This window comes from Bubalus bubalis, chromosome 4, assembly GCF_019923935.1.
Source record: "Bubalus bubalis isolate 160015118507 breed Murrah chromosome 4, NDDB_SH_1, whole genome shotgun sequence".
NCBI lineage: Eukaryota > Metazoa > Chordata > Mammalia > Artiodactyla > Bovidae > Bubalus > Bubalus bubalis.
In genome coordinates this window covers 88,162,094-88,224,776 of record NC_059160.1, presented here as the reverse complement: position 1 = coordinate 88,224,776, position 62,683 = coordinate 88,162,094, and the positions used below count along the sequence as shown (strand labels likewise).

The following is a 62,683-nucleotide window of genomic DNA, read 5'->3' as shown; positions in this document are numbered from 1 at the left end:
CGGAGTTCACTCAGACTCACGTCCATCGAGTCAGTGATGCCATCCAGCCATCTCATCCTCTGTCATCCCCTTCTCCTCCTGCCCCCAATCCCTCCCAGCATCAGAGGCTTTTCCAATGAGTCAACTCTTCGCATGAGGTGGCCAAAGTACTGGAGTTTCAGCTTTAGCATCATTCCTTCCAAAGAAATCCCAGGGCTGATCTCCTTCAGAATGGACTGGTTGGATCTCCTTGCAGGCCAAGGGACTCTCAAGAGTCTTCTCCAACACCACAGTTCAAAAGCATCAATTCTTTGGCACTCAGCCTTCTTCACAGTCCAACTCTCACGTCTATACATGACCACAGGAAAAACCATAGCCTTGACTAGATGAACCTTTGTTGGTAAAGTAATGTCTCTGCTTTTCAATATGCTATCTAGGTTGGTCATAACTTTCCTTCCAAGGAGTAAGCGTCTTTTAATTTCATGGCTGCAGTCACCATCTGTAGTGATTTTGGAGCCCAGAAAAATAAAGTCTGACACTGTTTCCATTGTTTCCCCATCTATTTCCCATGAAATGATGGGACCAGATGCCATGATCTTTGTTTTCTGAATGTTGAGATTTAAGCCAACTTTTTCACTCTCCACTTTCACTTTCATCAAGAAGCTTTTGAGTTCTTCACTTTCTGCCATAAGGGTGGTGTCATCTGCATATCTGAGGTTATTGATATTTCTTCTGGCAATCTTGATTCCAGCTTGTGTTTCTTCCAGTCCAGCGTTTCTCATGATGTACTCTGCATATAAGTTAAATAAACAGGGTGACAATATACAGCCTTGACGAACTCCTTTTCCTATTTGGAACCAGTCTGTCGTTCCATGTCCAGTTCTAACTGTTGCTTCCTGACCTGCATACAAATTTCCCAAGAGGCAGATCAGGTGTTCTGGTATTCCCATCTCTTTCAGAATTTTCCACAGTTTATTGTGATCCACACACTGATTAATAGGATTACTTCTTAGAGGCAGCAAGAGGAGGAGCTGTATGTCAAATGCATGTGGATTTTTGATGGAGAGGAGGAAGAACAGAAGCAAGAGCAAAAGTCTCTGGAGAGCACCTACTTCCCCACGTTGTAAACTGGGGGTGGGAGCTGTAGATAGAAATCTCCTAGGATCAAGAAAGCTTTGAGTGACATCTGCATTGTACAAGAATATATAATAGCACTTTGACCTATTTACACATTTATTTGCTACAACTTGTAAATTTTGACACTAACCTGGATACAGTTTAAGTGTATCCTTTTTTTCATGAAGATTCCTTCCTATCTCTTGCTTTACCTATAATATACTACGTTTCCTGAAACTATACTTACAGTTTTATCTTCTGTCTTCCCCACCACTGTTCCATTTCTGAAAATCTAGAGCTGAGGTTCTAAGTAGGTATTTAGCAATATCTGAAGATTCTATAATACAAAGGAAATCCCCTAAAATAAAGAATTTTATGGCCAAAGATGTCAGTAATTTCAAGGAGAGATGAGGTATTAAAATGGCAGAATCGTGAAAATGATGAGAGTTATTGATATGGGGAGGGAAGAGATAGGAGGAAACCAAGGAGAATTTAGAATACAGAATTCTGTCTTATCTGCAACGTCATTTTCTGCTGGACTGTGGGCAGGATTTCTGCTGACACTGCCATAGCAACAATCCATGTAAATAGTTGTAATAAAAACCTTCCCTAAAACCTCTCTGTTTATCTCTATTTAAACTTACCCTTACCCCCACCAACTTTTTTTTCAAGTTATAGGAATTTCCTAGCCAGTCATGCCCTTCTGTCTATCACTAGTCTGGATTCCTGCTTAAATTCTACCCTTTCCCTCTGTTACTTCCAACCAAAATTCATTCACCCAATATCCATCCTTCCCTTGTTCCCACCAATCTCACATTTTTGCCTAGTTCAGTCTCACCATTCATCACCTCTGCTTGTTTACAGTGGGACTCTTACAATGCCATTTAGTGAAATGTGTGGAAACCATGTATGCTATTATGGAAATACTACCTATAATTTCAATACTTTTTCTCATCCACTTTACCAATTTCCTCCTTTTACCAATGCTTATATTTCCCCACCCATATGCTCCACCCATCCTGAAGGGTCCTCTCTACCTTTTATGTATGCTAGACATTTTTTTTTTTTTTTGCCCTTCTAAAACTAAATGCATACTTTCTCCCCTGATCTGTGTCCTGATAGATAGACTTTTGTTGACTGCCTTCATTACCTTCTAAGGGTTCAACTAATAAGAGTTAGTAAGAGTAGAAGAAAGCAGGAAGAGAGTGAGTGTGTTTATTTTCCTGTCTCCTTCCCTGATGTTCCAGAGCCCCTATCAAGTGGCCTTCTTTTACAGTTCACTTCCCTGTTCCTGTAAGGTAGTACTTGGTCCCACTCTTGAGAGCCTAGGGTGCTTTTCCATCCCTCTTTGACTCCTGCATCTTTATAATTCCCCTTATTGGTCCTACATAAGTACACCAATTATTTCCTTCTGCTGTACCCACTAGGGCTTCCCAGGTGGAACAAGTAGTAAAGAATTTGCCTGCCAGTGCAGGAGATGAAGAGACATGGGTTTGTACCTGGATCAGGAAGATCCCCTAGAATAGGAAATGGCACCCCACTCCAGCATCCTTGCCTGGAAAATTCCATGAATGAAGGAGCCTGACGGGCTACAGTCCATGGGGCTGCAAATTCGGACACGACTGAGCGACTGAGCACCACACCCACTGGCTGAGTAACAGGTATCTAATACAAAAACAAATGGAAAATTCCCCAAAATAGCCTGCATGTTGGTCCATAAAACAAACCTTAAAACATTTCAAAGGTAAGGAATCACACAGGCCAAGTTCTCTAATCATAATGCAGTTAAAAGTTAGCAATCGATTCATGTTGATATATGGCAAAACCAATACAATATTGTAAAGTTAAAAAATAAAATAAAATAGAAAAGAAAAAAAAAAGTTAGCAATCAGTATCAAAAAGATACCTGGAAAGAAACCCATATGTTTGGAAATTGAGAAACATAATTCTAATTAAGAATGAATTATAAGTCTAATCTTACATGGAAAAAGTATGGGACTTAGAAGTTGTCACTCCCACCTTCATCAGTGAAAAAGAAAAACGAATGAACAAACTGAACATCAACACTTCTTAGGTCCATTGGAAAATTGAAGTCACAGGGCAAACCACCACTCCAAAAACTGGGACACAGGTGAACACAGAGAATCCCAGGTTCCTTAGGAGCAGAAGCTGCAGCTAGAGCCTGGTCAGAACACTTGAAGGAAAATTGACTAGTTATTGAGACTGAGCATGGGTTGGCTTCATAGAAAAACACTCCTGGAGGCTCATCCTTAGGGAAGCCATCTTAGTTTTATGAGTTTTACTTGAAGCCTCCCCACCAGATTCTCATGATGCAGATCAGAAAGAAAAAAAAGTCCCCGTATGCTTCAGCAGTGGGAAGGGAAAATAACCATTCTGAAATAAGCTCAGAGAGCTCTGTTCTCCTTAACAGACTGTCCTCAAGGAATACTACCTTATGAGAACCTAACCAACCTGGGGAAGGATCCAGAAAAAAAAAAAATGTGAGAAGTACTTGTAAAGGTCACAGCATAAGGACACAGGCTCACCAGGAAACCAAGACCTACTTGCAGGAGCACAGGATGCTTCCACTCCCCCACCGCTTACCACCACATCAGTAGGACTTGAGGATTTCAAGAATTACACCCGAAAGGCCTACAGTTTTCAGTCCCTATTTAGGAAGGAGTCTCTAAGAAACAAAAAGATAACAGAGGAGATGAAAACAAGGACGCTAGAGGGAATTTAGCCTCTGGCACCACAGCTAGAGCAAACATAAACACTGCCTAACACCTAAAGAGCAATATAAACCCCCACTAAAGGCCTATTTATCTCAGTTCCTTTTTCCTGACACCTCATGTTTGGTTTTTTAACAAAAGAACCAATTATGGTAAAAATTAGAAAATTCCACAAGCCCCAAAATCGTGATGAATCTACATACAATTTTGTGGGATGTAGCTAGAGCAGCACTTTCTTATATTAGAAGAAAAAAGAAAAGTTAAAATCTAATAAATTAAACTACTAATTTAATCACCGGAGAAGGCAATGGCACCCCACTCCAGTACTCTTGCCTGGAAAATCCCATGGACAGAGGAGCCTGGTGGGCTGCAGTCCATGGGGTCGCTGAGTTGGACACGACTGAGTGACTTCACTTTCACTTTTCACTTTCATGCACTGGAGAAGGAAATGGCAACCCACTCCAGTGTTCTTGCTTGGAGAATCCCAGGGACGGGGGAGCCTGGTGGGCTGCTGTCTATGGGGTCGCGCAGAGTTGGACACGACTGAAGCGACTTAGAAGAAGAAGAATTTACTCACATGTTAATAGATTATGCAAGGAAAGCAGGAGAAAATGTATATAATGGATTTATCAGTAATGCCATCCAGCCATCTCATCCTCTGATGCCCTATTCTCTTTCTGCCCTCAGTTTTTCCCAGCATCAGGGACTTTTCCAATGAGTCGTCTGTTCACATCAGATGACCAAAATACTGGCTCTTCAGCTTCAGCATCAGTGCTTCCAGTGAATATTCTAGGTTGATCTCCCTTAAGATTGACTGATTTGATCTTGCTGGCCAAGGGACTTTCACGAGTCTTCTCTAGCACCACAGTTCAAAGGCATCAATTCTTTGGCATTCTGCCTTCTTTACAGTCCAGCTCTCACAACCATGCATGACCACTGGGAAGACTATAGCCTTGACTATCCAGACCATTGTTGGCAGATTAATGCCTCCATTTTTCAACACACTGTCTAGGTTTGTCATTGCTTTTCTGCCAAGAAGCAATCGTCTGATTTCATGGCTGCAGTCACTGTTCGCAGTAATTTTGGAGCCCAAGAAAAGGAAATCTGTCACTGCTTCCACCTTTTCCCCTTCAATTTGCCATGCGGTAATGGGGCCAGAAGCCATGATCTTAGTTTTTCTAATATTTAGTCTTAAGCCAGCTCTTTCACTTTCCTCCTTCACCCTCATCAAGAGGCTCTTTAGTTCCTCTTGGCTTTCTTCCATTCCAGTGGTATCATCTGCATATCTGAGGCTGTTGACATTTGTCCTGCCTGTCTTGATTCCAGCTTGTAACTCATCCAGCCTGGCATTTCTCATGATGTGCTCATGAAGGGGGAATCGGCTATACATATACATAAATCCACTCTTTTGTAGATACCCTTCCCATCTAGGTCACCACAGAGAACTGAGTAGAGTTCCCTGTGCTTATATAGTAGGTTCTCACTAGTTATCTATTGTATTTTATATATAGAAGGGTATTGATGTCAATTCCAATCTCCCAATTGACACTGCAATTTTTATAAATTATAAGTTTGTGGTACCCTGCACTGAGCAAATCTATCTGCACCTTTTTTCCAATATCATTTGCTTATATCACATTATGGTAATCCTTTCAATATTTCAAACTTTTAGTTAATATTATATTTGTTATGGTGATCTGTGACCAGTGATCACTGATGTTACCACGATGACTTACTGAAGACTCAGATGATGGTTAGCATTTTTTAGCAATAAAGTTTACTTAATTGAATAGGTACATTGTATTTTAGACATAATGTTATTGCACACTTAATAGACTATCATGCAGTGTAAAAATAACTTTTATATGCACCGGGAAAACCAAAAAATTTATGTGACATGCTTTCTTGCAATACTTACTTTATTTTGGTGGTCTGGAATGGAACCCATAATATTATGGAGGTTTGCCTGTATAATAGAAAAGAGGGAAAGACCTCAAAAAAATGAAAATAGAACTATCATATGACTCAGCAATTACGCTCAGATATATGTCTGAAAGAAAGGAAAACACTAATTCAAAAAGATATATGCTTCCCACTGTTAATAGCAGCATTATTTATGATAACCAAGATATGAAAACAACCTAAGTGTCCATCAACAGATGAATGGATAAAGAAGATGTGGTGCATTTATATACAGCAGACTACTATTCAGGCATTTAAAAAAAAAGAATGAAATTTTGCTATTTGCAACAACATCGATGGACTTGGAGGGTTTTATGCTAAGTGAAATGAGTTGGACAGAGAAAATACATACTCTATGATACGATTTACACATGGAATCTAAAAAATAAACTAGTGAATATATCAAAAATGAGGGAAAATCCTCAACTTTTTTTAAATTTTAATTTTATTTTATTTTTAAACTTTACAAAATTGTATTAGTTTAGCCAAATATCAAAATGAATCCGCCACAGGTATACATGTGTTCCCCATCCTGAACCCTCCTCCCTCCTCCCTCCCCATACCATCCCTCTAGGTTGTCCCAGTGCGCTAGCCCCAAGCATCCAGTATCGTGCATCGAACCTGGACTGGCAACTCGTTTCATACATGATATTATACATGTTTCCATGCCATTCTCCCAAATCTTCCCACCCTCTCCCTCTCCCACAGAGTCCATAAGACTGATCAATACATCAGTGTCTCTTTTGCTGTCTTGTACACAGGGTTATTGTTACCATCTTTCTAAATTCCATATATATGCGTTAGTATACTGTATTGGTGTTTTTCTTTTTGGCTTACTTCACTCTGTATAATAGGTTCCAGTTTCATCCACCTCATTAGAACTGATTCAAATGTATTCTTTTTAATGGCTGAGTAATCCTCAACTTTTTAAATAACTTTGATACCAATACAAGACAAAGACAAAATAAGCTAATATCACTTATGAATAGAATTGTAAAATTTCTAAACAGAATTGTCTCCCTACATATTAAAAATATAATACCTTGTATCATGAACAAACTTGAGTCTATCCCAGGACATTCAAAATTTATTTAACATCAGAAAATGAATTAATGTAAATCATTACATTAATAGACAAATGGAGAAAAATCACATGATAATATCAGTAAATGCAGGAAAGGCATCTATTTTACTGAAAATTCACACCCGTTTATAATTTAAAAAAAAAAACAAACAAACAACTCCCGGCCAACCAGGAATAGGTACGTACTTTCTTAACCAATAGAGTGATCATATACCAAATCTCTGCAAGCATCACCCTTAATAGGGAAACATTAAAATTACCTTTAGATTATAAACAAACCTAGGGTAACCATTATCCCTACTTTTATTCAAAGTTGTATTGAAGATCCTGTTGTTGTGCAGTTGCTCAGTCCTGTCTGACTCTTTGTGACCCCATGGACTGCAGCACGTCAGACTTCCCTGTCCTTCACTGTCTCCCAGAGTTTGCTCAAACTCATGTCCATTGAGTTAGTGATACCATCCAACCATCTCATCCTCTGTCATCCCCTTCTCCTCCTGCCTTCAATCTTTCCCATCATGAGTGTCTTCTCCAATGAGTCATCTCTTCTCATCAGGTGGCCAAAGTATTGGAGCTTCAGCTTCAGCATCAGTCCTTCCAATAAATATTCAGGGTTGATTTCCTAGATTGAAGATCATATATAGTACAATAAAGCAAGGGAAGTAGATAAGTTGTATAAGAACTAGAAACAAAAATGCAAAACTGTACTTAGGGCTGGCATGATTGTCTTCATAAAAAATCTTTAAAAAGTACAGATAATTTATTTAAATTAATAGAATTAAACAAGTTTACTAGATACAAAAATCAAATTGCATTTTTATATTCCAGAAAATAAAATAGAAAAATAAATTTTAAGACCATTTTAAATAATATCCAAAATATAAAATATATGGGAATAACCATAATGAAATAGGGCAGTCCTTCATGGAAAGATGCACATAAATTATGGAATGTCACTAGGGAAAATGTAAACAAACAGAAATATATAAACATGTAACATAACATCAATAGATACACACTTTTTCCTAATGACTCTTGATGTTATATCACTTTTGGACAGCTTTTTTTGGTATAATTATTTTCACCCACATTTGAATTGAACATCATGTTTGGGTTAGAATTGTGCTAATAAAATGCTATGGACCAGAGGTGATAAGGAAGTGAGGAGAAGAGTGAGCTTCTTTCTTACCATATCAATGAATGATGTAGGAATAGGTGCTTTAAAAGAGCTTGACAAGTTCACTTTTTTCCAGAAGTTTTTGAGTGGATATCTGAAAGATCATAAAAAATCTTTGTTGCAAAGTTCACTTTCCTGAAGCTTAACTTCTGTGCGTTATGTTTCAAAATCACACTTTCCTCCAAACTCATTTATGTTACAAAAATGCCTAAATTATATTAGATTTTGTAAGATGCACACTTGGAGATGGTGGTGGAGGTTTCTGTTATATGATGAGACCGGGGGTGAAACCACCCTGCACAATTAGACTTAGATGTTAAGTCTCATAGATGCTTAGACTCACTCTAGAGTCAGGACACAAGCAGCATAAACTTCAACTTTATAGGAACTCATGCACTCCAAGTAGAAAGAAGAGCTACAGAGAACTGAAGGAGTAAGAGAATTACTGAAGTTCTTTGACTTACGCAGAATCTAATTCAATGTCAAGCAAGATTGGGAGAACAGTGGGTGAATTAGGGGAAAGAAGGTTATTTGAGATTTGAAGAATAGAATTGTGATAATAAAGAGGTAGAGGATGGCGGTTAGGAAGGGAGCATGTTATCAATGACGTATGCTCCATCAGGGAGTGCTTTTCTTTCTTTTTTCTCTTTTTTTTTTTTTTTTAGGGAGTGCTTTTGACTGTTTCCCTATCAGCAGCATTTAATAAGGTAACTTTCATATGTGTATTTCAGTTCAGTTCAGCTCAGTTCAGTCGCTCAGTCGTGTCCGACTCTTTGCAACCTCATGAACCGCAGCATGCCAGGCCTCCCTGTCCATCACCAACTCCCAGAGTTCACTCAGACCCACATCCATTGAGTCAGTGATGCCATCCAGCCATCTCATCCTCTGTCGTCCCCTTCTCCTCCTGCCCCCAATCCCTCCCAGCATCAGAGGCTTTTCCAATGAGTCAACTCTTCGCATGAGGTAGCTAAAGTACTGGAGTTTCAGCTTTAGCATCATTCCTTCCAAAGAAATCCCAGGGCTGATCTCCTTCAGGATGGACTGGTTGGATCTCCTTGCAGTCCAAGGGACTCTCAAGAGTCTTCTCCAGCACCACAGTTCAAAAGCATCAATTCTTCGGCGCTCAGCTTCCTTCACCTTAGCCGATCTTTATTGTTGTGTTGAACACAGTGAACATAGTATAGTGATATGAAAAAAGTAGTGAATTGGGGGCACAAGGAGTGATATCTAAGTCATAGGAAACCCTAACTAGAAAATTAATTCAAAATAAAATTGTACAATAGGTGCTCAAGAGTTAAAGGCTCCAAGATTTGAAGCTGAGGGCATGAGGATAATGACACTTGGCAGGCCCCCATAAATATCAACTCATCTCATAAACAGAACAGAAACCCTGAGACTATTCTAGACCTTCCAGGCCACTTGCCATGGAAATAGCCTCACAAGGATATGAGACTATCCCCAGGGATCCAGTTAAAATGGTAAGACTTCAAGATGAGATAGTTGGCCTTGTTACATTTGGCTCCCAACAGTGACCAGGTAGAAGCTCATGCCTGCCTGAATGTGTGTGTGCCTGTGAGTATGTATGTGTGTGTGTGTGTTCATGGAGGCCATATTCCCTACCCTATAAATGACCAGCTGGTTTGCAGCAGAATTCACTGGACCCTCACTCCATGCCTGTGGATCCCTCCTCTGGGCCTGAGATCAGCACAGGAAATGTTTTCACCAGGGTGTGCCAAAGTCAAGGGAGAAGGTCAGTAAACGTGCTCACTTCTTCAGTGAAAGCTGACCCTGACTCTATTTACCCATCAGAGACAAACATCCCTGGCTCCCTCAGTGACCACTTGTGTTTAGATCACATCAGAATTCTGCACACAGTGGCCAGGGAGGAGATGTCACAGATCTTGACTTCATTAACTTCCACCTTGCTCCTTTCTCTCTCTAGACACTTAACTCTATCTACTTTTCCAACTCTCTCCAGCTAGTCTGTTCTCTGGCTCTCCTTTAAGTTTACATCGGGCTCTCAAAGACAGCCAACCAGGACTCCCAGCTCTGTATAAGGGGCAAATGGCTTGGGTGTGTCTGATGGGGCCCTTCTGGTTAGCAAAGACCTGTCTGTCACCAGTTGCTGTAGAGGAGGAGACCATATTATCTCTAGGGTTACTTTTCCTCATTTCTTTGTTTTTTTTTTTCAACTTCCCTCTTCACATTTGTGCATACTAATGTCTTCTACTTATCTTACATTTTTCTTTCTTATTCTCTGGAAAAGGAAAGGCATTTGATTCTAAATGATTCTCTTTTAGAAATTATATAAAAGCTGAGGTTCACATTTTTTGCAAATGTCTTGAGGAGAAAACTTAAGAGAAAATGGAACTTAAATACATCAGGGGTAAAAGCTGAGTTAAATGGACAGGACAGGGAGAAGCAGGAACCAGTAGGATGGATTACACAGTGTGGATGAGATCTTTTTCTCCAGGTTTCTGCAGGGCCAGTTTGGCTTCTTAGTGGGATGCTGGCCAAGTGTTTACAGTATTCCTTTTACATGTGAAATGAAACCACAGGGAGAGGGAGAGAAAACAGAGATCACAATTATATGTGTTTATTGCCCAATCTGTGCCAGCACTAATTATATATTATTTTAGTTAATCCTCATTTTATAGAAAAAAAAAATTTGAGAACCAGCTAGCCAACTGCACATTATAGTAAGCAACAATAATGTCAAGTCTGAATTTCTGATATGCCTGCCTCTAAAGACCCTTTGCTTTACCCTGTGCCTCACTGCCTCCCTATAAAGTGATGAGATTAGGTTCCAGGCAAGGTTTTTTTGTTTTGTTTTCTGTTTATGAATTTATTTGTTTATTTTTGGCTGTGCTGGGTCTGTTGCTGCATGGGCTTTTCTCTAGTGGCGATAAGTGAGCTTCTCATTATGGTGGCTCCTCTAGTTGCAGAGTATAGGCTCTAGGGCATGCAGGGTTCAGTAGCTGGGGCATGGGGCTCAGTAGTTGCAGCTCTAGGGCACAAGCTCAATAGTGAAGGTGCATGGGCTTAGCTGCTCTGCGGCATGTGAGATCTTCCCGGATCAGGGATCGAGCCTGTGTCTCCTGCATTGGCAGGCAGATTCTTTACCACTGAGCCACCAAGGAAGACTCCAGGCAAAGTTTTTTAATCTCTAAATATGTAACTGTTCACCTCTTAAAATAATTTTATTTCTTAGTCTAAGAATCTCTCTGGGTTTCAATTTTATTCTCTCTTACTCTGTTGGTACATATCTTGCTCTCCCCCTTGCTTACTCTGTCTCATTATCCCTCACTTTTTCTTCCTTTCTCTTCTCAAAGCTAATTAGAGTCTCTGCAAATTTTTTATTCACACACTTTAAGTAGCAAAACAGCTTAATGACATAGAATAGCTAAAGTTGTCTAATCCACTGATGTTCAATAATTCTTGATTTCTAAGTTCTCCTTCCAGTTTCATATTCATTTGTCTTTAGACTTATACACAGTCCCTGAATGTTCAGAGAAATATCATTATGGATACTTTATGTATAATTTCCTGTTTCTTTCCCTTGATTTTTTAGTTGTTTTACTCTTTAAATCTCTGTACTGAAGGAAGGAAGCAACAAGTCTAGGGTGGTTTCATTATAGCTTATAATGGGATAGTAAATTCACTTTAGGACTCAGCTGGAGAATGATTAGGGATGATGGAGGGAGATCAAGTCTCACAAGATGCAGGCACTATCTGGAGTTACAATCTCAGCTATAAAGTGAAATGAAGGTTATTGTCAGTATTTCCATCATTTATGGTGACTCTCATTAGTGCAGATCAACACATATGGTCTTCTGGTAGAGTCTGTGACCTACACTGATCTTTTGACATCACAGGGATCTGGGTTATCACAGGCATCTGAAATGCTCACCCACGGCACATTTACAACATTGGTCCAGGCCAGACCATCACTAAGGGATCCAGGTACTTCAGAGATCCTATTTCAGAAAGATATAGAAATATTGAAGTGGATCCAGTATCAAGGAGAAGGATGAAGCAAAAATAAAGCAAAAGACTGAGACAGTCAAGAGAATTTAGAATATTTCTACAATTTAACTCAATTGGATCTCTGTGGCAAACCAGTTATTGGCAAGGCCCTCTGAGAAGCAAAAAGACTATTCAGTGTCCATCTTGCTTAAGAAAAGGGAAATAGGAAGAAACTTAAAATAGAAAAGAGGGGGGAAACAGGTAAGCCTATAGAAACACTTCTAAGTTAATCTGTAAGACATTGGGATGGGTCGCTAAACTGTAACAGAGTTATCAGCAGAGACCTCCAGGGACTCACACTAAAGACTAGTTGTCCTTCCTTAAAAGTCATTTACATCTCTCCTCAGAATACCTCGATCCATATGCTTTTGTCTGGATCCATATGCTTTTCCCTACACAACTTTATTAGGTAATGGCAAAATTTTATTTCCTATTGTCTCCCAATCTGATTCCTAAATTCCTCAAAGTTCATGTAGATGTGTTAGTGAAAACCATGGAGTTTCAGAATTACACCTCATATTTTAAAATCTTTAAAAATGCCATAATTCCAGGGCATTCCTAATATGTGAAACCAGCAAGGAAAACAGTTCTTCTTTTCTGACCATTTAAGGACTTAGTAAGGGCCTGGCCTGTCTTTCTAACGACAGGTTAGTACAATAGAATGCAGGGTCAAGACCTGCAGAACAGGGGCTCTGCTCTTACAAGGCCTTTCTAGTTTCTCTTCTTTTTGTACCTAGTGAACAGACCCACTGTAGTTTCCACTCCTTCTGACATTCCTGCTGTGAGACACCACCCAACTGGGTACAACTATTTTGTTCTCTCCCTGTACAGATAGGCAACAAATCTTCCAAACAACCCATAATTGTGCATTCCCTCTGATCTCCAGTTGTGGATGATGGCAGTCTCACTAACAAGGATCCCTGTAAATCCTGGTTGCCCTTCTATTTTAACAGGGCTAATTCTGCCCATGGGCAGAGGAGCCTGGTAGGCTACAGTCCATGGTGTCTCAAAAGAGTCAAACATGACTGAGCAACTAAACATTAACAACACAACAATTCAGGACTCATCCCTCATTGATTTCTGGGGCTTGTCATCCTGTCTATATTTTTGAATGATGAATGGCCCTATATTGCATCTTTTAATCTGATTTCTAAATTCTGTTAGTTTTACTATTCAGTAAAATGGTATATGTTCTGTCATTCTTAGTTAACAAAGAGAAATTGATTGGCCACTTTAGGGTGAACTACATATTCTCTGAGCTGGAATTAGGAGGGTGGATGCCTTTGCCTTCTTCCTGCAGGCTGCCTTTGATCTAATCTTATTTGATTAGGAGAATTTTCAGAGATGGAAGAGGGAATACAAGCCTTATAAATCCTAAGAGCTGGCTTTTAGTTCCCAGCCTTGAGAAGCAAGGGAAATCTTCACTCAATCTTCAAATAAGCCCCAATTAGTTTACACTTTTTATTGTATATAATTGATTTCTAAATTACTGTGTATTGGCCACCATGGAATGGTTACCTCCAACTTATTCACACATTGTCAAATTGGGAGCAGGAATTTCTATCTTCCCTAATAAAGACTGAAGAGAAACTGCCTTTTATCACAAAATGACATATCCACTAACAATTCAGTTTACTAAAAGAACATCTGTTTATGGCTATTTTCCACCTCTTAAGGTCTCCTCAAGTTTAGATGCAATTTTAGCATTATACCTGATGTGAAACATTTGAGGGTTAACTCAGGTTCTCAGGTTCTCACTTATAGTGACTATTTTTTCTTACCAAGGCTGCCTTTCTCCAAGAACAACCTTCTTTAATCTGTCAGTTGTTAGCAAATATTTTTCTTGCATCTGATATTTTCCTTTTTATTCACACTTTCCTGAGTATTTTATGATTTCATTACTCTTCAGATCTCCCAGTATTTTATTGAAGCTTGATTAGAGCTCTTAACCATATGATATTATATTTAATTTATAAAATATGCCTGTCCTTAACTGTACTGTATACTCTACCAGAACTTAACAGTGCTTAAAAAATACATTTTTAATATGCAGATTCAGTTTTTAAAAGATTTCAGGAACTTTCAGGATTGTTGTTCAGTCACTCAGTCATGTCCGACTCTTTGCGACCCCATGGACAGCAGCATGCCAGGCTTCCCTGTCCATCACCAACTCCCGAAGTTTACTCAAACTCATGTCCATTGAGTCAGTGATGCAAGCCAATCATCTCATCCTCTGTCATCCCCTTCATCTCCCACCTTCAGTCTTTCCCAGCATCAGGGTCTTTTCAAATGAGTGAGTTCTTCACATCAGGTGACCAAAGTATTGGAGTTTCAGCTCAGCATCAGTCCTTACAATGAATATTCAGGACTGATTTCCTTTAGGATGGACTGGTTGGAACTCCTTGCAGTCCAAGGGACTCTCAAGAGTCTTCTCCAACACACTTCAAAAGCATCAATTCTTTGCCACTCAGCTTTCTTTATAGTTCAACTCCCACATCCATACATGACTACTGGAAAAACCATAGCTTTGACTAGATGGACCTTTGTTGACAGAGTAATGTCTCTGCTTTTTAATATGCTGTTTAGGTTGGTCATAACTTTTCTTCCAAGGAGCAAGCGTCTTTTAATTTCATGGCTGCAGTCACCATCTGCAGTGATTTTGGAGCCCAAAAAAATAAAGTCTGTCACTGTTTCCATTGTTTCCCCATCTATTTGCCATGAAGTGATGGGACCAGATGCCAGGATCTTAAGTTTTCTGAACGTTGAGTTTTAAGCCAACTTTCTCACTCTCCTCTTTCACTTTCACCAAGAGGCTCTTTAGTTCTTCACTTTCTGGCATAACTGTGGTATCATCTGCATATCTGAGGTTATTGATATTTCTCCCGGCAATCTTGATTCCAGCTTGTGCTTCATCCAGTCCAGCATTTCTCATGATGTGCTCTGCATATAAGTTAAATAAGCAGGGTGACAATATACAGCCTTGATGTACTCCTTTACCAATTTGGAAAGTCTGTTGTTCCATGTCCAGTTCTAACTGCTGCTTCTTGACCTGCATACAGAGGTCTCAGGAGGCAGGTCAGGTGGTCTGGTATTTCCGTTTCTTTAAGAATTTTCCACAGTTTGTTGTGATCCACACAGTCAGTCTTTGGCATAGTCAATAAAGCAGAAGTAGATATTTTTCTGGAACTGTCTCACTTTTTTGATGATCCAACATGAGGATTACAGACATTTAAAAATATAAATGTCCTAATTAATATTTTTCATTTATGCAGTGACCTGCAAAAGGAAACAGTAAATTAAAATTCATTGAGCACTTTCATATTGCAGATATTCTATGTGGTTTATGTATATATTTTTATATAAATTATATATTTTTGATTGAAAAATTTTCTCCTAATCTTCACAACTACACAGACAAATATAGTTTTCTTCATTTTACAGACGAGAAAACAGGTTTGTAGGAGTTGATTTTTAAAGTTTTTTCATGGACAGCATTAAATAATGTAGAAAGTTGGAACTCAGATGGTCATTTATTCTATTATTCCTTCAACATACATATATTAAACGACTGCTATGTGTTAGGCAGTGTCCCAGGAAACAAGGATGTAAAATCTCTGGAGTTACGGAGTTCAGGAACAAATGCAATTTCAAATAGGCTGATGTGGGAAGAGTTACTGGAGACTTCACTATGGCTGCAAGAGTTGAGACTGATCTTGTTGGAGCAGTTTGTCAAATGGAGAAATATATATGAAGACTGAACTCCAAAAAGAGCACTAGTAGAGTCTTAGAGGCTTAGGAAACGACAGTATATTTGGAAAACAAAAGTTGTAAGTGGGGGTGTAGAGTGTTCTGTAGGGGAGCAGGGGAAGATAACAGTATTTAATTGCTCAGCAGGTAAAGAATCCATCTACAAGTGAAGGAGACACAGGAGGTGCAGGTTAAATCCCTGGGCCAGGGAAGATCCCTTGGAGGAGGAAATGGCAAACCACTCCAGTATTCTTGCCTGGAAAATTCCATGGATAGAGGACTCACAACGACTCAGACATGACTGAGCACACGGCATGAAAATGGCAATATCATATGGAGGTTAGAAAGAGGGGATGGAAAGTGACTTCATGGTTTCTGAACTATGGGGTTCAGTTAATATTGTTAACTATGGAGGAGATTAAGACAAAGAGCCATGGATGCTCCTGGGGCACTGATAACTGTGCAGACTTCTCTCTGTTCTTTATCTTTCACTAGACCAAATCTAAACCAGACTTCCACTGAAAAATTCTCAAAACTCTGCAGAACAACTGCTTAAATGCCCATGTGAGACAGGAAGTTCCTCTAGCTACCATTTCTGGTTCTCCTGACCTTAAAAGAAATTGAAAGCCACTGCCCACCATAGCAACGGGCTTCCCTGATAGCTCAGTTGGTGAAGAATCCACCTGCAATGCAGGAGACCCCAGTTCAATTCCTGGGTTGGGAAGATCCCCTGGAGAAGAGATAGGCTACCCACTCCAGTACTCTAGGGCTTCCTTTGTGGCTCAGTTGGCAAAGAATCCACCTGCAATGTGGGAGACTTAGGTTCAATCCCTGGGTTGGGAAGATCCCCTGGAGAAGGGAAAGGCTACCCACTCCAGTATTCTGGCCTAGAGAATTCCATGGACTGTATAGTCCGTGGGGTCGCAAAGAGCCAGACACAACTGAGCCACTTTCACTTCAGTTCACTTCACCATAGCAGTATTCCCCAGGATGGACCTCCTTAAGTGCCTTGAAGCTCTATTTTAGTGTCGGGGGTTTTTTTTTAATTCCTTCACCACCTCCTGCCAATTCCACTCACAATAAAAAAATGTTAGTATTCCTTCAGGGTAAGTTCTGGTTACTCATATGGCCAGAGGCACTGCCTCCCTGGTGATTCAGAATGTCATCTTTCAAACCTACGTCATTAATATTGCTATTTAGCTACTTATTGCACTCTCCTCCCCATCCCAACTCAGTTCTCTGTGTTCTTGGGTCAGTTTATTCTCCTTTTAATTGTGATGGAAATATTGGAGTATAGATCTGGAGAAAATCAACAAGGAGGCTTCTTGGCTACTTTAGGCATTGAGGGTTTTGTAGGCTTTAATTTACAGAGTAGCCCAAGAAAAAAAAAACTTACCAAGTAGTCCACCTCAAACATGAGAACTAGCATTCCTCAACACAGAATTGGGAGCCAAAACCCCAGATAATATGAACTGCCTGGACTTCTTTGAGATATCTTGGGGGTAGCTATAATCTCAAAAGGTCACTCACAGTGGAATTGGGTACTCAACCATCACTCACCCACTCTCCATAGGAGACATTTTTGAGGAAACAAAAAATTCTGCAAGATAAAAGAGTATGTTCATATTCAGTTTAAAGAAGACAAGTCTACAGGACTTTAGTGACTTGAAATCTCTAAATCACAAGTTTTCACCCTTTGTGAGTTCCAGTTGCTTTTGATTAAACTGTGGACTTTCCAAGGAAATAGCTCTGACACACACAGTATTTCCTATAACATTTCAAAGATGAATGGACATTCTGAAACATCTATTGATTCCCCTGGGTCCATGAACCCAAGTATGAATATATTTACCTTAACAGTTTTCACCCAGAAGACATTTTTCTGCTTTAAGGTCACAAAATGAGTAATCCAAAAAGCAAAGAACTATAGTATACAGAAGAGGGACCAGGCTTCAAGCTGTGTAAGAGCTGAAATTACTAGAGAGACATTTTATTTAAAGCAACCCTGCAAAAAACAGAGGCTGAAGCTTTCTAAGAGAAGAACTTAACATGATTTTAAACAAGGCTGGTGAATTCCTTTACAACATAAGTGAACCAACCTCATCCCTAAAACAAACATACTCTACAGAATAAATAAGCAATACAATGCTCTATTATATTTTCTTTCCTGTAGTTATAAAATGATAGGAAGGCAACAGAAACATACTGGCTTAATTGTTGAATTATTCAAAAGTGTCCTGGCCCCTCTGTAAAAATGACAGGAATCAGAATCTTACGTTATAATGAGACATTTTCCCACCAGTCTAGTCTACAGTAGCACACTTTGTTCAGTGTGCTCCTGTGGTCATGGAATGTAGACATCTCTCAATTCACCAGCACTGTTCTTTGAGAATTCAACATATATGTTTATCAGCAGAATTCCTCAGTCTCTCAGGATTTGTCAAACACCACTGTGGCTCACTTTCTTTGTGTTATAACCACAGCTCTATCATACTTCTTTGTTTATATTTCCATGTATGTGATATTATTACTAATAACTGGGACTTTGATGGGGTCCGATAAATAACACTACTCCTTCCTTTACTTCTTAATCAATTGAGAAAGAAGGTAGCACCTGAATATGGGGGGTAAAATATCAACTTTATTAATACCAATACAGAAATTTGAGCAATTGGACTTACTGATGCAGAAACAGAGTTAGACAGACTTATTTCCTTGTTGCTGGCAGCTACGACACTGCGTCCCCAAACAGAGGTGGAACCTGCCCTTACGAAGGTTACTTACGCCAAAGGGCAAGTCTAGAGGAAAGACAGACACATGTGCTCAGCTTTCCTTCTAAAATCAGATAACCACTCCATCTCCCCTCCATGAGAGGGTGTGAATGAAGGAAGAGCGAAGGGTCAGGGGTATGTGGCTACAATAGTTTCATTCATGTGGAAGGAAACATCAGGAATATGGAAGCTGTTATTCCTCACACACCCCTAACCATGCCTAACAGTGTGTTCTCCTGCCCCATTAAGTCTTTGTTTAACCAGGGATAGTGGTGTATTAAGACAATCCCATTTCTACCCTCATGTGGCTGCTCCTCTGATGCAGGTTCTTCAATGAGATTAAATCACATCATTAAATTACAATAATAAACTTGAGGTTTAAATGTGATGGTGGGTGTAAACTATTTTATAAACTAGTGTTAATTTAAATGAGATTACAGACCTCCCTTGGGCTGAAAGGAGATCCAACAAGTCCATTATAAAGGAGATCAGTCCTGGTTGTTCTTTGGAAGGAATGATGCTAAAGCTGAAACTCCAGTACTTTGGCCACCTCACGCGAACAGTTGACTCATTGGAAAAGACTCTGATGCTGGGAGGGATTGGGGGCAGGAGGAAAAGGGGATGACAGAGGATGAGATGGCTGGATGGCATCACCGACTTGATGAAAGTCAGTTTGAGTGAACTCCAGGAGTTGGTGGTGGACAGGGAGGCCTGGCATGCTGCAATTCATGAGGTCGCAAAGAGTCGGACACGACTGAGCGACTGAACTGAACTGAACTGAACAGACCTCCAGTCTTTACATAAGAAACCCAAGGAATTATGAGTGGTTATTTAATCTCTACACACTTGGCAAAAGAAAATCCCATGATCCTCTTCTGGTTTAACAAGGAAATCTCACAAGTATGTGTATGTTTTAGAAAACAAAGAGATACCGATCTACATATTACCATGGCCATAATTAAGACCTACCAATCAAAATTACATTTTAGAGGTTCAAGATTAGCTTTATAGCACATAGCAACAATTTCTGATATCCAGTCTTAGAAAATTCTTTGCCCAAAATAATATTTGCAAGGACATCTTTTATGTTATAGAATAATATGAGCTTATTTGAAGCTAAAGGAGAATTTAGCTTTATTTTCCTGCTGGTATTTCTTCAATTATTAATAGTTATAAGAAAATGTGATTTCGAATCAAGGTGTTAGAATTCAGTTATTTATCACAGACAAAATTAAAATCTTAAGAAAGTAAAAATAAACACTATTAAAAAGTGAGAACAATATAAGCTTACTAATAAGTGGAATACATGAAATGTAAAGTTTCTCACCTATTCTATAAAGTGCAGTACACACATAACTTAGTGCCTGCATGCTAAGTCGCTTCAGTCATGTCTAACTCTTTGCAACGCTATGGACTGGAGCCTTCCAGGCTCCTCTGTCCATGGGATTCACCAGGGAAGAATACTGGAGTGAGTTGCCATACCCTCCTCCAGGGGATCTTCCCAACCCAGGGATCGAACCTGCATCTCTTTTGTCTCCTGCATTGGCAGGTGGGTTCTTTACCACTAGCACCACCTGGGAAGCCTACATAACTTAGGGATATTATTTAAATAAACATTTATCACCCATAGTATAGATGACAGAGAACTAACAAGGCCATCATACAAAACATCTCTTCCAGAGTGGCCCACCAGGTCAGACCATCCTCTCTGGACAAGTTCTTCAAACACCATGAGTTTCTCTGTTATTTGTCACAGTAATTAAATGACAAACATCATTACCAGCCAAGCAACAGAATGAGGTAGGATGTGATTTTCAAGATATTATTGTTGCATTTACTTATACAAATGTTTGACTGGTTAAGTCCTGACTAACTCTTGTAGTTAACAAGACACCAGGTATCACAGAATATTCTAACAAACAAGCCACAAATAAATATTTGTACTCCTGCAAATCATAATGATTCCATAGGTTGAATTTCAGTTTCTTCTTGTCTGAAATGTAGCTCACTTACTTCACTTGCCCAGACTCTGACCTCAGTTTCAACAAGTCCACTGCACCCATGATTCAAAGCCACTTCTTGGATTAAACAGTTCTTTATGCCCCTCCCTACTCATTCTGGGCCCCCAAGAGAGGAATTTCTAGGGGATCATTCAAAGCAGCTATGATGGGAATGGCCTACTGCCCAAACACTGCCTGGACCTGTCAGGAAACACCTACAGGGATTCCAAGAAAGAAGTGGCAGTAATGGCATAGGTATGTTTTAAAATTAAGTTAGGTACCTGAAAGACTTAAAGACATGGAGAGCAGAGAGAAGTTCAACTGGAGGTAGCTCAATGACAGACACCCACCACCAGAGATGAGAAAGGGAGAGGAAGAAGAGAGTGAGATGTGGAAGTAAGTGGAAAACCATGGGAAAGACAAAAAGAGGGGAGAAATTGAGAGTGTGTATAAAAGGGAATGGAAGAAGAGAAAATGAAGAAGAGTGACAGGCAGAACTGAATGCTGAGAACAAACACACTGTCTATAAAAATCTGAAAGTGAAAGATCTGTCCAATATATCCTAATTCCAAAACAGGATGAAAAGTAGGAGATATTTAATATGAACATAATGACTTCCTAAAAATCGCAGTGAGAATAGAGCATGAGAATTCTGGATGCTTGTTTCTGATGATAGAGAAAAGAACAAGATTTACTGTCTATTAGTAAAAGGACAGCTAGAAGTTGTCTGAACATCTATCCAAAACGATTGAATTTGTGCCCTGCTCAGAATTTCCCTGTTCTCAGGGGGATAGTTGGATCCTTTTACCCAGTTATGTATTGCCCTAAATTCCCACCCCAGCAGGAAAACTGTCTCCTATTAGGAAGCATGCCAGAGCTCACCACCAGGCCCATCTCCAGCATGCCTGGCTGCTGCTGCTGCTGCTAAGTCGCTTCAGTTGTGTCCGACTCTGTGCGACCCCAGAGACGGCAGCCCACCAGGCTCCCGCGTCCCTGGGATTCTCCAGGCAAGAACACTGGAGTGGGTTGCCATTGCCTTCTCCAAAGCATGAAACTGAAAAGTGAAAGTGAAGTCGCTCAGTCATGTCCGATGGGTGGTTAATGCAGCAGCAGCAACCACCGGGAACCTGAGACTGGAAAGAACGATCATTGGGAAGAGCTGAGCGTGATGTTTCAAGTTATGCTAATCATTCTCATCTAAGGGATAATCCTGAGAGTTGGCATATTTTTCTCTAAAAATTCAACCCATTCATTGTTTTAAATAGATAGTATACTTGAGCTTTTTCCTTTCCTAGAAAAATACATCTTCAAATGTCTCTCAAGTGCATCTTTAATATGATCTATGAACTAACAGCTACCATCCCCTCCTCTGAAATACTCCACTCCTCTGTTTGGCATGGGTTCTAGAAAACTATCTTGTTTTTTCTCCTCAATTTGATTAAAGACTAACCCTTCCACATTGAAGATATTGGATCAGATACTTGACTTGAGCCTGAGTAAATTAGAATAAAGTATAACCACCCTGCCTTAATTTTTGATATTATGATTCCATGGAGGCACCTATGGTGACCCTGGCATTTTCACTGCCCTATACCATTGCCAATTACATAATGTTTACTTAAGTTACAAAACATTTACCACCACTCATTTATCTTTTATATTACATCCACTAATATTAGGTGGGTTTCTGTAATCAAGTGAGTACCTTGCATTACTCTACAGCTGTCTCTCTTGTGCTTTTCCTGTCCTTTGTCCTCAAGTGGATCCACGCCAGCGGACCTAAGAAATGGCAGCACCGTGACAGAGTTTATCCTCATGGGCTTTGAGCAGAGCACCCCTTCCACTCGGGCATTACTCTTTGCCCTCTTCCTAGCCCTCTACAGCTTTGCCATGGCCATGAATGGCCTCATCATCTTCATCACCTGGACAGACCCCAGGCTCAACAGCCCCATGTATTTCTTCCTTGGCCACCTGTCCTTCCTGGATGTCTGCTTCATCACCACCACCATCCCACAGATGCTAATCCACCTGATAATGAAGAACCATGTTATCTCCTTTGTCTCTTGCATGACCCAGATGTACTTGGTCTTCTGTGTGGGTGTGGCTGAGTGCATCCTCTTGGCTTTCATGGCCTATGACCATTATGTTGCCATCTGCCACCCACTGGCCTATGCCCAGATCATGAGCCAGCAGGTCTGCGTGAGCCTGGTGAGTATTGCCTGGTCCTTTGGGCTGATCAATGGCATCTTGCTTGAGTATATGTCATTCCGGAATCCCTTCTGCAGAGACAACCACATAGAAAACTTCTTCTGTGAGGCCCCCATAGTGATTGCTCTCTCCTGTGGAGACCCCCAGTTTAGTCTGAGAGTCATCTTTGCCGATGCCATTGTGGTGCTGCTCAGCCCCATGGTGCTCATTGTCATCTCCTATGCCCGCATCCTGGCCTCCATCCTGGGCAGGAATTCCTCCTCTGGTCGAGGCAAGACCTTCTCTACTTGTGCCTCCCATCTGACCGTGGTCATCTTTTTCTACACCTCGGCCATGTTCTCTTACATGAACCCCCACAGCACACACAGTCCTGACAAAGACAAGCCTTTCTCCCTCCTCTACACCATCATCACCCCCATGTGCAACCCCATCATCTACAGTTTCCGAAACAAAGAAATGAAGGGGGCCATGGCGAGGGCCCTTGGGAGAAGCAGCCTTTCCCAGGCAGAGTCTGTCTAGTGGGAAGATGCCTGGAGGGGCAGCTTCCTCCTCCAGTCCTGAGAGTTGGATAACTTTCCTGTGCTTAGAGGCTCCAGGAAAGAGCATTCATAGGTTCCTTTGCACCAGCATCAGGCCTGGAAGTTTCTATTAATGTCTAATGCTCATCTATCTGATGTACCTTTAAGCACTGTGTTCTCTTGGACCTTTTTCAGGAGACTTGGAGACCTTTCTGAGTAATTTTCTTCTAAGTTCTCACAACAGGATCTATAACACATAACCACACTTAATTCCATTTCATTTTCTTTGCATAGCACTTTTATATGCTCTTCCCAGCCTGAGTTCTGCCTAGGCATTTAGGAGTAAACGTTTTCTTTCAACTTAATCTGTTTTTCTTTCTCACACTTCATTCTCACTTCCTGAATCTGCCCTCATCCAGTCTGCTTCTATATGAGAAACAGTAGAGGAAGAAAAAAGAAAAAGGTTATTAGAGAGCAGCTGACACCAAAGAAGTTAGAGAAAAGAAGAAAAAGAAAAACTAGGCATCATCAGCCTGAACTTTATCTTGTTTGCCTCCACTAGCCCAGGAAAGGGAATATGCAGCTGCGTTTGTTGTTATGTTTACGCTTCTGTGTGTTAGGGAAGGGCAAGTAGGAGAGGCCAGGTGTCAAATCTCTTCTTCCTCAGTCCTTTAGTTTTCTTAAGTACATGACTATTTGATATTTCTCTTCAGATTCAAGTATCGGTTTGGCCAAAAAGGTTGTTCAAGTTTTTACATTATGTAAAGACCTGAATGAACATTTTGGCCAACTCAATAGTGAGTACCTCTACCAAGCTTCTCAGACTGCCAGTTTCCTTCCCTTTTACCCATACTCCTAAACAACTCCCCTTTCCCTACTGCCTATTTTTCTCAACCATCCTTCATTTCATTCTAATTCAGTACTATTCCACCTTCTTCCTTATGGTAAATGGGTCCACTTCATTCCCTATACATTAAATCTCCACACTATCTCCACCACTGCCGATGGCTTTCTTAACTTGCAACCCTTCCTCTCTTGGCTTAGTTTCTCTTCTTCATGAAACCCAGTGTCCCTTGAGAGGGCATAATATTCTCAGCTGTTCTCTTTCTTTGCAAATCGCATCCTTCTCATGCTCCTTTCATAACAGATAGCAAAGAAAGGGGCATAGGCCTGTGCTTTGTTTTCTGATGCTACTTCCTTGAGATGAAAGCACCTCACTTGGGATGCTCTCGAAAGATATAGTAATACAACCCTTTTCACATCCTGACATCACATACTAACTACCCTTCACCCCACAAAGCTCTATTCCTTTGAGTCCAATGGGTGATTATCTAGATAACAGAGAACATGTGAGACGCACTACTCAGTCAGCAAGAAAGGAGACACCACTGTCATCAAGAAGAAACAATAAACACAGAACCTAAACATTTACATTACCGAAGAAAAACTACACCTAGGCAAAGTGAAGCAGGCAAGAAAGACTTTCTTTAAACCTACTGCAGTAGGGAGACTAATTCAATGCTGGTCAAACAAGTGGCTGGTGAGTTTGTATGAGCTGCAATAGGGGGATCTTAGGCCTGTGAGTGGCAATAGCCCTTAGCCAGAGTACTGCGGAATGACAGACAGCACTCACAACTATTAAGCACTTAGGTTTTAACAGATTTAAACTTCACAAAACCCTTTAATAGTATTACCTCCATTTTGAGAAGCAAAACTGAGGACCATAAAAGTTAATTTGCTCAAATTTACTGCGCATTTCAAAAGTCTTAGCTTTTTCTAACTGGGCAGCACTTCCAGAGCATGCACTCCTTAAAAGGTAATCAAATAACTATCCCCAAGAATGGGGCAGTCTTTATATTGAGGAAGTGATACTAGAATTATGCCTCAAAAAATAAGTAGTGAATTAAGATCAACCCTGAATATTCATTGGAAGGACTGTTGCTGAAACTGTGGGCCACCTGTTGCAGAGAGCAGACTCACAGGAAAAGACCCTGACGCTGAGAAACACTAAAGGCAAAAGAAGAGGGCAGCAGAGGATGAGATGGTTATACCATCACGAACTCAACGGACATGAATTTGAGCAAACTCCAGGAGATACTGGAGGAGAGAGGAGCTTGGAGTTCTACCGTCCATGGAGTAGCAGAGTCCTCACGATTTGGCGACTGAACAACAAAGTGAATTAAAAGACTGAAAATGGCTGTGGCATTGGCACGGATTTAGAATTCCAGGCAAAAGGAACTGCCTGATTCGTCATTGAAATGGTGTGTTCAACGTGGATGACAACAGGCCAGTATGGCCAGGAATGCTGAAAAATCAGGCTGCGCGACCCAGAACTGTCTTCTCTAGCACTTTCTGGTTCACGGTCCCGAGCTCCAAAGAGCCCCGGCCTCAAACGGGAACCTAGGCATGGTAGGGGGCTGACCTTTTGCGGAAGAGAAGCCGCCGCCCTGGCCGCGTTTCCCCCGCCACAGTCTCTGCCCTGGTCCCAGTGGCATAAGAAGAGCCCACAGGGTCCGCGAAAACTCCTGTAAATGCATTAACTAAAAGCCATCCCGAAATGCGCATCCCTACTCATCTCCCAATGCGAAGCCACTAGTCATCGGACCGCACGACCACGCTCTAGGGTTACCACACCCCGGCCCAGGGACCGAAACTGTGGGAGGGAACGCCAGGAATTCTACCTAGAGTCCCGGCTCAGCCCGCCCTCAGCTGGAGCCTGGCCCTAGGTTCCTTTCATCTAAAGCCGGCGCCACGTTTCCCAGCCCACTTTGGCGCTGCACCACTAAATTACCCAGCAGGCCTTGGGGCCCTGACCTGATTGCAGCCGCCGGAAGGGGTGGGCGTGGTCCGCGCTACGAACCTGCGGCCAATCAACTTTCCCCAGCCTCTTAGATCGCCGCTATAGCAACCAGTGAGCGCCTTCTTATTAGCCGCCCCTCCGGGGCTGGGGAGCCCGAACCAGACCACTCTGGGAGATACCAGCTTTTCTGGGAGACTCCGCAGCCGCCCGCCCGCGCTGGTGACGCGGGCCTCAGGGTTGGGATACCCTCCCAGCTGAGTGCATTTGTTTAAATGCCACGCCCCTTTGGCGAAGGATGAGATGGGATGGGGGCGGAGCAAAGCTAGAGGCTGGCTTAAGTAGGTCTTTGCCTATCACGTGAAATCACCTTAGCTCCCATCCTAGTCCGCGGATCTGTAACCTCGTTCTTTCCAGAAGACATCGCCCGTTTCAGAGAGTTGCGTAATTGTTGCGTTCCTCTTCCCTCCTTTGGACAACGGCAGTATTCTCTGAGCTTCCTTACCTCTTCAGTTACAGACTCCAGGAAACCTTCCTTGTTCCCTTGACCCTTCTGGGTTCACTGGACTTTCTTTACTGTCCCTTCATGTTTTTTTCCCTGACACTGTACTGTAATTCACTTTTCTGTCTTCCCCACTATTCTGAGATTCATTTTTTAGTTCATAGCACATTGCCAGACTATAGATGGTGCTATAATTCTGTTTCCTCAGTGAAATCTTAAGCACACTCCTGCTATATTAACCAAATAAAAGCAAAGCTGTTCTGGTAGGAGTGGAGTGTCAGTGTCCAAAGCCCTGGACCTTCAAGGAAAATCCTAAGGCACCATAATTAGTGGCTTAATCAGTTTAATATATATGGCTTACCCAGGACACGGAAACTAAACATACCTAGAGCCTCCCAGAACACCCTTAAAAATCTCATTTGGGGATTTCAAATCTGATTACACGTGCTTATTTTTATTTTCCAGTCTAAAGACCTAGATAGCTATTTCTCTCTTCAGTTTAATTTCTTACCCTCTTCACCCAGCTCTGGGCTTTGAGGCTAAGCTGTATGGACCACATCAACAGATTCCCTTACCTCTGACTTTCTATTGGATTCAGCCAATTATAGCCATTCCCTTCTTCAGGGGATCTTCCCCACTCACGGGTGGAACTGGAGTCTCATGTGTCTCCTGCATTGGCAGACAGGTTCTTTACCAGCTGAGGAAGACGTATCTAGTGTTTAGAATTGTGTTTAAATATACCCTCGGAAAATATTTTGTAGGCATGTATTCTTAAATGTAGTCAACTACCCCAGGGCTTCCCTGGTGGCTCATGCGGTAAAGCATCTGCCCGCAATGTGGGAGACCCGAGTTCGATGCCTGGGTTGGGAAGATCCCCTGGAGAAGGAAATGGCAATCTACTCCAGCAGTCTTGCCTGGAAAATCCCATGGACGGAAGAGCCTAATAGGCCACAATCCATGGGGTCGCAAAGAGTCGGGCACGACTGAGTGACTTCACTTCACTATTCTTAAATGTACTCCAAAGCTACTGTTGTATGCCTCATTCTGTCTCTTACTTTTTCACTGAGCACCGGTTTTCATCTCCCTCCACGCTACCAGATGCTAGCATTTACTCTGTTGCTGCAGTTTGATGCCTGCTATTCCATGATGTGCAGTATTCACTCACAATGTTGTATCTATCCATGCCTCTACTGATGAACACCCACGTTGCCCACAACTCCACTCCACTACAAATACCCTGCTAAGAACATTTTCCTATTAGTCCCCTACTGGACCTGTAAGGAATCTGTTTTATATTTCTTAGGAGAGGAATTTCTGGGCCATATCAATCTATTTAATGTATCCAAGTTATACCAGATTGCTTTCCAGAAGTGATGAGATCAGTCTTGCAGCAGTGCAAGTTTCTACATTTCTACATTCCTAACATTAGTAATTATATGGATTTCTGATTTTTGCTCTTTTGATAGATGTGAACTGATACCTCATTGTTGGTTTACTTTGTATTTGATTACTAATGATTTTGATCAAATTTCCATATCCATGTTAGTGTTTTCTGTTCTTAAATTGCCTGTTGATATTATTTGAAACTTTTTTCCCTATCGGGTTACTGTCTTTTCCCTGTTCCTTTGCAGGAGTTCCATATATGTTCTAGGATGATATTACATCTTTGTTGGTTTTAGACAAAACACATATTTTCTTCATTTTACCATCTGCGAATTGTCTTTGTCCATAGTGCCCTTTATAGAACATAAATCTTTGTTTTGTAATCAAATTCCTCAGTTTTTGCCTTATGGTTTGTGCTTTTGAAAGCATTTACATATGTGGACTTCTTTCTTAGTTATGCCTCCTCTGTGCCGGGCATCTCTAAATCTGAGTTCCCTGGAGGCATCTCTGTAATCCTTGCATCAGCTCCTCTTCATTAGACTCCAAAATATTTGCATTGACTTTTATTCTTAAGAGAATCACATGTTCCTTTAGCCTTGTCTCCCATAAAATCTCAGGTTATGAATATTGTATCATTTAACTATTTGAAGTTAAGCTTCCCGTAATCCTGGACACACATCTCACCTTACCTCCTTGGCTACCAGGGAGAACTAAAATGGCCTAGTACTGTCTTTCAAGACTTCCTTCACTCTCATTCCACTTGATGAAATTCATCTTTTGGGGTCAAAATTAGACCTTGAGTTGCAAACTCTTCTCTGCCATCATCTTCCTTATGAAAGATGATATTACACTAAATCAACATACCTCTCAGTCCTGGATTTTGGTTTTATGCCGGTTTCATGATTTGTTCCTGGAACCTATAATCCAGTTTATCTGTTTTGACAGGCTCTAGCACATTCTTCCAATGATATCACTTATTTTCTTCTCCTTTATCTTCACCTAAATAATTCCTTTCTTCTTTCCACTCTCAAAGACATAAAATCCCATAAAAGACTATTTTCTTGATGTAAAGTACTACTTTGACTTTCTTTCTATCATTTCTTTTGTTTTTATTCCTCCTACTTACTCCTTTAGATCTCTTTTTTTCTTTTCTTCCTTCTCTTCCTGCCTATTTTCCCCCTGATTTCCATTCTGAATTTTACAAATACTGAGGGCCAGTATTTCTGTAGATCATAGCAAAGAAGTTACTTCTGTCTCAGAAGCAAGTTCCCCACAAATATGTGGTATGTGTCACTTGACTGGCCATTCCTTTCCAGTTGCACATCAGAACCCAGTTCTGTTTCTTTGGAACAACGTACTGCACCTTTTTTCACTGACGCGGTCCAGGCATAGAAAGCTTGGTAGGCCCCATCCTACCAAGTTTATTTATCTACATGACATTTTATTTTCCTGTGTAAAAACTCATTGTATTTTATATTACTTGTACTTTGAGCACTGGTGTAGAGGCCATATGTACTTTTTTGTCCAACCCTTTCTACTTACTTTTTCAAGAGAAGTATAGGATGCCACCTCAGCTACTGCTTTTCTTCCAGTGCTATATTTTATGTCCTCTGCAGTATAAAATTTTTTGAACATTTTTTCACTGTTTTCTCCATTTTATCTTGTCATCCCCTCCCACCCATTGACTCCTAACATACACACACACACACACACACACACACCATTCCCATTTTGAAACTGAAGTGCTCTTAATTGCTCATAGAAAAAATTTTCTGAAAAGCACTCTATTCCAATTCAAGAACATATCATTCCCTCATCTTTAGGCTGAGAGCAAGGTAAGAACATGGACCTTGACTTCTTGGAGTCTGCCCCTGTGCCTATCACTTTCCATGAGACAAGGTTGGCAATTGGTAAATACTTGCTGGTAGATTGATTCAGTCATGGTCCCCTTCTTGGATGTGTTTTTCCATCATCCTTATAAGAATTATTTACCTACTCAAAAATGAATTTTGAATTTCCCTTTTTATTCTCAAAGTAGACTTCAAGCCACCATAAGCTTCCCTTAGCATATTGTAACTACTTATAGCAGAGTAAGATGCAGAACCATTTAATAAGGGAAAAAAATCCTGATTTCAGACAAACATGGTTCTGGTTGTAATGCTGTCATTGATTGTGCAAGTTTGCACATATCATTCCATCTAATACTTTAGTTATAACCAATGATATGTTTATTCACTATAAACCCTCTTAAAAGGATACGATACATTTTTATGAAGTAGTTGAGATAGAAATAAGGTAAATTCCACTGACCAAAGGGTCTAAGTGTGAGAGAAACTATTTTATAAGAAAAAGAATTTGCTTGTTATTCTATAACAGGCAGGAGTGGGAAGAGAGCAAGAGCAGGATAGGGTGGAGGAGCCTGTGAAAGGCATAAACTCCTCAGTGGGAACTTTCCTTGTGATCACTCCCCTATTCTTGAATGAGTGTGAGTGTGTGTGTGTATTCAAGTTTACAGTAAAAATTTTATATGCCTAATAAAATCATATTTCTTGTTGAAACTAGTGAAAGTGCTGTTTTATGTGTCCCGTAATTGATAAGGAGGCAGCTTGCATGACCTTGGGGGTGTGGATGCAGAGGAAAGGAGAAGCACAATAGACCATAAAACATGCAGAAACTGTATTGCATGCTGTGGAATTCCCAGATTTTGGAATTGAAATTTGGGCCAGACTTAATCAGATTACTAAGAAACATGAGTAGTCTCTTCAGACATAGGAGTTATACATAAAGTTGCGATATGATCATCACTAAGGTTTCTTTCAGCAATAACATTTTTGAAGACTCTAAGAAATAGTGACCTTTTTCTCAGCTCTAAAATCCTGTAATTTTTCATTTGTCTATTTAAGACACATTTAGACACTTTAGTGATATTAAAAAGTTCATTTTCTAAATAAGCTCTTTAAATAATGAAACTTTAAAATATGTGATAGCAAAGCATGGTGATAGTTGAATTGGCAGTATTTTCTCTTTCTTTATGGTGCCTAGAATGACATGCCACACAATCAGTACTGCCTTAAAGTCAATATAATAAGATTCAGAGACTATAAAAATTAGAAGGCAGTTCCAGCTCTCAAGATATTCATAACTTGGAAGGGGGAATAACAAGCATAAAGAATAGTAGAAGTGAGGAAAAATACAATAACTGTCCCTCAAAGAGGTATGAAAAATAAGATTTGTATGTTTAAGAAAGAAAGAGATCACATTAGGAAAGGCTGCATGGAGGAAGTAGCCTTTGAGAAGAGCCTCAAAAAACAGATAGGATTCCAACTGGCAGAGATGAGATGGAGTAGGAATAATAGCAAAAAATTAGCTTCAAGAATATGGGCACTTCTAGAGAATGGTGAATAGCACATTTTGATTCAAGGGTTTATTAACCCTTTCTGGCTTTAAGAATATTATGAAAGCTATGAACCCAATTCCTAGAAATAAAAGCACAGATTTCATAATCAAAAAGTTTTTGTACACTCTTTCTAGAGATTTCCCATTACAGGTAGCATAAGGGAGAGAAGAGGAAAGCAGCCTTGCAGTACATCCCATGAGAGCTGGTGCAGGTGATCAAGGCTGCAGAAGACTCTTTTCTGAAGGAGAAATTTGGACCTGACTGCATTTGGGAAGAATGGTAAAAGGAATGGAATCAAGATTCAGGGGGACACAGGGACACGTCTAGGTTAACTCATCCAGAGATTAAAAGAGCTATGATACCTTAGGGAATCATTTCTAGCTGACTGGATGATACAGGTTTGTGGCTGATGTTATGGTGTCTAGAAAAGGTACCTAGGAAATGAAATGTCTGGGTTTAAAAGTATGCCAGGACCTGATTGGGGAGTTTGACTACCCCCACTGTATTTTACGCTTAATTCAGGAAAGAATGGGACATGATGCAGATTTCTGAGGAGAATGAACATTCACAGCTGTGGTTTAGGAAAATGAATATTCAGAGCTATGGTTTAGGAAAATCAATCTTAAGGGTTATGGGTGTGTGGGAGGCCAAGGCCATTTAGGAGTTCATTGCAGTTGGCTTTTATATCCTTTAAATACATCCTATTTATTCAGTTCCCCTTCTGTCCTCGCCACCATTTGCAGAGCCAGGACTTCAGTAAGCATTTGGTGGTGCTTGCTGAATTGAAAATCGTAAATTTACTTTGAGGGTCCCCTTGTAATGTCCCTATTAGTCACCAGATGGCACCATTACAGCATTACTTATAGATCAGGCTTCCTTCTAAAGCACAGTGCTTCCAAGCAGAATATGTTTCTTTGAGGGAATTCACCTTGGGACAATCTAGAGGTGAGGGGCAGGGGGTTGGCGTTGGAGTGGATGGTAGCTAGAATGAAAAATTCAAGAATTCTCTTTCTACACTGTAAATCAACTAAACCTCAACTTTTAAATATATTCCTTTTGTACTTTTACATATTATTTCTTATTGTAACAGAGTATCTTGGGTGAATTTCTATTCCTAGGCATATAGATGGCGAAAGATGCTTAGAAAAACCTGCCTTTTCAAAGATGCAAGCAGTTTTCTGTCTTATAAGAAGTATTAGACTCAAATATATCTGGAAAAGAACTGTCCCTTAGTTCTGGGAATACTTCTAGGTGAGCCATTTTGTTATACATATCAAGCTGAGACCATATGCTGGTGAAATTGAGGCCACCTAAAACTGTATATTTATGTTGCAAGCCAGTTTGCATCTTAGAAAAATAATGATTTCTCTAAGACAGATTTTAGTTGCACCATGCTAAAGTTATAGTTTATTTCTATGAAGTTGTATGTTTTCATTTTGAGATTCAGAGCTAACCCCTGAGAAATTTCCTAACGCAAGATAGGAGGGCCAGAAACAAAGACTTCTGACTACGTACATGCAGCTTTGCGTTGAGCTCAGACCTGAAGTGCAACACAAAGCTATAAGGGCACCGGGACCATCGCCTCACTGCCGCACATCAGCACTGCCCTGACAAACTCCCAAGTACTAGAAGACTTGCATGTAATGGTAGATAAGATTCTTAGCACATTCTAATGGATGCCAATATAATTTGAATTTGCTGAATAAAGTGGTGAGTAATCAGATTTATGCAGACTTCAATTCAGTATAGGAAATACTCTAGAGGCCCCAGGAGGCAAAGGTGTTATCAGTTCAGGCAGGGTCATTTCTTCTTTGGTATTTTTTCAAATTAAAAAGCCTCATTACCATTTATTAATAGTTAGGTGATTCTTACCTTTTTACTTAATTCTTACGTTTTAGAATTAAATTGAAATAATAGATCTCTCTAGAGACTATACATACACAGTTTTGCATTCAATTTAAAGGGGTTGGGGCCCCCTGAAATTCAACAGTGACCCCATGCACGAGTCCCAGGTTAGAAATCTCATGTGAAACTGATTCATCAGATGCATTATAAGGAAGAAATGACAGAGGAGAGTGGGGAGTCTGAAGAAGTGGGGAAGGAGGTGGGAGAGAAACCTGTGCTGTGTCCCTCTGGGATGTTGGTGCAGGTCACTGAGGACAGTTGAAGAACTGCTTTTTCTGGGGAGATTTTTACCTATTTGGACTTGAGAGGAATCGCTAGAGACATTCTGGGGGCCCTGGGCTAGGGGACTGATGACACATTTTGGATAGTAGGCATAGGAAGAATTGAATTGGCGTCGAGGGTTAAAAGGCTCAACCAGACCATTCTACAGGTGCTGAAAGGCTAAGGTGCCTTGAGATTCACATCATACTCTGCAGAATCTGAGCTACAGGCACCAGGGAAGAGGCATAAGAGTGGGGCTGTGTCAGGGAATATCTGGGAACATCAGCTTCTTCCTCTAAAGAAGCATGTGCAGAAGGCCATCTTCTCTGTGCCATTATTGTATTATCGCCCGCTAGACTGAAAGGTCACTAACCAAAACCAACTCTGGAATTACTTGTTCCAACTGAGAAAATGAAAACTGAGTAAAACTAGCATTACTTCCTTTTCAGGACTCTTAAGACTCTTGATCGAGGACATAAAGGATTCTTTTCTCTGAAGATGAAATAGAGCAGTTAGTGGAGTGGGTTCCCATCTAGGGTTAAGTCAGAAGATCTGGGTTTAAGTCCTGGTTATGCAAAGTACTAGCTGTATGACCTTGACTAAGTCTTGGAGTCTATTTCTGGAACTGTTAAGTGAAAATAATAATAGTGCCTACTTCATATGGTCATTGGGATATAAAATTGGGCACAATGTCTGGCACAGAGTAAGTGTTCAATATATGATGGCTATCATTGTTTTTGGTGCTGAATGCTGGAACTGTAACAGAAAACTATCTTCCAGCCCTCAGGGACACTTCCTTCCTAATATACTTTAGCTGCCCTCTCTAAGGCCCCAGCACATATTCCCTAACCACTGCACAACTCAAGCCATCCTCTGGTCATCCTATGTGTACAAAAGTTGGCTTTACAACCTGTTTGACCCATAATTACAGGACATTTTGAAGAAAGGCCATGTAAGCTTGGGAATCTCATCATCCCCTTGACTGCCCTGAATGATAAGAGCTCTTTAGGTAGGGAAGGATTATATTAAACTAGAACCTTCCCTAAATGTGTTTTCCCAGAGGAGCCAGTCAACACCATCACCCCCATCCCGAGAGCTGTAAGAAACTAACATTTGCTTAAGATTTCTCAGGTGTCTCATTATTTTTCTCAAAAATGTTTGTCCCCATTTTACACAGACAGAAACTGAGTCTCAAGCAAGGAACCAAGTCTCAAGCAGTCATCTACTGTTGGATCTGAGACTCATTGCCAGTGCTCTTTCCACATCTCAGCATCACAGCTGCAGAAACATACATACATATATACACATACCTACATGCATACATATACACATTTGTAGGTGCAAGCATACACACACACACACACACACACACACACACAGCACCCCAGCTCATTATTCTCCCAAATTTTGTTTGAAGTAGCCTTAGGAAGGCTCCAGTGCCCAAGGGAGCAGACTAGAGCTGATGTCAGGCTAAGCTCCGGGGGAAACACCTTACCAGCATTCTCCACTAGAGGCCTGAGGCAGTTTTTGTGGTTTCCTTTGTGATGTGTCAACCCTTCCCTGGTGGCTCAGAGGATAAAGCCTCTGCCTGCAATGCAGGAGACCGGGGTTTGATCCCTGGGTTGGGAAGATCCCCTGGAGAAGGAAATGGCAACCCACTCCAGTATTCTTGCCTGGAGAATCCCATGGATGGAGGAGCCCGGTGGGCTACAGTCCATGGGGTCGCAAAGAGTCTGACTTCACTTTCACTTCACTTTGTGATGTGTCACTCTGCCAGAGATCCCAGGCAATCCCTCCTGAACAATGCCCCCTCCCTACCCCTCCCATGAAACAGGTGTCATGCCTACCATTCCAGGACTCCACTTTGGAAATCATCTCCTGGGAACCAGGTGCTCCACTGAAACGTCTCCTGCACATCTGGAGTTCTGGCTACTAAAAAAGCCTTGTTTGGGAATCTCAACGTGTACCCTCTCCTTCCTCAGTCCAGCTTGAGGTCAAAGTCCAGGATGGAAGTGACAGCAGGTAAAGATGGCAATGCATATCCCAGTCAGGGCAGGGACAGTCAACTCTTTGGAACCAGAGGCAAGAAGAGAGGAGGGAAGGCATGATCCCTGTAGTTCCCACTAAGCCTGTGTCCATGCAGTGGGTCCAGAAGCCCCACCCTGCCATTGCCCTAGTACCAGTCAGCAAGGAGGGGAGATGACGCCTCTTTATTAAGGTTAACACCAAGGAAAGCATTGAGAAGGAATACACAGAGGAAGAGGAAGGGCACACAAAGTCACCACTTGAGGAGGTGGGAGGGAGGCATATCAGTTAGGAACCCCAGGACAGCCACATGCTTCATGCCCTGGTTGTGGGGGAAAAGAGGAGAGGAGAGGGGAAAGCATGAGAGCCTGGGGCTCACAGAAGGTCTGAAGCCCCCTGAACCTAACACCAGAGCCACAAGCCCTGCCCCTCAGGGCTCACACACTACTACACAGGTCAACACACATAATGCACACAAGACATTATGGAGGCAACACCGAGAGTCAGCGGGCAGGGAAGTATTGACAGGAAAAGGAACTGAAGTTAAGCAGGTATAGCCAGGAGAGAGACAGTTTTCAGCTGCGGCCCCCAAGAGTCCCTCAAATGCCCCCGAAATCTGGGCTGTTGCTGAGCACCCCCACCCCCCAAGTCTCTGCCTGTGAACTGGGCTCTTTGTTCTCTAAGCCCCAGTGAGTGGATAAAGCAATCCCAGATGAAGTCAGTGACAAGGCAGGATCCGCTCTGCATGCAAAATCCTAGAGGTTGAGCTATAATGTCTTCATGCACATTCAGAGCCAGCTCCTCCCAGCCCAGGGGCCCTCGGAACCCCATTCACCCAGATTCCTAGGGCTGCAGTTCCCTCCTCAAGCTTCTTTTACCAATCAGCAGCCGCAGAGGTCTGTGAGGGGGAGAGGCTTCTGCAGAACGCTGAATAGCTTGAATTTCATCAGAAGGGTAAATTTTCTGTTGCCAGAACAGAATACCCCCAATTCCTTAATTTCTAGGTAAATCGTTAGAGATTATTTGCCATAGTCCTAGATAAGTCCTTTTTCAGAATAGAAAAAGCAGAATTTTATTTACACAAGTCAGGGGTTCTCCTGTTGGCTGGGGCGGGGGAAAGGGCAGGGTAGGGGATTGGATGGGAATCCAGAGGTGGGCGCTTCCTCTCCCGGAACCTCACCTTTCCGCAGTTTGCTACTTCTTGCTTGATGAGGCAGAAAGAATTCTTGATGCTCCCAAAGTCCTTCACCCTATAAATGCTTCCTCAAGGAAGTCTCTTCTGCCTGACCCACAAGAGCAGCGGTCGGAGTGAAGCACGCTGCATCACGCCGTTCAGTCCCCTTATGCACTCGGAAACCCAAAGTCAGCCCGGGAAAGTAGTGCCCCCTCGGAGTCCCCTCACAGAGAGGCCTCGCCCTCCAGCTGCAGCAGGGTAATGTCGGGCAGATCGAGGGGCTCCACAAGTGGCCCGTCCCCCTCCAGGAGGCCAGCACAGGGGCTCTCCGGGAGCTCACAGTGACTAGTGGGTGTGGCGGAGCTGGGCATCTCCTTTTCGTCTTCATCGTCGTCCTCCTCGTCCTCTGGATCGCGACCCAGCAAACCGCTGTCCCCGATCCCAGGCGAAGGGGTCTCCGGATCTCGGCGGGCGCCCGGGAAGTTCCCCTTGCTGCTGACCACGCCCAGGCCACCCTGGCGGGGCGCGGTGGTCATAATCTGGCACATGGAGACGATGGCTCGCTGGTTGGCGCACACGTCGTCCGAGAGTACCTGGATGTGCGAGGCCTGCTCGTCTAGGGCCCCCCGCATGGCCCTCACGTCCTCAAACAGGGCCTGCAGCTGGGCCTTCAGGTGCTCCATCAGTTCCTTCATGCCGCCGTTGTACTCCCCGGAGATCACGTCCCCCACGGCCGGCACGGTGGACACCTCCAGAGGGGCCGGCATATCGCCGCCGTCCTTGGTCATGATCTCCAGCAGACCTTCCTCCATTGAATGGCAGAAGCGGGCGGTGGCGGCTCGGGGTCCGGTCCAGCCCGGCCTCGGGGTGGGGGAAGGTACTGGGATGGGGAGAGGTGCCCGGAGGGGGTGGGAGGAGCCGAGGGAAGAGGAGGCTCCAGACAGGGGTGGAGAGGTGAGTCCCGGGCGGGGGGTGCCGGCAGAATCTGGGGAGGCCGGGAAGAGACGGCGGAACAAGGACCGGGCTACGTCCCAGGGCCGGCGTCTCTCCGGCTCGCCCCGGGGCGAAAGCGCCCTGCCCTGCCTAGACTCCTGAATTGCACCCGTGTCAGCGCCGCCCTCTGGGCGTCAAGAGCGTCAAGGGCCCGCCGGTTCTCTGGGTCACAGGAGCGCTCGCACAGGGGCCCAGGTTGAGGCCGAGGCGAGCGGGTCGACCTCGGGACTCCCCTTGGCCGTTAACGGGCAGCACCCGCGAGTGTGGTTGGAAGTGACAGGGGCGGGTCTCCCAGCGGCGCCGCGGATGCTCCTCTGTTTCCAAGGCGACGCACTGCACGTAAAAGACGTGTGTCTCCATGGCAACCAGGAAGTGGAGCAGAAAAGGGAGGACTGCTGGGAAGCTGCAGTGGGGCTCTGGATTCTGAGCTAGCGGGTGGAGCGGGAGGGGAGGGTACGCTGCAGTGGCCTCAGCTGAGGCTGAAAGAGCGTGTGGCAGCAATGTTTAATAGGGAAGCATGAGAGAGCAGTTTGCTGCATAAATCCCCATGTCGGGGAGACGTCGTCCCTCCCCTAGTCTGGGTAGTAGACACCGAGCGAGACTACCTTGGAAGATTTTCACCTGCCCGCAATCCATTCCCTGAGAATGGCGTTACAGCCGAGTCCTGCTTCTCTGTCCTCCTGCAGGAAAGCAGAGAGGGTAGAGAGCCCGATGCTATTTCCCAGACTTGAGCTGGGGTGAGCCGGCGCCCTGGAGCCGGCCCCGCCCGGCCTTAGCGGTGCAAATGCGCAGGAGGGCATTACGGAGGTTTCCGTCACGCCCTTCTGCTTTTGCAGTAAATCAGCCCTCGCTGTAGATAAGATGGTATCGAAGCCGAGAAAAGATGGAATTCCCTCCCATATGAGACCCAATCGCTCCTACCCAGGGCACTGGGGGCTCTTTCAGGCACTTTGACGGTGAGGCAAAGGGCTTCAGTTTTGAGAAAGAAAGCTCCGTAAGAATAGAGATTTTTGTCCCCTCCGTGTCCTCCAGCACGGAATCCCCAGCACTTAAAATAGAACCTGGCTCATAGTAAGTAAATGCTCAGTACTCTTGTTGAATGATTGCTTTAACAAGGACCACTGTGTCCCATTCCCTTGTCCAGAACTCTCCAGCTCACAGGTAGTGGATTTTAGGAGGCCTGAATTCAATTTTGTTTCGGCCATTTATTAGTTCAGAGACCTTGAATAAATCGTTTTTCTCATCTGTTAGTGGATCGGACTGGATAATATTTGGTAATATTATTTCTGACTCTGAGTAACACTGCGTCCGCTCACAGTTAAAAGGGTCAACTGTCGACAGTGTGTGGAACGGATGGCGGGAAAGCCCGGCAGTGTGGGGGGATTATGTAAGGGTAATTCCCTGTCCCCAGGCCCAGCGTCCAGGTACAGACATGCACTGAGTGTCTCAACCTTTGTGACAACTCCTTTCTCTTTTTGAGGAGTGGAGTGGGAAAGGAGGAGGAGGAAGAAAAGTTGAATTTAATATATTTACAGATGACTTCAGATTGAAAAGCAAACAATACCTGGGCAGCAGCATACTAATAATGACCTTAATAAATTGGAGAAGCCAAGTGATCAGAAACCAGAAATGAAGTTCACAAGAAGAAATAAATCTGGGGAAGAGAAATGATGTAACAGTTCAAGATGGGGAAGAGCTGGGTTTGGGTGAGTGTTTTGTATACTAGTGGTTCAGTGAGAGCGGATGGGGTACTTTGAGGTTTCCTTTGTTGCATACTCTAGTGATGAGGGGTGGGGCTGGCCCAGAGAAACTTTGCTGGCACTAAAGAACTTTTTGACTTATTCCTTGTCTTACTGCTATTAAAATAGAAAAAAACAAAAAAACAAAAAAACGGAAGAAGCAGGCAAGTATTCTAAACAGTAGAATGTTTAATCTAAGGCATTGTTAGTATAATAAAGTATTATACAACCCTTAAAAAATTGATATTCCAAAACAAATGTATGAACAAATTTTAAAAACCTATTTATGTCCTATATATTGTATTTTCTATGATTCAATCTTATTTACTTGCTCATTCTTTCTTTTATTCCACAAACTTATGACTCACCTTGGTTATCATCCCCACCTCTACCATGTGCCCCACAGGGTATTCTTAAAGCTGAGGAGAAGACAGAAACACTTTTCCCTGGTTTCCCTAAGCACAGCCAAAGTGCACTGTTATCCACAAAAACAGACTTTACCGAAAAGGAACTGTAGGAAAGCTAGAAATATACAAGACATACAAAAACAACAACTGAGCTTACACAGCATGAGTTTCTGATCATACTATAGCAAGCATATTCTTAGGGCTTATGGGTTCAACCCTGTGTGTGTGTGTTAGTCGCTCAGTCATGTCCAACTCTTTGCGACCACATGGACTGTAGCCTGCAAGGTTCCTCTGTCTATGGAATTCTCTAAGCAAGAATACTGGAATGGGTTGCTATTTCCTTCTCCAGGGTTCAACCCTGCTGTTCATCTCTCCCTGGAGGCCTTTGCTATAGTCAGGAAAAAAAAAAAAAAAAAAAACGCATGATTTTCAAATTTTTGCCTAGATCTGTTGCTTCACATCTCTTGACCAGCACTTCATATGGATGATTTCACCTTGCTAGCTCCCTTACTCGTCAGAGAGGTCCTTGCCTTCTACCTACAAAGACTAACCCTGTCCCCAATACAGGGCCTTGCACATTAGCCTTAACCTTACATTGAATACAGTCCCCATACAGTAGGACCTGGGTTATGCCATCATACAAGGCCCTTTGCCACTATTGTTGAGGATACCATGTATGTCAAGGCTTTCAGCATAAGATTACATCATGCTGCCCAGAGACGCTGGCATGAGGTCTGCTGAGAGTTCGGGGGGTCTGAGCCTAGAGGGAGGGGAAATTACTGGAGAAGCACAAAAGAACATGGGAGACAGTGCAGAGATCAAGGGGTGTGGCTGATCCAGTCAAGTTCCAGGTCAGGTATTTGACAGCCAAGGGTAGGTGGGACCTGGGGGTGTGGACTAGTCACAGGACTTGAAAATACAAGGAGACAATTGGTGCCTCAGATTCAGAACCAGATAATTTTAGGAATTCTGTGGGGAGTTGACCTAAGGGGAAATAGGAGAAGGGTCTAGTCTCAGAAAAGCAAGGGGGCAGATGCAGAGAGCGGAGCAGAGCCTCAGTCAGCTGGCTGGGTTACGGAACTGAGCTCTCTGGAAGTCAGTGGCCTGGGGTTTGTTGAGTGCGTCCATCCCCAAGCTGAATGGGTACTCTGGCCACACCACTGGAGTATTCACACACAGCAAGAAAACAATAACCCTTGTGCACTCTTCTCTGCTTCCTGCCTTTTTCTTGGGAATCAGCTGTTCCAGAATCAGCTGAGAATTAGCTGTTCTATTTCTTCATCCCAATCTCATCAGCCTATGGGGGGGAAGAGACTCCATGCTGCATCGGTAAAAAGTCCCCATGAGGTACACCTAGTTCCAAGCTTGGAATTCTCACTAAACCTGAAATTCTTAGTAGTGTCTGCCATTTTCCTGTCTGCTGTCTTGTGTATCTCCAGTCTTGGTTTTATATGACTTGTGTACATTTTGTACTATAAATGCAGCAGTCATAATGAGGCTGCTAGCTTGACTCAGATCTAGAATGATGGTCAAAGTCAAGGAACAGCTGACTGCTACACCACAGGTCTGCAATCCCAGACACTGCTCCCCAAATGTAAATTTTATGAAGCTGAGTTGCCCTGCAGCCCATCTCAGCATGATACCACATTCAAAAGAAACACATCTAATAACCAAAAAGAATTAAAAAGCAATTGAGATTTTTATTATGGTCTCTGGAAAAACTCTAAAGGGGTTTACATTCTTAGCACAGAGAAAAACATCTTAAACTTCTCACATTCTTAGCACAGAGAAAAACATCTTAAACTTCTCTTCCCTCCTGCTCTATTCATCTTGCTCAAATGACCATAGCTGCTGCTACCCTTCTCTCTCCTTTCTCCCCAAACACCTCCAAACTTCCACTCAAGCCTGGCCCTTGCTTTTTCACTCCCCTGCCCCCTTTACTTCTTGAGCGTATTTCTTTTATCTTCTGCAAGAAGTTCCTTGTCCTTTTCAGCTCTTTTGATTCTGTCTTTCAATCCCCTGATCTGCACAGGTACCAGGAGCCCCAGCTGTCAATGACAGGGGTCTCCTTCCAAAAGGATAAGAAAGATCAAGAGACTGAGAATACTCACATTGTTGTGGATTTTGTCTGTCACATAGACTAAATTTTCTCAGCATGAGAGAATGGTTTGCCTGGTGTTAACAGCCAACGTGCTTTGCTCATCTCCTCCACACTTGTACAGAGGAAATGGGCATGATCATTTGCAAGAATCCTAAACCATATGAGCCTCTGACTGAAGGGAGTGGGGTCCAACTGTGATGTCCCTACTGTCACAGACATGGTCATGAGGTGACATACACAGATACACACAGTCACACTAAAGGCCTGAGCTAGACTTTCAGTCGCTTGCTTTGTGCCTTCAACCTAATTTTAGGAATCCCAAAAGTCACCCCTCCCCATTTCTTTCTCGTATTAACTTTATTAACCCGTATTAACTTTACTCAGAGCAAAAATTCCAGGGGAACTTTCTAAATTCTCACACAGTTTGCAGTACCACTGAAAATAACCTGTCATTTCAGTTAAACCCTGCTTGGCTGGTTTTCTTCATTGTCCACTGCAACAGCTTCTCTTGTATCAACACTTGCAAAGGCTTTTTCACCTTTCGGTGCATGTTTAGTTATTTATCCTGTACCATGCTAGACATGACTAGTTCTAGTCCAGGTTTCACCAGGCAATTGGCCATAGATACAGACATTCCAAGATGACCTCTGGGGCGGGGTCTCATGTACCCTCTTCATGCATCCTCTCCATGTATCTTCTACCCCCAGAAAGTTGCCCATAGCTTAGGACCTGGTTTGTCCCCAAGTCAGTATCCTTATCAGGCATGAATAGTGTTGCATCACCTGAGAACACCCACAGTTTCTGGTACCATGGTGCAATTTTTCTTGGCAAATTGCCTCTCCCAGAATATCAGTCAAATTTGGAGGAACTTATGTCCAAGTGTCTGGACAGGGTACGGACTATGGTATGTCTACTTCTGACTTCTTTTCCATTTAAAGAATTATTAGAAATTGACTTATGCAAACTTCCAGTTCCCTTCTCACCTGTCATATCTTTCTACCTCTGACTTCTCTTCCATTTAAAGAATTCTTAGAAATTGACTTATGCAAACTTCCAGGTCCCTTCTTACCTCTCATATCTTGAGAAAGTCTGTAGACAATTTATCCAAAAATGTTCAGGTCTCACTCTTACTAATGCCTCTATTTATGCTCTCTCCAGATTTCTCAGAAGCCCTAAAAGTACAATTGAAAGTGGTTCCTACCACTTCCCTCTTGCTTTGAGGTGGTATTCTGAGGGCCAACAAGGCACTGCCAGCTGCCCTAGTAGAGCACCCACTGAGAGGTGCACTGTGGTTCTATCCAACACGCACAACTACACTAGTATTTGTGATTGTGTCATGAACAGGGTCCCCTAAATGTAATCCACATCTTCAAAGGACCACAATGGTGCTGCACCTTAGGCAGAAGTGAGGAGAAGGGCCCTTTCTCCAACTTTTTCACTGAGGCCCTGAAGCCCCTGGTTTAAGAAGTCTTACAGGAAACCAGCTCTATCTTCTGTGGTCAACCACACACTCAGTTTATAGATGCAGTGCCTGTTTTGTTTGTTTCAAGGCACAAGGATCCCCTTCATTCTAGAAGTCTCTAGTCCTTCTGCTTTATACGTCTCCACAGCCATTAACATCTGTGATACTGTATTTTTACTTGTTTGTTTATTTATATATTTATTTATTGTCTTTCACCTCCCACTAGGTGTGAAGTGAAAGATCCCTAAAGAGCCATTAGGGCAGAGGTTTGGTTTTGCTCACTGCCTGGTACCTGGGAGGTGCTCAATAAATATTTGTTGAATAGTTGAATGAATGAATCCATACCTAGAAAAATAAACATCTCCCTTAAGGACACCTAGCCTCCAGAGCTCCAACTCTGCCTTATCTTAGAGAGCAGGTTGTCTATGGTTTCAGCCATCTACTATGATCTATGGCTTATGTTCACACAATTCAATAGCCCTTTTAGTGGCTTTCCTTGAATAAAGGAATACTTACTATAAGACACACGGAAGTCCCCACCTCTTGCAAAACAGAAAAGTACTTGTAACTTTGAAATAAGAATTACCATATAGCCAGCCACCCACTGGAATCCCCAGTGGCATATTCTGCCACCATCCCCATCAAAGTCTCAAAGGTTGGGGCCAAGTTTTAGTCCAATGTCAAGGTCAGACGATTGCATGCTCTCCCCTCCCCTCAAATGTTTGAGAATGAAATGATGCCAAGCCTGCATCCTGTATGTCACAGAGAAGTCCTGATTTATACTCTTATTCTATTAGAGACAGCCTTTAAAAAAGTACCCTGCCAATGGTTATAAGATTGGTAGCTAACTGAGAAAGGATATTATTACTATGCTGTAAAGATTACTATGCTGTAAAGTTAGGGTTTCTCTTCCCTTTGAGTTCCTGAGCTGATAGACTAGTAATTTAGTGTAATGTTAGCCCAGGTTACTGTATACTATAAAAAAAAAATTGAGGCCTTTTTGTCCTCTCCTTATCCCATCCTTACTTATGTTATAAAAACAAAACAAGCAAAAACTCTCCACATTGATCACATATATAAGAGATATAAAGATCAGTTTTTCCAGGATAGTAAAATCAAATTAAAAACCAAACATCAAACATAGATCAGAAAAGCAATATTCCAGGAATTGAGGTTAGTCTTCAATCAATATTAGTAGGACAATTTCAATAACAACTTGCTATTCCCAACAGTGTTATCTAGGTCTCTAAGAAGCAGAGGGCAGTTTCACTGGTAATTGCCCAGATCAAATGCATTAATCTGGAATTCAGTTCCCCTCAGAGGGCGATCCTGAGTCACATATCTAATCTCCCGTTCATCACATCTCATCTATCACCATATCACACACACTTCCAGGTGCCTCATATTTTATTAAAAATCAATTCCAGCTTACCAGGGACATTAGTGGCTTTTGCTTTTCAACAGAACAATGAGTACCATCTGAGACACTTGCAGGTGTGAAAGACAATAAACTGCCCACAATTTTACATTATTAGATCATTGAAATCACTGGTGTTTCCATTGTAATGAGATCTCTGGGACATAAGGTCTCTCTGCTTCATGCTTGTGGATTTTTATTAGTGTTTCGGGGGCATTCTTTTCATAAAAAGAGTAATTAAGGAGACAGATTCTAAGGAGATGGAGATGGAGCATGGAATGATACCAGGGCTATAATTTGAGTCTAAGGTCTAAGGGAATAAAGGAAATAATCAACAGAGATGAGAGACAAGGAAAAGCTAGAAGGAGATCCTCAACAAATTTTAAACTCTGAAACCAGCACAGTGGATAGAGGGCAGCATCACCCCCTGATTCTACTATGAGGACAAGAAGCAAAATGAAATATTTAAGCAAATTTTTTAGAGCACTTTTTGAGAGTGCCAGATAAGTGAGAGAAAGGAGCTTGAATTTCCTTTCTAGGAGGACTTGAAAACTGGGAGAGTCTTACTTGTCTGAGTTTAGCTTGGAAAGAAATTGGTTTATTTACCCTTAAGACCAGTTCTATGATATTTTGGCACCCCACTGCCCACATTTGAACCACAAACCCAAAGCTTAAAGAGTCCTGAAGTGACTGTGTATATTTCAAAATAAGATGTTCAGTAATCTCTGATCCCATAGACCCTTCTCTAGTCCATTTCCTTCTCCCCTTTTCAATAGGCAGGGCCATCATTCAGGCCCTGGTTATCTCACTCCTGGAGGAATGTGAGAGTTCCACTTTCAGCCTTTCCTCTGGCCCTCCCTTCGTTTCTTCCTGCACATCACAGCATTTAGAGAAATCTACCTTAAATTCAGGTTTGAGCCTTTTTTTCACAGCTTAAATATTCCCTAGACTTCCCATAGCTTCCAGCCTCTTTCCCACTCCTTTCTGCCTCACAGCTTGCCTTCTCGATGTACATACGCCTAGCACGCTTTCATTCCTCCCTACCGCATTCATGCTGCTCTCTAAGTTTTCTCATCTTTTTTTCTCTTTCCTTTTCCTTTGGGCCTTTATTAATTGTGAAAATATAATGCAAATATATAAAAGTAAATAAACATAACACATAAAATTTAGTGAATAAAGGCAATAAATGCACAACCATTCTCTCCAGGTCAGGAAATAAGAGTATTGCAGTCATCTTTCCTCCCCCAGTGTACCTCATTGCTATGCTGAAGTCAAAACTCTCCCTCCTGTGAGAAACCACTGTCTTGATTGCCATGATAATAATTGTCTTGCTTTTCTCTATAGTTTCTCACATATTTATACATTGCTAAACAATATAATGTAATTTTGCCTGTTTTTGAACATTATATGGATGGAATCACAATGAATTTATTCATTCACTTGAACTTTATATGAATGGAACCATACATTTTATTGTTTTGTGTCTTGCTTCTTTTTCACAACATTTGTCAAAGTCATCAGCATTTTGGGGATACCTGTGCTTTGTTCATATTTGTTGTTCTACTGGATTCCACTGCATGAATATACTGCAGTGTATTTATCTATCTTCTACTGCTGTGTTCTACTATTGGAGAAGGAAATGGCAACCCACTCCAGTGATCTTGCCTGGAGAATCCCAGGGACGGGGGAGCCTGGTGGGCCACCGTCTGTGGGGTCGCACAGAGTCGGACACGACTGAAGCGACTTAGCAGCAGCAGCAGTAGCATGTTCTACTATTGGTGGGCATATCCATTGTTTTAAAATTTAGGCTATTACTGGGTGATATTTTAGTACATATCTTATGGTGCATATAAAATTTTTTTTGTAAAGTGTATGCATACAGATGGACTTGATGAATCATAAGATATGAGCTTCAGTCTATTAGAAAATATCAAATTGTTTTCAAAAGCAGTTATAATAGTTTACACTCCACTAGCAGGATGAAAGATCTCATTACTCCACAATCTCTCCAACATTTGGTATTGTCAGACTTTTAATTATAAATTTCTCTCTGATATAGTAATCCCAAGTGTCTAGACAGTGCCTGGCTCATAGTATGCATGCATTAAATATTTGTTGAATAAACTAATATTTCTTAATTTCCAAACATAGGAATTTTGTGGTTATCTTTATATTAATAGCTTAACTCCATTGTAGTTAAAGAACCTTTCCTGTTCAATATCAATCTTTGGAAATTTGTTGGAATTTGTCTAATAGACAAGTTGTTTGTAATTGTTATATACATGCTTCAAGGAAGAATATATGTTTTGTGTTTGTTGGATGCAAAGTTTAGAGACATCCATTATTACAAAATTTAAAACAAATTTATAAAATGTTTATTAAAATTTTTATACCCTAAGTGATTTTTCTATACATACTACAAATGACTAAAAAGAGGCTTTTATAATCTTCTACTACATTTTTGAATTTATCCTTCTGATAAATTTTTTGTAGTTCTGATAATTTTTGCTTTATATATTCTAGTGCTGTGCTGTAATTAAAAAATTTATCGTATTTTCCTGGTGACTTGAACAGTTTTCATTATTGGGCAGTTTTCTTATTCACCACTAATGCTTTTGCCTTAAAGTAACTGATATGAATATAGCCATACCAGCTTTCTTTTGAATTGGGTGCATGATTTCTCCTTTTTCATTACTTTCAACTTTCAAAGTTTTAAGCGTATTTCTAATAGCTAGCATATTTTGTTTTGTTTTGCTTTTTGTCCATTTTGTTGGCCTTTTCTTTTATCTAGCTCATTTAGTGCAGTTATATTTAGTAATAATAATTTGGATTTAAACCAAATTTGTGGATTTATCTATTTCTCATTTCTGTTGGGTTTTGCTTCCTATATTTAGAAGTTATTTTATTAGATGTTTAACAGTTTAGGATTGTTATGTCCTTTTGCTGAATTGACCACTAAAATAATTACAAAATGGCCTTTCTTTATTTCTAGTAAAATTCATTGCTCTTTACTTAGTTCAATATTCAGGGAACCACTTTAGCTTTTCTGTTTAGTGTTTGCATGCTATATACTTTCCATTTCTTTTCTTTTGTCATGTCTGTGCCTTTACATTTTATGTAGCTTTCTTATAGACAGAAAGTACTTGAGTTTTACTTTTTATCCAACCCTACCATCTCTACCCTTTAATTGGAATGTTTAGATCATTTATACTTATTATAACTGTTAATAGAATGAGTTTCAGTCTATCATTTGCTGTTTTGTTTTCTATTTGTCTTATCTTTTCTTTGTTTCTTTTTCCGTATTTCCATTCCAATGTTTAGACTAAGCAAACCTTAAAATTAATTTTTTTACCTTGGGTTTTGGCTTTTTAGTTCTTGCTTTTCTCTTTGTTTTGTTTTGTTGTTAATGCTTTAGAGCAGTTCTTTTCCAATAGAATTTTCTGTGAACATGGAATTCTATATCTGCATTGTTCGGTATGGTAACCACTAGCCACATATAACTATTCAAGACTTGAAGTATAGTTAGTATGACTAAGGAACTGAGTTTTAAATTTTTATTAATTTTAATAGCCACGTGTGGCAAGCAGCTGTTGTATTAGACTGTGTCATTCAATAGTTTACAATATACATCCTTAACTTGTCACAATGTAAGAACCTTACAATAACATACTTTCATTTTCTCCTTTTTGGTTTTGTTGTCACACATATTACTTCTATATAAGTTAAAAACCTGAATGCGCTTTATTTTTACTTTAATCATTTACCTTCTTAAAATAAATAAAATTTGAGAAAAATGTTTTAAAATACTTTACCTAGTATTTATCAATTTTTGCATGGTCTATTCTTTTGTATTGATCCAAATTTTCATGTTATTTTTTTTCTGCCTGAAGAACTTCATTTAGCATTTCATCTGTTTATTTAAAATGGTCTTTATTTCATCTTTATGTGTGAAAGAGATTTTCTCTGGGTAAAAAATTCTGGGTTGACCCTTGTCTTCACCTTGTGTAGCTTTTTTAAGAACTCTGTGGTTGCTGTTTCCTTTGTTCTTCTGTAGTTGGGGGATGGCAAACTTTCATGTAAAGTTTCAGGTAGTCTTTTAGGTTTTTGCAAGCCCTATAAGTCTCTCTTGAAACTACTCAACTCTGTCTTTGTAGAACAGAAGCAACCACAGTGAATATATAAATGAATGCATTGGGGCTGTATTCCAACTAAACTTTGTTTACAAAAACAAGAGGTGAATCAAATTTGACCCATGGCCATGGTTTGCCTATCCTGCTCAGTATGTAATTTGGTCTCTGGAATATCTTTATCCTTGGTTTTTAGCAGTTTGATTATGATGTACCTTGGCCTTGTTTTCTTTAAGCTTATTATGCCTGGCTTTCACTAACCTTTCAAATTTTGAATTTTTTAGTCATTATTTCTTTAAATACTTGTATAGTTCCTATTCTGGGGCTTCCCAGGTGGTGCTAGTGATAAAGAACCCAGCTGCCAATGCAGGAGACATAAGAGTGAGTGAGGTGAGTGAGTTCAGTCCCTGGGTTGGGAAGATCCCCTGGAGGAGAGCATGGCAACTCCATGTATTCTTGCCTGGAGAATCCCAGGGACAGAGGAGCCTGGCAGGCTACAGTCCACAGTGTTGCAAAGAGTCAAACATGACTGAAGTGACAACATGCAGGCACAGCTCTTCTGAAACTTCAGTTACATGTATTTTAAACTGCTTGATATATCTCACAGATCACTTTTGCTCTGATCCTTTCTTTTTCAATATTTTTTTCCCTCTGCTTCATTTTGAATAGTTTCTATTTCTATGTCTTTAAGTTCTCTAATCTTTTCTTCTGTAGCCCATAATTGTATTTCCCTCGTGAAATTTTAAAATTTTATTCATTTTTAGAATTTTATAATCTTCATTTTACTCAATATTAAACTTTAAAATGTGTGCTAAATTATCAAAATATTACTTTGACTCACAATAATATTATACATATTTAAACTCAGCACAATTACAAAATAAAACTGTTTACTTAAACAACAGGATTCTCCTCTAATAAAAATAACTTTAAATAAAAGGTCAACCTCAAACTTGTGTTACTGTTTCACTCTTTGGCCTCCATTGTCCAGAAACAGGTACATTTCAACTCATTTCTTTAATGGATATTTTGCAACAACTTTCTGAAGTTTTCCAATTCTTTCATATTTATAGAAATTCTTCCAAATGCATTAGACAATGGTACTATTTCCTGTCAATTTGGATGAATTTCATACATGGGCCCACTTTCCGGTGTATTTGCTATCAATGTCTCTCAAAACAAGAACTTTAAGGCAGTGCCCAAACCCTGAGTCTGAATATTCTCCACAGTCAACATTTAAACCAGCCAACACAATCCATAATTTTGGAAACATCTCTAAACTGTGTCCTAAAATGTGCCTATAATTGGCTTGCCTCTTTTTTAATTCCAAGCCAAAAAAATGAATTCCATAAAATAAAAAAAATGTTTTTACTTTATTAAATATTTCCAAGACTAATTTTTGAATCTTGTTGTCAGAAACTTAAACTTCATTTTCAGTGAACAGTTGGAAATCTGGGTGCCCAGTTGGTAGTAGCATTTTAGATAATGGCCTTAATTCTTTTAAGTAAGGAAAATACATGTTCTTAGGCTTTCTTGTCCTTCAGTCAAAATTCCATCACACCCACTGGTGAAATTCTGCAGTGTGTGTCCCCATTTTCCAAACAGCTATCTTGTAAAAGCTCTCTCGCACTCAAACACACATTATCGCTTGCATGTAGTCCAGATATGTCTGAAGTACACAACTGTTTTACACAAAGACCTTCTAGCCATCTGTGAAAAATGTTCTCTTCACGTTTCCCTTGCCTAGAAGCCAAAATATTTAAATATCTTTCATTGTCTGTGACTTTATTTTCTTCATAAACAGTGATATTCCCTGTCTTCCAAGCATCTGGCCCTTCTCACTGTGTAATGTTTAGGATTAAGAACAATCTACGTATTCATGCCAACCTATCATATTCAGCTGATACGTCATCAGCTTCACAGAGGCTGTCTGAGGAATCATCATACTTGACCCACTGAACAACAGTTTTCTGTGTTTCCTCACTTAGAGATTCACCCCAAACTGTGTTACTCAGCTTGTTCATATCTTGAGTGAGCTTATTGGCTTCTTCAGAATACCTGTATCTTGTGGATTTAATTTAACTTTAATTAAAACACTAAATTTTTAATGTTTAACATTTGTATTACTTCTTATATTGAACTTATTTGCTTTATCCTATAGCATACACAAAACAGTCTCACAATGCCAATATTAGTACTAACAAAAAAACTGCACAATGAAGTTTAAGAGTTGTTTAGTTCTTAGAATATGACCCACTTGAAGAAGGACAAATTCCTATGTTCGAAGGTCAATTGAAATAAATCTTTGTTTTCGGTTATGTTACCAATATTATACACATTTAGGTCTCTTTTGTTTTCAGTTTTAGGGCTTGCCCTTTTTTTCTGTTTTGTTTAATTTACTTTTTGAATATGTTAAATAATTACATGATTCTAAAGTCAAAACTACATTAAAAATACACTCAAAGGAGTCCCCCTTCCACCCCTATCCCCTTATCCTAGTTCCCCCATCACCTATGAATAAATATTTTCATTAGTTTCTGGTTAATCTTTCCAATGTTTCATTTTATTCAAAGGATAGTTACTATATACATTGTTCTGCCCTTCACCTCACATAAAACATGTGATAATTATTCTATAGCAACATATAAAAATATTTGTTATATATATAACATATACAATGTACATTATACATATATATGTACTATATATGAATAATTATAATTATATAATGTACTATATATACACATTATATATAATGTATACATAAATATATGTGTATAATGTTTACAGCTTCATAGTATTCCATTGTGTACCATAGCTTATTCAGATCCCCACTATTGATAGTATTTGTGACATTTCTAGGATTTTTACCATTAAAAATAATGCCACAATGACTAACCTTGTGCACGTATTATTTCAAGTTTGTGCAGATGTACTTTTAGTATGAGCACTATGTGTGCAAGTATACTCAGTTGTGTCCAGTTCTTTGTGACCCCATGGACTGTAGCCTGCAAGGCTCCTCTGTCCATGGAATTTTCCAGGCAAGAATACTGGAGTGGGTTGCCATTTCCTACTCCAGGGGATCTTCCTAACCCAGGGATCAAACTCCTGTCTCTCGTGTCTCCTGCATTGGCAGGCAGATTCTTACCACTGTGCCACTTTCAGGATGGATTTCTTAAAAATGTGATTGCTAGGTTAAAGGGTGAATGCATCTATTTGCAATTTTGGTAGATAATACAAAACTCCCTATAAAATAGATAACTAATAACGACCTGCTCTACAGCACAGGGAACTCTTCTCAACAGTCTGTAAATGACCTATATGGGAAAAGAATTTTTTTAAAAAAAGAGCATATATATATATATATATATCTGATTGCCATACAGCAGAAACTAACATAACATTGTAAATCAGCTGTACTCCAATAAAAAAGTTATGAAAAATAGGAAATTCCCCTCCTTAAGGGCTGTACATTCTACCAGTAGCACGTCAGTGTCTTTTTCCCTAAAGCTTTGGCAACAAATTGTTCTCTCAAATTTTGGGATTTTTGCTAGCACAGCAAGAAATTCTATCCCAATGTAATTTGTTTTCTTTTTTGAATGAGTTGACTGTGTTTTACTATTTCAAGGGCCACTTGCATGAATCTTTTTAAACTATCAGTTTATGTCTTGTGCTCATTTTTCTACTGGACTTATGTCTCTTTTTTTAGGTCTTCCCTGTAGCTCAAATGGTAAAGAATCTGCCTGCAATGCAGGAGACCCAGGTTTGATCCCTGGGTCGGGAAGATCCTCTGGAGAAGGGAATGGCCATCCACTCCAATACTCTTGCCTGGAGAATCTCATGGACAGAGGAACCTGGCGGGCTACAATCTGTAGGATTGCAGAGAGTCAGACACGACTGAGTGACTAACACTACGCTATGTCTTTTTATTTCTAGAACACCTTTATATATTAGGGAGATTAACTTTTTCTATAATAGAGTTGTGAATATTTTGTCCAGTGAATTCTTTGTTTTTGATCTTACAGTATTTGGGCCATGAAATTTAAAAAAACTGTGTGTAAGGGAATATATCAAGTATTTTATTGATTCTAGATTTTGAGTCATATGAATGCTTTCCCCACTACCCCCATGGGTATATATATGGAAATCTACACGTTTTCTTCTATAACTTGTACAGTTTCCAATTTTGTTGTGTTTAATTAAGTGATCCATGTGGAGTTTATCTTGGTGTGCAGTATAAGCTATAGATACAAGTTTATCTTTTCCCAAATGATACAGAATTGTCTCAGCAACACTTATTTGAATCCATTTTTCATTATTTTGAGGCATATAATAAATTTATTATTGGATTGGTGCCTAGACTTTATATCATGTTCCACTGGTGTCTGTCTATTTATGCACCAATTCTACATCCTTTTAAGTATGAAGGCTTTACAGTGTTTTACATGTCTAGTAAGACTGGCCCCTCCTCATTGCTCTTCTTTTCAAGGTTTCCCTGGCAGCTCTTGTTTATTTTTTCACAGGAGCATAAGCATCCATTTTCTTAACTAAAAAACAAAAATCTTGTTGAAATTTTTATTGAAATTATATTAAATTTAGGAATTCACTTAAGGTGTGCCTTTCATTGGCTTGAGTCCACTTTTGTGTCTTTGGGGAGTATTATAAAATTTTTCTCATATATTTTTACATATTTCTTCTTAACTTCATTCCTACGAGTTTTGTAACTATGGTTGCTATTAAATGGGATGTGAATATTCTCTGCTATGGTACCTTCTAACTGGCTAACTGGTTCTTCCCTGTTTCCATGAAGCTTACTGACTTGTGTAAACTGCCTTTATGTCCTGCTATCTTACTGAATCATCTTTTGGTTTGCAGCAGCTTTTCCATTTCATTTTCTAGACACATCATCAGATTATCTACAACTCTCATACATTTCATTGCTTTCTTTGTAACAAGGCTGTGGCAAATACCTCTAATATCATGTTTGATGTTATAGTAGTTGTGGATAGCCTCGTTTTGTTTTAGACATTAATATGAATGCTGCTGGTGTTTTCCCATGAAAATAGTAAGATAAGCAAGAGATGAGCAAGATAAGCGGGAGTTGGTAAGCAAGAGACCTTGTGATGCTAAGAAGATAGTCTTTTACTTCTCGTTTGAAAGTTATTTTTACTAGGAATACATCTTGAATTTTGTCAAATATTTTTCCAGCACTTGGGTGATAATTGCAAGATCTTTTCTTCATATATATAATAACATTTTAAAACATATTAATATATTTCCTAACATTGAACCTATTTATATTCCTAAAGCAGTTGACCCTTGGTCATGACTTTCCATGCTGTTTGATTCCATTTGGTAATGTTTTACTTAGGTTATTTGCATTGATCTTCATAAATGAAATCAGTGTGTCGTTTTCCCTTTTGTACAATCTTCATCAGATTCTGGTTCCAATGTTACGTTTATTTCTTTAAAGAATTTTTGAAGTTTGTCCTTCTGTGGTTTGCAATAGAATTGAGGTTATAAGTCTTTTACTCAAAAACATAGAGAACAAACCAGTGAGGAGAGGGAAGCTGGTAGAGACAAGATAGGGGTAGGAGATCAAGAGCTACTATGTATAAAATAAATAAGCTACAAGGATACACTGTACAGCATAGGGAATATAGCCAATATAATAATCACTTTAAATGGAATATAATCTGTGAAAATATTGAGTCACAATGTTGTGCACTTGAATCTCATATAATATTGTAAATTAACTATTATTCAATTAAAAATAAAATACAAGTCCTTAAAGAATCCCATTTTAACCCATCTTGGATACTTTTAGGAAGTCTTTAAAAAAATATTCTATCTAGGATTTTAATTGTTTTCAGAGGGATGACTGGTCTAAATAAGCTATTACTTCTTTTTCCTGAGGAAAAACTCCCACCTGCCTTTACCATATTCTACTGCTTCTAATCTTTCATGAGTGTTCAGTTATCATCTTTAAGAAGTCTCTGAACACCCCCAACCCCGGGGTTATGCTAAGCTGCTTCTTTTCTGGGTTTCTTCTGGACATTGTTCCTTCTTGCAAAGCTACATTATATTGAAGTAATCTATTAGTGGTATCATTATTTTCTGTGAGCCGAACGTTTCTTGCAGATGAGGGTCCTGTATGGGCTCCAACTTTTTCACTTCCAGGGTCTAGTGTTAAACACAGTGGCTGATATACAGTAGGAGTCTCAGTAAATATTTGATAAACTGATCTTTAATCAGATTCTCCCAACACTCCCATACACACTCACCACACATAACCTGCTTATTCTTCAGTTCCTATCTTTGTAAACAGCTCCTCAATTCGTTCACGAGCTCATAGCAAGACTCTAGGACTCATTCTTGGCAAGCTGTAACCACTCCAATTCAGCTTGTAGTCAATCACCAAGTTCTATCAATTCTGACCTTAAAATATTTCAAATGAACCCACTCCTCTCCCTTCCTGTGGCCACTACTCTGGTTCAACTTCCCATCATTTCTTGCCTGCATCTCTTAATTGTTCTTTTCTCTGTCTTACTCCCTACTCTGTTCCTTCTGTAATCCATTCTTCATTATAAAATCAAAGTAATTCTTTAGAAGCACAGCTGTGATCATGTCACTTGCGCAAAATCTATCCATAGCCTCCTATTCTTTGGGGATAAAGTTTAGACTCCTTTACATGTCCCACAAACCCTGCCTGGTCTGCAGCATTTGCACCTTTCTAGCCTCAACTTGTGCCCCAGCCTACTTATTCTGACCTCTTTTGTTTCTTCCAACTTCCTAAGCTCTTTCCCTCTTCTAAATCTTTGAATACTCTTTTCCATTTGCTGGAAGGCCCACTCCCTACACCTCCTCCACACTTTTCATCTGGCTATATCCATCTATCTTCCAGGTCACAGGGAAGTTTTCCTTACTCTCCCTGTATGACTGAGGTCTTCTATTGAAAGTCATATTATCCTCCACACTTTTCCTCTGTGTAACTTACTACTATTGTCATTATTTAGGCATTCAGGTGATTTTTTAACATTCATTTCTCACACTAGGCTATAATTTCCATAGAGACAATGAACATGTTGACCTTATTTTCAGCTGTATCTTCAGCATCTATTACAACAAACAGCAAAGTAATAGGATTAAATAAGTATTTGTTGAATGAACAGATGAAGGAAGGAAGGAAGGGGGAAAAACCTATTAATTACTGAACTCTGAGTAAGAAGCCTGAAGGAATAAATGCTCTATTTGCCCTCCAGGGGGAAACATACTCCTACTAGAAGTAGCAGAAGCCTGAAGACAGCACAAAAGTATGAGATTAACCATAAATTGTTTCGCAACCGCCTAAAACTGATTCAGAGAATCCAGTCATTTCCTTGCTAGTTGGACTCTCCAGATCAGTATGAACCACCCACTGAAACCAAGCAGTGGGCACTTCCTCTGTTAACTTCCTTCCCCTGAAGGATTTTAAAAATTCTCCTGCTGGAGTTTGTCTACTCCTGTCTTGGTTTGCTAGGAAATCTACCTGCGCACAATCTTGAAAAATCTTCTTCCTGGAGGAGGAAATGATAACCCACTCCAGTATTCTTGCCTGGGAAATCCTATGGACAGAGGAGCCTCGCGGGTTACAGTTCATGGAGTCACTAAGAGTCGGACACAAATGAGTGACTAAACACAGCACCTTTGTAATTTGAATATTATCATTAAAATTGTGACTTGTATTTTTACTTTAGCATTTTTTCAAAATCCCTCAGGCAGTCTTTCTTTATAAAGTCTCAAAATTAGCAAAATCATTCTGATACTGGAAAATATTGGTAATCTGTAGGTTCAAAAAAATAATAAAATATTGACGAAAAGCTGATTTAAAAAACAGTGATTCATAAATTTCCCTAAGCCTTGGGGAAATTTAAAAGGAAAAAGGAGAAACAAAGTTTGAATACTGAGAGCACGTCTGCCTTTGAGCAATCCTGAAAGAAGCCTTGTTTAATCCTGATGACATGTCTTGGGGAACTACCCCTGCTGCACATTAATGCTGTTCTTTTCCTCCCTGAACTACTTTCTCTAGGACAAGGTTTATAAAAAGTTTCATGAGGTTTACATTATACCTCCCCAAACTTTTTTTTTCTATTTCGAAAATCTTCTTTCAACTTTCCTTGTAAATGCACCACTGACTTCTTTCTCAAGATCAGGGACCAGTACATAGAGGCATTCTGCTACCCCAGGCTTTGATAAATTGGTTCACTTAGTTCAATTCCGTTTGCATTTATCCAATACCTACTGCACGTTTGGGGCTGTGCTGTGGGGAGAGGTGAGTGCAGGAAGTCTAACTGCCTGCAGTAGAGGTGCTTACAGTGTAACTGTGGGAACCAGACATTTGGTAACCTCCTTGAACAAATACAAAAGTGACATAGATAAGGACCAATATTTATATAGTTTACAAAACCACTTTTTACAAATATGATCTAAGTTTTATAAAATTAACTGTTGGGGTAGGTGTTGTTACCCTCATCCTATTGTTCAATCATCAATAAATTGAGGCTTAGGTGTGTAACTTGCTTAGACAAATAAGGTAAATAGAGCTACTATTAGAACTGGAACCCTGGTCCCTATGGTATTTGCATGGATATTTCATTATTTCTAAATTAAGGAATACTCTACAAGTGATAACCCCTAAAATTAAAGAAATTCAAAATAGAGAAAAATGCACTATTATACTAATGAAAGACAGTTATTTTTCCCAACTAGTCTGACCTTTGGATCTTACTTTTTCACTCTACATTATTAATTTTGACAGATCCCCTCTCTTTCCTTTACTCTTAGGGTCTCTCAAACTTCCTTTTGGTTCTTTTCCTTTGGTGATACGAAAAAGCTTCTTTGGAAGGAATCTCTTCTTACTTAACTTGCCTTTCTCTAGGAAGGGTGTCAGGAAAACTTTTGTCTCAATATTTGCGAAACAGCCCCTGAAAAAGGATGAGGCCTTTTTAGACAAAAGAGTTATTGATGCGTTCTGGCCAGAAGCCAGAAAACTGTTGTGAAAGGCTTCATGTTACCACTTAGAGAAGTGGCAGGGCAGAATTCCTCTCCTCCAAGAATTCCCACTCCAGAGGACTTCACTCAGAAGGAAAGGGTTTGGAACCAGCTGGTGAAAAAAAAGGAGTTTTTCACTCCAAAAATAAACTGCACAAAAAGCTCATGGCTGTTAAGTTGATGCAGTGCTCAAGGAGCAAGACACCAAGATCTGCAAGCTTGATGGCATCTATCCATGGAGACTGGATGCTGATACATGTTGAACGGTGATAGCAGCAATCACTACAAGCAAAACATCATTATCAAATTTCAAGTTCAAGTTCAAGTTTATGCCAAGGTCTGAAAATAGGATCACTAGTTGTACTGTCAGTCAACATCATCTAATGAAGACTTCTTCAAAACAGAACTAGAACTAGCAAAGGTGAGAAGAAAAAATAAAAGTCTTATGAGAGATACAAAATATTTTTTTTTTAAAAACTCAGGGAATCACTTGTCATCAAAGCATGAAGATCAGAAATAACAAACTGAAATTTATAGAGATAGAGTTGGGATATTGAATTCAAGATTCATGGGATATTATCAAAATGCCAGTTTAATTTTTTTAATTTTTAAAATTAATTTTTATTAAAGTTAGTTGATTTACAATGTTGCATTAGTTTCTGCTGTACACCAAAGTGAATCAGCTATACATATACATATACCAGTCTAATTTTTTTACTTTTGCTGTCTTTTAAAAAGATTTATTTGGAGGGGATAATTTTCTCATGCCCCTAAATGAAAAATTGAGCAGATTCTCTGACTTTTTGGCTTATTCTTTAATAATGTACAGTATTTTAAGTAATGGCCACTTTAAGTTAAAAAAAGAGAGAGAGAAAGAGAGAGTCTATTTAGTAATTAGAATGTTTCTAGTCCAAGATGGCAATCAAATCTTTCAGTCTTCATTCTAAGATGCTAGTGTAAGCCCTCTTCCCCCCTCTCCCATGCAAGTCCTGCCTTCAGCTTTCTCCTCAACTTGCCTCCTTCTCCACTGCTGCTGCTGCTGCTGCTGCTAAGTCGCTTCAGTCGTGTCCGACTCTGTGCGACCCCATAGACATTCTCCACTAGCTAACTGCTATTTGATCTGCTGTGTGAAAGTGGAAGGAGGCAAGACAGCTAAGGGGATAGCGAAGTTCTGTTTTGATAGGATTGGTCTATACAACTGGGTCTGACAGATGGGTGTTTTTGTGCTTTTAGAGGTTCTTTGGAGATTCCCATCATTAGAGACCTCTTCCTTGAGTGCCTTTGGTCTAGACAGACATAAATGTTTGCCTACAACAACCTCTGTAGATTCTAGGACTCCTGTGTTCATCTCTAGCTTCTGCTCACTGGGTACCTCTACACCTCTAGTCAAGTCTTTTGAATGGGCCAGCAGGCCTAATGCTGACTGTCCTCTGCGTGGCCCACATCAGGTCCAGGACAACATGTGCACATTTGTCATCCCTACCTAATCTGGGAGTGCTGGTGAATCCCAGGGCAGTCACCTCTAGTTTATGGCCACTGCCTTCTTTAATTTATATACAAGAGTCAGTGCAATTCTCTGTGTTTTACAACTAGGAAAAACAATTCCCAAACTCTTGGGTTCCACAGAGCGCCTCTTTAGGCTTGAGAAGACGTAGCACCAGCATTACCTCATTCTGGGAGCAGTAGGAGCAGGAGCTGAACAAAACAAACACAAGAAACCTCTCCACAGACCCTCTTTCTCTATGCTGTCTTGATCTTACCACGAAGTAGAACTGTCCTTCAATATCAACTTTGTACCTAAAATTTTAGTTGAAATATGGTGATCTTTAATTGCCACTGACTGTTCTCGATCCTTGATAATAAGGAAATGTGTCTCTGCATCTCTGTCCTCCCTGCATTGCTGAGCTCAGAGCCTGGAACAAAGTAGGTGCCCGATAAATGTTTGCTGAATATATGAATGAAAGGGTCTGAAACCACCTTTGATTTTGCAGTGGATTCTCAGAGACTCTATAACATAGAGTCTTTTGTACATGTATTTCATACATCTATAAAATAATACATATGGATGGGCTATTTTTCACTCCCTTGAATACTAAGCATCCCTAATTTATATGATGCTTGGTGTTTCCCAGAATCTGTATACTTTAGCATTTAGCAACCAAGAAATTTTAATGAATGAGATAATGACCAGGGGAAATTTTCATCTTTTTTTAAGGAAGAAATGGATACATAAATGAGATTGTTCAGGTTTTTAGAAAACTTATGGGGTGTCAAGTCAAACCTCAGAAAAGATTTCTCCTAAAGCTGTGGGTACTATGGATATTGTTTGAGTGGTTTATTTCAAAACCCTAAAGCTGGACAAAACAACAAAGAAACATAAAAAATAGATTTAAAATACCTAGCAAAAATGTTAATGTGTACTGGCAGATGGGTACTGTCTTTCTTGTAAGATGCTTTTAGAGGTTCTTAAACATAGGTAATGCTATAAAGAGTTCATCATTCTATTCGACTTAGCTTTTTTGTATGCTTGATCATTTTCATAATACAAATAACATTTAAAAATGAAAGCTTGGAAACAGCAGACTTTATCCTGTTTTGGAAAGTAGGTTAAACTATTTTTTAAAAAAAGACAAAAATGGAACAGAAACTATATAGATTTTGCCATCTTATAATTAAGGTTTCACGAGTCAGATTAATACACACCTGCCAATGCAGGAGACATAAGAGACTCGGGTTTGATCTCTGGGTTGGGAAGATCCCCTGGAGCAGGGCATGGCAACACTCTCCAGTATTCTCGCCTGGAGAATCTCCATGGACAGAGGAGCCTGGTGGGCTACAGTCCATGTTAAGTTGCTTCAGTTCAGTTGAGTCACTCAGTCATGTCTGACTCTTTGAGACCCCATGAATTGCAGCACACCAGGCCTCCCTGTCCATCACCAACTCCAGGAGTTCACCCAAACTCATGTGCATCGAGTCAGTGATGCCATCCAGCTATCTCATCCTCTGTCGTTCCCTTCTCCTCCTGCCCCCAATCCCTCCCAGCATCAGGGTCTTTTCCAATGAGTCAACTCTTCCCATGAGGTGGCCAAAATATTGGAGTTTCAGCCTTAGCATCAGTCCTTCCATGAACACCCAGGACTGGTCTCCTTTAGGATGGACTGGTTGGATCTCCTTGCAGTCCAAGGGACTCTCAAGAGTCTTCTCCAACACCACAGTTCAAAAGCATCAATTCCTCGGTGCTCAGCTTTCTTCACAGTCCAACTCTCACGTCCATACATGACTATTGGAAAAACCATAGCCTTGACTAGATGGACCTTTGTTGGCAAAGTAATATCTCTGCTTTTTAATATGCTATCTAGGTTGGTCATAACTTTCCTTCCTAGGAGTAAACGTCTTTTAATTTCATGGCTGCAATCACTGTCTGCAGTGATTTTCAAGCCCAAGAAAATAAAGTCTGACACTGTTTCCACTGTTTCCCCATCTCTTTGCCATGAAGTGATGGGACCAGATGCCATGATCTTAGTTTTCTGAATGTTTCACTTTAAGCCAACTTTTTCACTCTCCTCTTTCACTTTCATCAAGAGGCTTTTTAGTTCCTCTTCACTTTCTGCCATAAGGGTGGTGTCATCTGCGTATCTGAGGTTATTGATCTTTCTCCTGGCAATCTTGATTCCAGCTTGTGCTTCTTCCAGCCCAGCGTTTCTCATGATGTACTCTGTATAGAAGTTAAATAAGCAGGGTGACAATATATAGCCTTGATGTACTCCTTTTCCTATTTGGAACCAGTCTGTTGTTCCATGTCCATTTCTAACTGTTGCTTCCTGACCTGCATATAGGTTTCTCAAGAGACAGGTCAGGTGGTCTGGTATTCCCATCTCTTTCAGAATTTTCCACAGTTTGTTGTGATCCACACAGTCAAAGGCTTTGGTATAGTCAATAAAACAGAAATAGGTATTTTTCTGGAACTCTCTTGCTTTTTTCATGATCCAACGGATGTTGGCAATTTGATCTCTGGTTCCTCTGCCTTTTCTAAATTCAGCTTGACCATCTGGAAGTTCATGGTTCACATATTGCTGAAGCCTGGCTTGGAGAATTTTGAGCACTACTTTCCTAGTGTGTAAGATGAGTGCAATTGTGCGGTAGTTTGAGCATTCTTTGGCATTGCCTTTCTTTGGGATTGGAATGAAAACTGACCTTTTCCAGTCCTGTGGCCACTGCTGAGTTTTCCACATTTGCTGGCATATTGAGTGCAGCACTTTAACAGCATCATCTAGGATTTGAAATAGCTCAACTGGAATTCCATCACCTCCACTAGCTTTGTTCATAGTGATGCTTCCTAAGGCCCACTTGACTTCACATTCCAGGATGTCTAGCTCTAGGTGAGTGATCACACCATCGTGATTATCTGGGTTATGAAGATCTTTTTTGTACAGTTCTTCTGTGTATTCTTGCCACCTCTTCTTAATATCTTCTGCTTCTGTTAGGTCCATACCATTTCTGTCCTTTATCGAGCCCATCTTTGCATGAAATGTTCCCTTGGTATCTCTAATTTTCTTGAAGAGATCTCTAGTCTTTCCCATTCTGTTGTTTTTCTCTATTTCTTTGCATTGATCACTGAGGAAGGCTTTCTTATCTCTCCTTGCTAT

At 40.6% G+C, this 62,683-nt stretch overlaps 2 protein-coding genes and 1 pseudogene across 2 annotated transcripts; 1 reads left to right on the top strand and 2 right to left on the bottom strand.

Annotated features, from left to right (window-relative positions):
* The first annotated feature begins 20,889 nt into the window (after positions 1-20,889).
* Positions 20,890-23,336, top strand: LOC112584588 (olfactory receptor 10AD1). The gene is made up of 2 exons (XM_044941980.2): positions 20,890-20,918; positions 22,352-23,336. Exons 1-2 carry the CDS (start codon positions 20,890-20,892, stop codon positions 23,316-23,318), a joined length of 996 nt encoding a protein of 331 aa, XP_044797915.2. The 3' UTR covers positions 23,319-23,336.
* A 12,417-nt stretch (positions 23,337-35,753) lies between these two features.
* Positions 35,754-38,079, bottom strand: CCDC184 (coiled-coil domain containing 184). The gene has a single exon (XM_006052429.4). It carries the CDS (start codon positions 37,571-37,573, stop codon positions 36,986-36,988), a length of 588 nt encoding a protein of 195 aa, XP_006052491.1. The 5' UTR covers positions 37,574-38,079; the 3' UTR covers positions 35,754-36,985.
* Positions 38,080-49,957: 11,878 nt separating this feature from the next.
* Positions 49,958-51,031, bottom strand: LOC102394698 (annotated as a pseudogene).
* Between the last annotated feature and the right edge of the window lie 11,652 nt (positions 51,032-62,683).

Excerpts from the sequence above, each read along its gene's own strand:
- CCDC184 (XM_006052429.4), bottom strand. The coding sequence starts at position 37,573 with ATGGAGGAAGGTCTGCTGGAGATCATGACCAAGGACGGCGGCGATATG.
- LOC112584588 (XM_044941980.2), top strand. The coding sequence starts at position 20,890 with ATGGAGAGCAGAGAGAAGTTCAACTGGAG. Across the intron at positions 20,919-22,351 it reads AGAGAGAAGTTCAACTGGAG|TGGATCCACGCCAGCGGACC; the intron begins GTAGCTCAATGA and ends TTTGTCCTCAAG.